The 60948-nt window shown below is 35.4% G+C and overlaps 3 protein-coding genes across 3 annotated transcripts; all 3 read left to right on the top strand.

Moving 5' to 3' along the window:
• Positions 1-2507: 2507 nt before the first annotated feature.
• On the top strand, positions 2508-7342 carry LOC142340236 (heparan sulfate glucosamine 3-O-sulfotransferase 1-like). The gene is made up of 2 exons (XM_075390758.1): positions 2508-2819; positions 6418-7342. The coding sequence occupies exons 1-2, from the start codon at positions 2562-2564 to the stop codon at positions 7291-7293; spliced, it is 1134 nt and encodes a 377-aa protein (XP_075246873.1). The 5' UTR covers positions 2508-2561; the 3' UTR covers positions 7294-7342.
• Positions 7343-11067: 3725 nt separating this feature from the next.
• Positions 11068-12284, top strand: LOC142340235 (heparan sulfate glucosamine 3-O-sulfotransferase 1-like). Its single transcript, XM_075390757.1, has one exon. It carries the CDS (start codon positions 11222-11224, stop codon positions 12233-12235), a length of 1014 nt encoding a protein of 337 aa, XP_075246872.1. The 5' UTR covers positions 11068-11221; the 3' UTR covers positions 12236-12284.
• Positions 12285-49321: 37037 nt separating this feature from the next.
• Positions 49322-51085, top strand: LOC142340234 (heparan sulfate glucosamine 3-O-sulfotransferase 1-like). The gene has a single exon (XM_075390756.1). It carries the CDS (start codon positions 49773-49775, stop codon positions 50886-50888), a length of 1116 nt encoding a protein of 371 aa, XP_075246871.1. The 5' UTR covers positions 49322-49772; the 3' UTR covers positions 50889-51085.
• The last annotated feature ends 9863 nt before the right edge of the window (positions 51086-60948 follow it).

The raw sequence follows: 60948 nt of genomic DNA, 5'->3' as shown, positions 1-60948 counted from the left end.
CCGCGCCACAATAAAATCTTTAAAAAATTTGTTTGTGAGGATGCAGATGAGATCGAGATCCAAGATCAGCCCTGATGTTACTGCGCGTCTAAGAAAACACTTAATTTTTCAAATGATTGCAAAATATAATAATTTTTAATTGAAATCTTCAGTATATCAAAAATGAATTATGCATTTTGTATAATTATGGAGTTTATATGGCAGAATAATAATTTCAGAAGACTCTTAAAGCCAGCGGGAGTAAAGATAGATCTCCTTTTGAGCTTACCAAGAATATGATTGCAATTTAAGGTCTATTTCCAGCAAATTTAAAGAAATTGAGCTAAAAAAAGCATATTTGATCCCATTTTTGACGAAAAAATCTGAATTTTCAAGAAATTATCATAATTTCTAGCCAAAAAACTCTGACTAAACAATTTAATAACCCTCCTGTGTCTTCAAAAACAAAATCAATAACACTGCTGTTAATAATTCTAACATACTTTTAGCAAAACTGACGGAAATGTGGCCAAGAATTTGGAAAATATGAATAAAAACAAAGGAATATCGTCTACTATTCACAAAAGTTTAAACCTCGATATTTCGCTGTAAAAATTGAAACCGAACAAATCTTCTTAATTCAATATTCTACGCTGGACGGACCTTCTAGTGATACCAATCACGACTGTCTACGATTGTATCGATCGGGCAAAATTGACTGAACAAAAAAACCATTTGAGCATATAGTTCCTCCCCCAACTATATTGGGTCGGGACAATAAATTTGAATTTTCTCTCAAATAGTTTGGTCTTCATTCCCCTCTCAGTAATGTAATGTTTTGAACTAAATTGAAGACAATTTAGTAGCAGTTTTGGTAGGAAATAAGTTTAATGGACGTTCAGTTGTTTAGAGATCTTTATAAAGAATGATATTATCCTGAAATAGGAGAACTTGGTTTTTGTTGTTTGGCCTTTTTTTCGAATAAATTTTTCCATATTAGTTGTTTTTTGTTGGCTCAAAAAATTTCTTTAAGAACCTTTAGACTGACCGTAGTCATAGTGGAGTCTGTTCTTTTTCATGTGTTGAGTTTATTTCTATTCATAGTTCCATTCAAATTTTCTTCGTGAATCTGAGCAATTTGTTTTCCACAACCAGATTTAGTTTTGAGCAATTCTTTTTACGAACACAAATTGTTTGAGGCAAATTCTTCTCATAAATAGGAACGGTTGTAGACTACTAATTCTTTTCATCGGGAATCCTGATGAAGTAACTTACAACACCAATTCAAATAATCGACTGACAACAACAGAAATATCGCTCTGCTTGTATTTCAAATTATCTAAACATTTTTGATAATTTGCAACATCTTTTCTTTCAATGGTTTCTTGTAGTAGAAAAATTTAGAATTTCTGGTGAACGCACGAAGGTCTGGACATAGGCACTCTCCGTCTGGGACGGTCTGGACATAGGCACTTTCCGTCTGGGACGGTCTGGACATAGGCACTTTCCGTCTGGGACGGTCTGGACATAGGCACTTTCCGTCTGGCACGGTCTGGACATAGGCACTTTCCGTCTGGGACGGTCTGGACATACTTGCTTCCGTCTGGCGCCTCAGCCTGGGAACTATTTGAATAGACGAGAAACTAGTTCAGACTGTCGTTTCTTGAATAGAGACCGCGCGACCAGAGTGTTCGAGATCTTCTTGTCAATTTTCTTCCTCGTTTCACTTAGTCTTCAAAATTGGAGAACAATTATGTTTCTCCCAGATCTGAATCTCCGTTCTCGTGAAAACGCATTTATCTGCCTTCCTCTAGTGAAACAGCTACTTTGGAATCGAAGAATTTTTGATCTAAGATGTTGATGGTGTTAGGATTGTTTACAAAAAAACTAATGAGAGCATCATAAAGATTTATCAAAAAATACTAGGCTTCGTCTTGACATATATTAGTTCAAAGGCACAGAAATTTATATTAAAACAACCTATTTGTCAATTGTTGATGTCATTTTAAAATGCAAGAAGCAAAACTCGCAAGTAAAAAAACGTCAGCATTTCCGTTTACAATTCTTCCAATTAAATGACAATTGAATTTTCTGTTATTAAGTGAAAAATTTTGCATAATGACGTCGTGTTTCAAAAGACAGAAAAGAAGTGGAAAAAAAAACATTTTGCACTGAAGTGCCTTAATAAAATTTTGAATACATTTGTTGTTAAACTTTTTAATGGTTAATTGTATGTCATATAAACGCATTAGTACGCTGCTAACGCACTGTTGATCTCCTAGAAATTAGTTTATTTTCGCAGGAACAGTTTTTCTCATATTTTTTCATACTTTGATTAATTTTTACATGTGATCATATATGACATCACAGGTTAAGTTTTCATTCAAACTTTTCTCTCGCAGAACTTGAATTAGAAACTTCAAATTAAATTCATTCACACTTACTAGAGACGTTAATAAGACACCATAACCGTAAAATTGGCTTTTACTTCGATATTCAGTTTTCTAAGCTTTTTAATTATATTTTATTGGCTTGAATTTATCGGCGTTTCTTAATTAGAATCTAATAATAAAAAACAAAATATGCGAACCAAACAATCTCGAGTAATAATATTTGCCATTACATTAGCTCTTTTTTATTACATTGTCCGCCTAGCTAACCAAAATGGCGGAAGTGAGGAAAATGACGATAACCCATTTCGGAGTGGCCGGGATTCGAACCGCCGACCTTATATACGGCGAACCAAATCCAGTAAAGAGATAAAAGATGACAGTCCAGGCGGAATAGGGAAAGAATCGAGGCAGAGACGAAAAGATGACGACTTTTATGATCCAGAAAAGGTAGTTTCTGGGAAACTCATGAAACCTTATTTAAAGATTATTCCGTAGGGTTATTTCAAAACTCCCTGAGTGTGAAAGGTATTAAGCGCATTCTCCATAAATGCGCTCAGCAATTCTATACTAGTAGAAAAAAATCTATTCGAACAGAATTTTTCACTTAAATTTGTCAACAAATAGAGAAGAAAACTTCAAGAAATTGGCACCAACCTGGAACCAACAAAATTGATCGAAGTACTTTGTTGTGGATTCTCAAGAATCTTAGCGGAAGCCGATCTTTGTGAGACGCTCGATCGTTTCAAAGATTTTATTTTTATGATTGAAGTTGAGAAAATCCTTCGTTACAGACTATGTCCAATCTCTTACTGAAGTTTGTAATGCTTCAGTCAGTAATAGTTTGTTTGCTAACTTCTTGATTAAGAAATCTCAACTAACTTATAATTTTGCTCATTTGCAGATCTAGAAAAAACGAAATTTAAAGACTAAAATCGTTGAGGAATCACGTTACAAACAATTTGAGAGCCGGCTGCTCTTGGTAAAAAATTTTCTTGGGGTTCCAAATCACTATTCATATACTAAACAAAAAATTATATTGAGTAAACAAATTTCATGGCATCGAGATGCATGCTTTAGCTGGCCGATGCTGTGACGATGCCTGTGTATCTTTAAAGATCTGCAATCAATGTCATTGAATCGACAACACACAACAATGAAATGACCAACACATTATGAAGTGAATTTCTGCAATAAATAGATAGGATATAAAAGACGCTTTTTAAACCATAAAAATGCCAATCGCTACACTTTTGAATATGATGCATTACTGTTTTCTAGGTCTATGGGTACACTATCATCGGCCAAAAGGCCATGTTGGTCCGAAGTGTCCTTCAGAATTTGAGAAATTGGAGGGGGTGTACATTTATGAGCTTGTGAACATTTTTGAGTTTTCAGAATTCCAGTTTTTTCACTCTTGTAGTTTATGCCCCGATGGCTCATGCTGATGTTTAATAGTGGCATTAACAAAAATATAAAATTTTAGTATTAAAACATTAATATTTTTTTTCACCAAGAGTACAAAACCTCAAAACTGTTGTAGAGAAAACCCATCAATTCTGACTTTTCAAACCAGAGATGGAAATTTTTGGTATTAACAAACAAATATACCAAAGATATCTTAAATTTTAAAAAACAACCACTTTTTGCTTTTCCTTAAAGGTATTACTAAACATGTCTTAAGTGAGTCTAACCTCGCCACTATACCTGCAAAACTCCAACAACTATCTTTTGGGATCTGGCTAGATTTTTGCACGGAACAATCAACTTGCAAGAGCATGCAAAAGACTGTTATCTTTCGAGAGTTTGCAAAACAAAAAGTACCATGCCAGATACTTGCAAGTTTTATAGAAGATAATTGTCAAAGACGCAACAATAATCTCGAAAAAAGGGGGCTTTAAAAGGGTTTAAGAAGATAACTGGCTTTTTAAGGAAAACAGGTATATGAGCCCAGCTAAAATGGTTCTCACCATCATATAAGTTACTACTGCTTCGGATTTTCAAAACCAAAGTTTTGCCTATTAGTTCAGTTCCTGAACACACACATAAGAAACCAGCAGAATGTTTGAAAAATAATCAATTGATTTATATATGGCGAACTCGTTTTATCGAAGTCAATCATAGAGGGATAAAAAATGATTTTTACAAATTTTGCTAAATTCAATAGTTTGTAGAAATTAATTGTCCGTAAAAAACTCTGTCCAGCTATCATCTTTAATAAATAATTGAAAATGGCTCATTGAAGTAATTCTTGCTTTAAATTTGTGCAAGAACGTTGGATATATTGCACGAGTCCAGCCAGGAGAAACAATTATCTTGCAACTGGTCTCGCAACTATATACCTTCTTTCTATTCATTATCACAAATTTATACCAAATTTCCTGAAAGTTGTTTGTCTTTAATATATCTTTGGATGTAACGAAAAAGGCAATTTAAGCTGATTAATACAACCTTTAACTAAAAAATCACTTCTAATTGCCGATATTTTTTCAAAACTGATTTAACTGTTTTAAATTTTTTTTGTAGTACTTTTAAAATTTACATTTGAATCTCAATCTTATAGATCCAATGAATAAAGCATAGGCTTTAATGATATAGAAAATGTAAATTTAAATGTGTAAGTGCTTCTTTTCCGTAATCAAAGTTACCATGTGGAATACAGGCAGCAAAAATTTAGACAATAATTGTAAAGTAAGCTTATGAAAAAGTATCCTGTAATCTTTACACATAATTTTGAGGTTAAAGCATTCAGTCTAAGTTCTTAAAGTTAATAATTTCACCGTAATTTTTGTAACAATTTACAGAAGATCTTCTAACTTCTAAAAGTTAGCCACCAGTCATTTTATGTAAACCTATCGTTTGATAAGATTGGTTCTACAAAGATTAAGCGTTACCAGACGGAGGTATTACAAAAAGACAGCGTTTAGATGCGTCGATTTTACGTAATGTTAGCGTTCCAATGCGTAGATGTTATATAAGTGTATCGCGAGGATGCGTGGTTCTTACACAAGTTTCGTGTTCCAAAGCGTCGATCTGATATAGAGTTAGTGTTTCTAAACGCTGATTTTACACAGCGTCAACGCTGGAACCTCAGTTCCTGAGACTCAAATTACTGGTCTTATTATACTTGCTTGTCGCCTCTTCTACTCCTGTGTTACCATTAAGTACTGTTTTAATTAAAATACCCAAAATATTATCAAAGGAATTACCTGTGGCGAATGCATTATAATTAGTTCAAAAAATGGCGTTGATTTTTCTTTAAAATTCTCATTTATTCGGTTTTTTAGCAAACGTTGGACCTCAAATGAGAACTTTCTAATGAAAAATTATGTATTAAGATAAATAAATTGAATGTATATACGATGAATGCTAAAATGCTAAAATGAATGCATTGACAGCCCATATGCGTATTTTTGCGTCTCTTAGGGCTGACACCTCAACCTGGGAAACAAACTAATGACAGTTAATAATGGGGTACACGTCTTAATAAGAGGTGGAGAAATCTCATAGAGCTTTCCAAATGCCACCATGAAGTTGCAAAATTATCGTTTACAGATGGTCGGTTCAGATGGCCCGTGGGCGGGGATAAATTTTTAGGAAATGGGTTGCAGTAGGTACGAAACTATTGCAACAGTCGGTTAGTATAAAAGCATATAAATTCAGGAAAGTTTACTTTGCACACAGAAATAATAACCCGAGTCGAGGCGCTGGTTCATTATCAGACAATTAAAAATGCACTTGGCAGGGGGGGGGGGGTGATTACACGGACGAGGTCGCTCGTCAAAGTCTGGATAATGTTTGATCATGTACGAGCTAAAATGTCTGATAACGACTGAAAATTGTCCGGCTGTGTCTGGCTGAAACGAGGTAAAAACAAGCTATTTTTGAAAACGAGCAATGGGTTTTTTATCGTCTGGATGTGTCTGATAAATAACGATCACCTTCAACTTAAAAAACCCTTGAAGCACTCTATTGTTCGCTGTGAAAGCAGCACTTTTTGGGGGGATAAGGGTCTGCTTAGGGTGAGAGTTGTTACATTAATTTTTAGGAAGCTCAAGACGAACAGTTGAGAGAAAACGAGCAAGAAGACGAAAGTGACTACTATTTGGACAAAAACGAAACCACCAATCACAGGTCCAGGATCAAAAGGTACCCGACAGTCCTCATAATCGGATCTCAGAGAAGTGGAACAACATCTCTCCTGAAATTCCTTTCGTTCCACCCATCTGTCGCGTGTAGCTTAGAAGAACAACACTACTTTGACAAATTTGCAGAAAAGGGTCGCAACTATTTCTGGTATCTTCGCCAAATGCCGAAATCATATGCGCATCAAATCACAATTGAAAAGACTCCAAATTATTTCACGCATCATATGTCGCCAAGTTTGATCAAAAAGTATCAATTTTTCTTGGGCAAAGATTTGAAGTTCATACTGATAGTTCGGGATCCAATCAGACGAACTGTTTCACAAGCTTTTCACTCGTTACGTCATCAACCAACAAAGCTTGATCAGAATTTAACCTCCGAAATTTTAGACCCCAACACACAGTACGCAAACAGCTCATTATACGGCCGACATTTCCAACGATGGCTCGATTTTTTTAGACGTGATCAATTTTTGATTTTAGACGGCGAAAAATTTGCGAAAGAGAATCCTGCAAGTACGCTACTTGAAGTCGAACAATTTTTGGGCTTGGAGAAAATTTATTCAGAATCTGATTTTGGGTTTACCGATGACAACGCATTTTATTGCTACCGACCGACCAAATATTGCTTCCCTAAAAACAGAGGTCGCTTGGGGTATTCACAAACAGTGACCCCACAAGGCAAAAGAGTTTTAATGGAGATATTTCAGCATGATTTGGAAAAATTTTGGAGTTTAACTGGAGTTAATTTTCAATGGAATTTAGGTAAAGATGTGTAAATATTTTTGCTTTATATTGCTCTATGAATATTAATTTTGCGTATTTTTATTAGTCGACAAGAAACAGTCAGAGAAGTTGCTTAATTTTACTTACCCAAAGGCCACCTTGGTCGAAACTTGCTAAAATTTTTTTATGTTGCCGGAGAAAAATTACGAAATGTATTATGGCGCAGTCTGTTTGAAGACAAAATAATTGCCCTACCTATGATGAACTCAACAACACCAAAAATTAAACCAAAATCAAAAATCAAGAAACAATTATTAATCGTCTCGACATGCCAGAAACTTTAAAACAAAAAAGAACCGTCTAAAAAAACTTTAAGGCTTCTAAAATTGCTTTATTTTCCTTGATCACGTACAGGCAACAAACAACAGAAAACTAAAGAGTCGTGCAATAAAAACTCTTATCTAAACCCACCTATTTCAGATATATAGAAAAAAAAAAACAAAAAAGCAACATACAGAGTGAAAAAAATCAGTTTTGGGGTAGAAATTTGGGTAGGTAGGTTGGGGGGGGGGGGGGTGATGGTAGTTGGGGGGGGGGGGGGGTAGCTGTATGTGTGTGTGGGGGGAGTAGTTGGCGGAAACTTTTTTTGAAATGACCATTTAACCTTAAAAATTACCTTCAGTTCTTAACTATTAAACATTACTTTTCAAGTTCAATTTTCGAAAACAGAAGTCAACGCTCTGAATCAGAAGTCAATATTCGAAATTAAAAGTCAAAGTTCAAGTCATGACTTCAGCTAAAAAAACTTGTAGAATCTCAACATTCCTCATCAGGTCGTAAAAACCTAATTGTAGAGTTCAGGAAACGATTCAAAAATGCTTTAGATAGAAACTCTCAATAACGTCATTAAGTTTAGACTTAACAAAGAAAAACAACCTAACAAGGAAATAAAAATTTAACCGCCTAATAAATGCTATAGAAAGTGTATCAGCAAAGGCAGTCAAAATTATCAGGTTGAGGTGCAGGTAGGTGGGATGGGGATTATGTAGTTGGGGCTGGGTCAGGTAAATAGGATTTGGGGCTTGGGGTAGGTAAGTGGGTTTGGGTAGGTAGGTATGGTGGGGGCTAAGGTAAGCGGAGGTAGTCAGGTTGGCGGGGTTGGGGGTAATTAGGCAGTGAATGGAATGGAGTAGTTTGGTATATTAGGATGCGGGTAGGTACGTGGGTTGGAGGCGGAGCTACGTTGGTGGGCGGGGGTAGATAGTTGATGTTGGGATAGGTAATTGCAGGGGGGATAAGTAAGTGACGTGGGCTTGACGATAGGGGGTTAAGACTGGTGGGTCGCTGTAAAACTTGGGTAGATGTGAAATACTTTCAAGTTGAAATAATTTCTAAAATTGATTTTTTCATCATAAGAGTCGCTAGCCGTTCCTAAATACCATAAACTGAAGCCAAGTTGCAGTTAAAGTGTTCTGTTTAAAAACAGAAGTTTAATTTCCCAAACATAATTCATTCTTCATCAAAAAGGAAGTCAACGCTCAATTCATGAACAGTTTTGATAGCTCTTAAATGACTGTTTAACATTGCAATTGACCTTTACACAGGTTAAAATCCTCAACGCACGTACCATTACACAGAGCATGCTATAATGTAAACAGAGCACTTGCTGTTCGGGTACAGAATAGATGTACGAACTAAGCGGGAGAGGGGCACAAACGGAAACGTTTTCAGTTCTTCGTTAATATACCTCAAAAAAAATCTACAATTAATATGAAATTTCGGAAAGCAGAGGGAAAAATCCTTCAGAATTTCAGGTCATAAGTCGGATCTTTTCCTTTTGTGCCCCCCCCCCAGTTTAGTGGGCGCATATTATTTGCACCCCCCCCCCCCCCAGACGCACGAGCCATATTTTTACATAATGATTTACTGTGTAATGGCACGTGCTCTGTAACTGGGGGGCGCATAACGTACTGGGGGCACAAACGGAAAAGATCCCAGAAGTCCGTCATCAAATCTGTTGCTCTGGCTAAAAAAAACAACCGGTAAAATATCGGAATTCACTAAAAACGGAAAATGTATTCTGCTCTTTTCTATGCTATCTATAGATTTTCAATTCTGCTTAGTTTTTGCCCCAATAATTAATTCCTTTTCACGTTTCTAATTTTTATTTCAAAAAATAGACAAAGTATGAACATCTGAACAAATCATTCGCTGTCAATGACAGAAGGTAAACAAATGAAGTTAAAACAATATCTCAACGACAATTAGTAATGAGAATCATTTTCATCATTAATGTACATTTCAACAAAGTTACAATTGATAATAAACTTAAATGAGCAAACAAATTGAAATAAATTAAAGTTTTCCTAATCTGAACTACCTGGATATGAGAAAGTATTTACTATATTTGCAGCAAGGACGTAAGTTAACTAAATGGGAGGATCTTTTCCGTTTGTGCCCCCCCCCCCCCAGCTTAGTGGGCGCAACCGACTACTAAGTGGGCGCAACCGATGATTTACTATGTAATGGCACGTGCTCTGTAACTGAGGGCGCATAACGTACTGGGTGGGGGGGGGGCACAAACGGAAAAGATCCAAATGTGAAACAATCCAGTTGCAAAAAAAACAAAATAACAGCCTTTAAAGTTGAAGAACTCTAATTTGAACTCATTTTTGCTCTCAGAATTGAATAATTGATGAAACTACTAATCTCTTCATCTATGGGATGTCAGAAGTTTCGCAAGCTTTTAAAATTTTCAAACTTTCTCGGTATCCTGTCAATCTCCAATCGCTAAATTTCAATTAGGATATTTGAGAACCAATCTATTTGTTTTACTGGAGATTAGTAATTGCAATCTCTTGCATCAGTTGAATTATTTTATTAACTTTTTGATTAGGGACAAAAGATACTAAATTTTTTATGTTTTTTCACTTACGGAAAGCCACACCAGAACAAGCCGGCTTACGCTTGTATTAGAAATTCTCGTTACTTAGAATAATCTTTTTGTTTTCTTCAATTTCTTAGAATACTTTTGATTTTTACCTAAATTCTCTGATCAGACTGTCACAATTACATTTGAGAACTGAACACATCCTTCCAGCTGCTCGCATTTTATGCACTTATATTCCGATCATACTCTCACAAAATTTAACGACATGACCAGTTTTTATAGTTCTGATAATTTATAGTTTCCATCTCTTCACGAGACAGTGTCTGCTTTAAGTGAGTCTCGACAGAGGATATTTAGGTTGAGACATCAGCCTGGTTTTTCTGTTATTACCTTTAAAAAATACACTTTTCAACAAAATTTTTTTCAGGCTTTTGTGGACTTCAGTGTCAAGAGCCTCAATTAGACAAATATTTTTTCTCGAATTTCTTTATTGATTATTTATGAAACTATTTAGAAAATAAATTTTCTCAGAAACCATTTTGTCGACAAAAGTTTATTTGCAGTTTGTCTTCCTAACCAGCCTCTACTAATGCGAAAACATTTAATTAAATTGTTTACAATTTAGGCTATCTTTTTGCTTTATGTTTAATTTAACATATTCTTAAGAGCAATCGTGGACAACATTGACAAAATCGAGTATATTAATTTGAGTAAATGAACTTCTGGCAACGTAATTGTAAATAATTCCAAATTATTTTTTCTTGCCAGAGTTGTTCTTCATCTGAACAGCAAAACTGAGAAGCAATCTTACGTTAGGTTGACAGCAAAAAGCACTTCTAGAAACTTTAAACATTCAGTAAAAATAACCAAAGCTTTAGTGAACGTGAATATAATGAACACTTTGACGTCACAAAACGCTTGTTATTTTATAATCACTCATCTCAAAAAATAAATACATCACACTGCTAATGAACACCTGTGTTAATCTGTTCATTTAACTTTTAAAGAACACGAAAGAATGGTAAAAACCAACATTTTTTTACTTATAACCAGAAAACTAATATAATAAATCCAGCTAAATTGACAATACCATGTTACCATTTTTGCCAAAAGCATTTAAATTGAAAACAAAAGAGAAACAACTAATTGTTGCTCTTTTGGCGGCATTTTTTACCATTTTTGCTTTGATCCAAATTGCCCGTGCCCACGAATGGAAACTTGAAAACTTGAGCCAGAGAAACAGACTTGGGCAAACCGAGGAACCCTTGCGGCACGACGTGAACAAAACAGAAGGCCAGCGCAAATCCAAATCGAACCAGGGGAAAGAGAAGCGAAGGTACCCAACGGTTCTAGTGATTGGATCTCAAAAAAGTGGAACCACTTCTTTGGTTAAATTCTTGAGCTTTCATCCATCGATAAGGACTCCGTTATTTGAAAGTCACTTTTTCGATAAATATCGCGAAAAGGGCACCCCATACAGTTGGTACCTCGGTCACATGCCACCATCTTACCCAAACCAAATAACAATGGAAAAAACGCCCAACTATTTAACACACAAAACTTCGCCAAAACTTGTTTTGCAGTATCAAAAATTTCTGAAGAAAAAGTTGAAGTTCATATTAATTGTTCGAGACCCGATTAGACGGAGTATATCTCATGCATATCACTCGAAAAGACACGGCAGAATCAAATTAAAAAATTTAACAGACGCAATTTTGACCACGCACATTCTCGTCGACAGTTCTCTTTACGGCAAGCATTTTCAAAAATGGCTGAAATACTTCCCGAGGAGTCAATTCTTAATTCTGGACGGAGAAAAGTTTGCGAAAAACAATCCGGCGCCAATTTTGAGAAAAGTTGAAAGATTTCTGAAAATTCGAAGCATTGCCAAGAATTCAAATTTCGTGTATAATAATGATAAAGGGTTTTATTGTTACAAGCCAAAACACTACTGTTTTCCAAGCAATCGAGGCCATTCGGAGTACTCGCAAAAGTTGACAGAAGCGGGTAAATCAAAGTTAAAGAAGATATTCACTGAAGATTTGACAAAGTTTTGGTCATTAACCGGGCTGAACTTTCATTGGAAATTAGGTGCTGATTTGTAGTTGAATTGGTAACCCGGGGCGAGGTGTTAGAAATATGACTCGACAAAACGTCGTCTGGGGGGGGGGGGGGGGTGTCATTCCGGTTCGTTAAATACACGGTACCGGAAGTAGTTAATGACCTGGTAAGTCGAATCATAAATCTGGTATCTTCAAATCTTCATATCTTCAAATCAGGCATATTATTTCTATCAATTGTTGTAAAAAGTAACTGTTTGCTGTCTTTGCATGAAATTATCAAAAATTTGCCAATTAAAATTTTACCAATTAAGACAGGTCCATTAAGACAGGCCATCTTTGAAAATTAAAGCACAATTTAAGCTTATCTGTATAAAAAATAATAGCATAAATAACAAAAAAAAACAATTTAAAAAAACAATAATAATATTTGTAATAATAATAAAAAAAATGAAAACAACAATAATAATTATAAGGATATTAATACTAATAATAATAAAATTAAAACTAATAATAGTAATAATAATAACATTAATAATAATAAAAATAATATGTCAGTTTTTAGTTTTTCACGGAATTTAGCAGAAATATGACTTTACAAAAAGCCATAGTAAAGATGAAGCCATCATTCTGGGCATTATAAAGGGCATCCGGGTAAACTAAACTATCGCACTAATTGTATAAGAACGTTGGCTCGTAGTAGACAGTCTAAACCAACTAAACCAGCTTATTGTAACAAGCTTCCCAAAAAACACCAGACTGCCGTAAAAAAATCTGAAACGAAGGCTCCTCGTCGTATCGTAATAAGTGTTTTATGAAAAAAAGACCTGTTATTCGTAGAAACCAGCTTCTGAACAACATGAACTCGTAGTACGTATTTTTTTGAAATAAAATCACTCCATAGCAACGAGTACCTGAAACTAAACCAGTTTCTAGTAAAAAGTTCAAGTTCTGCCACACTTCTATTTCTGGTAGAAAAAATAAACCTTTTTTCGTAATAAGCAAAACGAAGAGACAAGTGGTCGGTAGGGTTCAATCATTATTACGTCTCAAAATTCAGTTATTAGGAGATGATTTTGATTCATGGACCTGTTGTTACGGGATAAATACATTTTAATTTATCTTTTTTCACAAGGTTAACAGCGGGACCGCTGCTGATTCAGACCAGTGAATACAACAATCAAACAACCCTGAACCATAACACCACGTGCAGCTTAGGTTCGTAAAAAATAAAGGCGTATAAGCAGGTTGGAGGCGAAGGTTGGGTGAGGTCTGAAATTTCACTCATTAGTGTTATATCACTTAACCGTTTTGTTTCTTGAAAATTTTGGTATCTGTTATAACTGTAGAGCTGAAAGAAGCAAAAATTAAAATTAATTCAACAGTATTTTACCAAAACCAAAGAAAAAAATGTGGAACCCAAAACTGCGAAATTTGTAGTTCCAGGCCTTCGGCTTCTTTTTTATTGGATTTGACAGGAACATTTTTTATTGATATAACAATACTCCTAAAATTTGTTGAATTAGTAAATGTCTTTGTCGCGCTCAAAAAGTACATTGCCCACGCCTCTGAAGTTCTTTTTGATTTTTTCAATTTTTTTATTGTAACTGAAGAGGAAGGTGAAGCAGAAACAGAATAAGTCTGTTTTTAGAAGAAATTATTTTGCTGCAGTACTGAGCCGGCGGCAAACAAATGGAATAAAAAAATTGATTACTGATTTGTTTACGAAACAAGGGTCTTCAAAAATCATATCAGAAAAGCCATAGGAACTGCCCAAGGTATGAGACTTTTAGCGCAGATTTTATTGCTTGCTTGACATTGCTGAAAGATTTTGATGAGCTAATCATTTCAGGTGAAAAAGTTTTTCTTTAGTTGAAACTTGTCTTGACATGGAAAACGTAAATTTAACACAAATCCGAAGCAGCAAGACATTTGTGTCCATTTTTTAGAGAGAGCTGATTTTTATTCTTCATTGGTTGCGCCAGTTTCAAGCAACGTGCTCACTGTTTTTGGTACAAGTAGAACAAACTAGAAAAAACTAGAAAATATTTACTGAGCTAGTAGGAACAACGTGCAGTTAGAATTATTCAAACACTATCAAGTTTGAGAATTCATTTATTAGGAGGTCAAAGTTTTGCAGACATGTTGCTCTGAGTCAAAAACATTTCATCAAAGACCCGTCATTACGAGAATAACATTTTCGTGGAACTGTTTCAACCAGGCCTTTTTTTACCAATAAAATCTGAGCCTTGGGGTCGTGAAAGTAAATTGCCTACTATGCAGGGATGGAGATGAAGGTTGGGAGAGGTCTGCATTCTCTCTCGTTAGTACTGCACCACTGCAAACTTCTTGTCTCTTGCTACTCCATTATCCGCCTTACTTCTAGAGCTGAATTACGCTTAAAATAACATTTATACAACAACGCTTTACAATCCAATACAAAAACTTAAAAAAATTTCACTGTTCTCATCGTCTTTTACTGAATTTGCCCGGAAAATGTTTTATCGATTAAATATTACTGATAATCTTTTAAAATATAAAATGACTTGTCATTCTAAAACTCTGCATTGCCCAAAGCTTTAAGTTTGATTTTGACATTTTCGAAAATCTTCTTGGTTTTAGAATTTTGTCATGATTGGTAAGTTTTCTTAATGATCAGTTTTGTTACATGATGGTGCGGCGGAAGTACAGTTTCTGCTGAAAAAATCAGCAAATCTTTTTTCCAGAAACACATTGTTTATTACAATCAGTCTCTATACCCAACGTGCTACAGAATTGTTTTAATGCCTCTGTTGTTTTTTAGTGCTGTAAGTGGGGGGCTTGGTCCATTTGGATGGGGTGAATTTTTTACCATTCAAGTATTATATTTATTGTACCAGAGTACTGTGAGTAGTTCTAATCCTTTCCAAATTTACTCCTATTCGTTGGGGTTGTTTCCTGTATATGCAATGGGTAAACCAAGTGTTGTGTTGTACTTCCCGGGGTGAGGTGGTGAATTTCGTGTTAATCGCCACAGTTGTCAACCTTTATTTCTAATTTAACTATTCGATTACAAGATTTGTCTCTGCGTTCCCATTAACCGACAGGTTATGGGCCCAGAGCTTTTCTAAGTTAAGTAATCAACACCCGTCGTAAATAGAAAAACGTTGTTGCTGCGCCTCTTTGCTACATAAGAGGATCGCTGAAATCACTGGGGGAGGAAGACAGAGAAGACAAGGAGAGACAGGCCTTGTAGTCAAGAAGTGGCCAAGTGACACCAGAAGAAGCAAGGGTAAGAAGCTTGTGTAACTGGTTGGGGGACTTCAGTTGTGGAGTTGAAAGCTTGTGTGACTGGTTGGGGGACTTCAATTGCGGAGTTGGAAGCTTTTGTAAGTGGTTGGGGGACTTCACTTGTGAAGTGAGCAGTTTGTGAAGCTGGGTGGGGGACTTCATCTGTTGAGTCGAGAGCTTGTGTACCTGGTCGGGGGACTTCAATCGTGGAGTGCTAAGTGTGTGTAGCTAAGCAGTGGATTCTGCTTGTGAAGTCAAGAGTGAGTGGAGCTGTTGTGGGGGATCAAAAAGGAGCGCGGAGGTTCAATTGTATAACAGAGCTGTCGGGGAACCAGGATTGCTTAGTATAGCTGAGAACAGCTCAGCTTAAACAACTGTTTCATTTTCAATTGTGTGTGCTGTGCTTCTGTAAGATACAAGTTTAGTCGAAAGACACAAAAGTTGGTGGTAAAACATTTCTTAATTAGGACTAGGATTAGGGTTCGAGTACATTATCCTCGGAGGGTGTTGGTATCCTCATCGTGCTTAATTGCGGCAGAAAAACCCTGGCTCAATGTCAATGTCCTGCTTTCGATTTTGTCAAGGATACTACAGAACTCGAACAGAACACCAACTTCTAGATTAATTTAGTCGACCAAACTCTTTTTGCTTAGTGTTTTTTTTTCTAACAAGTGCTACCATATTACAACAAGTGGTAACCTGGTGCTAAAAAGCATTTTTTGGATACACAAACATAACGACTCACCGCTTCGTCGCCCTATAACACAGCCACCAACAGGCAACAGATTCAAACACGCGTAGAAAGGAAAGCAGTTTTGATCTAAGTCCGAACAAGATTTTCTTTTCAGAGCCCGACCCTTTTTACAAAAGAATATTTACCTAGAGCAGTACTAGCTTAGAAAAACAAAGGACATAGTTGGGGCAGCATAAGTCTTTGGTTCAGTAGGGAACAATTAAAGCTTAATTGTTAATTTGAGACGAACGGAAAGTAAACGAAAGTACGGCAGGCCTAACAATGAGCTCTAAATTAGAAAGATTGGTATTCAGCGGGCGTGAAGATGATTTCTTGTATTTTGCTGAACAGTTTGAGGCTCGTATGCACTCTTTAAAACTTGGTAAAGTTCTTAGTGGAGATGCCACCTATCTAGATTATGTGCCAGCTGTTAGAAATAATTCTTCGGAGGAGCAAAGTAGGCAAGCTATAGAAAAGGGGAGGGAAGAATTAGAAGAGAAAAAGAAGACATAGTGGTACGAGTTAGTTCAGGCTTTAGACAAAACATCAGTTCTTTTTCTTAGACCATATAAGGGTGATGGTACTAGAGCTTGGGATGTACTGTGCGAACGCTTCAAAAGTTTTGAGAGGCCCCAGCTACACAAATTGATAGCGCAATTAACTAGCCTTAGGAAGACTTCAAGTGAGAGTATAGTAGATTATCTCACCAGAGCAGATGATATGCAATACAACTTAACACTAGTGAATAAAAGAATTAGTGAAAAATGTTCGTCTCAATAATTCTAAAAGGGCTTCCGAAGGAATACGAAAATTTCGCAACACTCGTGAAATACAGCAAAGACGAGAAAACTCTAGAAGAAAAAAAACGAGACCTGATACACTTCGATAATGAAAATGTAAAAACCAAAACAGAGAGCGTATTCTTTAATAAGGAATGGAAATGTTTCAACTGCCAGAAAATGGGACATATCGCAAAAGAATGTAGGTTTAAGAAAACGATTCCTGAACAAACGAAAGCTTCTCAAATGAAATGTTTTAAGTGTGGTGAGCACGGACATATAGCTAAATTTTGTAGAAAACAACAGAAACATGAGAAAAAGTTTGTAAGTCAAAGTAGGAGAACCAACCAGAGGGGCACGCAAAATTTAGTTGAGGAGCAGAATTTAGAAGAAGAAGAAGAAGAAGAAGAAGAAGAGATCTTTTCTTCTTTCAAACGTCGGAAAACAACATTGCAAACGAGCTAGTTTTAGACTCAGGTGCTACCAGTCATACAATTAGAGATGAAAATTTATTCATAGATATAGACAAGGACTATTCGGGTACCATCACTAATGCAAACAGCAGTAAAAATTCAATTAGTGGGAAAGGAACAGTTGAAATTAGGGTTTTGGATTCCAATGGTTTAGCGCGAAAATTAAGATTTAATAAAGTGTTGCATGTTCCTAACAACACAAGGAATCTGATATCAGTGTCAAAACTTAGAGCAACAGGCAATGAGGTCGTCTTTGGTGTGACTTTAGAATACGAACAAAGAACGGAACAGTTTTCCCTTTCGAGGAAAGAGATAGTTTATTTATCTGGCACAACATTGATTAAGGCGAGCAGTGCAACTTAGCAAATGGAGATCCCCTTAGTTTGTGGCATAAGCGTTTGGGTCATAACAATGTTGAGGACATATAAAAAATTAAAAGATCACGCAGTGGGGCTAAAAGTAAACGAGCATGATTTAGCAAACTGTGAATTATGTCAGCTAAATAAACCAAAGAAACTTCCAGTACCAAGAGACTCAGGAACAAGAGCAAGTGAAGTCATAGAAATTGTTCATACCGACATATTAGGGCCCATCCACTTGGAAGCGGTTGATGGTCACAGGTATGCAACAGGGTTCGTGGATAGTTTCAGCAGATACCAGAAACTTTATTTTTTGAGGACAAGGGACGAGGCCTTTGAAAAAGTTGAACAGTTCTCTGCAGACATAGGACAATCAGGAACCTTAGTTTGTGACGGTGCAGGGGAATATGTGTCAAATGACATAAAACAATTATGTAGCCGAAAAGGCGTTAGGCTTGAGTTCTCGGCACCGTATACACCACAAGAAAACGGAAAGGTTGAGAGGAATTGGGGGACAATCACCCCAATGGCTAGATGTCTTTTAGAGCAGTCAGGTTTAGAAAAAGAGTATTGGCCATATGAACTTAACAAGGCAAGTGAGATTAAAAATTTTTGTTTCCATTCAGGTATTCAGAAGACACCTTTTGAGGCAATGTACAAGAAGAAACCTAACTTAGAATCAATCAAACTGTTTGGTTGTTCAGCTTGCGTTCATGTTGAAAAAATTTTTGTGGTAAGTTTGATAGAACTTCTCAAAAGGAATATTCTTAGGGTCTTCAGACAATAGTAAGACTTATCTGGTAGGTATTCCAAATGACAAAGGGGTCTTTAAGGTTAGAAGATCTCGCAATGTAACTTTCAACGAAAACGAAATGTTTATTGAAGTCAAAGAAAAGAAGGAGGAGATAGTCAACAAGCATCATTCAGATGGTGATAGAGATTTAAACCCGGTAGCTTTCCTTGGTGAAATTGTCAACAACGAATTGCTACCTAAGTTTATTGATGAAGCAATTAGGGATAAAAACTGGTACGAGGCAATGAAGTTGGAATACAATTCATTAGTGGAAAAAAAAGTTTGGGAACTGGTAGAGAACAAAGCAAATAAACCCATTGGTAGCCGCTGGCACTTTGCTCTTAAGTTTGGTCCTAGTGGGGAAATAACAAGGTATAAGGCAAGATTCGTAGCAAAAGGATTTAGCCAAGTCCCAGGTCGGGATTACAACGAAACCTACTCACCAACAACACGCCTCTCAACAATTCGAGTACTGATAAGCTACGCAGTATATAAAAACACCGAGTTAAAACAAATGGATATCAAAACAGCATACTTAAACGCTGACATCGAAGAAGAAATCTTTGTGCAACAGCCCGAAGGGTTTGAAAAGTTTGACAAGCAAGGAAATCCATTAATTTGTAAGCTTAGGAAAAGTTTATATGGATTGAAACAGTCCGGTAGAAATTGGTACTTAACAATCAAAACTTTTCTCAACCAATTAGGTTTCACGCCGGCTATTCAAGATGAGTGTTTTTTCATAAAGAAAGGAGAAAATGGTATAGAAGGATTAGTGTGTCTATGGGTAGATGATATGGTGATATTAGGATTCAGGAAGGCTTTTGTGAAAACTTTAAAAATAAAGTTAGTGAGCAATTCCAATTTAGCAGTTATGGAGATCTTAGCTGGTTCTTAAATATAAAAATTGAGCAAACACAAAACAAAATTATGCTAAGCCAAGAAGCATATGTAGAAAAATTACTAGAGAAGTTTAACATGAGCGAATCAAAGACACTGGAAACACCTTTAGAGGTTAGCCTGAAACAATCAAAATTAGATTCACCAGAAATAGGCAGCAATGAGCATAAAGAAATGCAATCATGTGATTATAGGGGTATAGTAGGATGTTTGAACTATTTGGCATTAACAAGTAGACCAGATATTGCGCACGCAGCCAATTTATTGAGTGCGTTTGTTGAAAATCCTGGAAGGCGACATTGGAATGCGGCAAAAGGGTGTTTACGTTACCTAAAAGGTACAAAATCAGAGAAGATGATTTTTAGAAAAAGTGAGAAACTGGAGTCAACAGGATTTTCAGACTTAGATTGGGTGGTTTTTGTTTTAAACTTAGACAAGTGGTTTTTGTTTTAAACTTAATAATAGTTCAGGTGCAATCAGTTGGGCTAGCAAGTTACAAAAGTGTGTATCTACTTCAACAGTTGAGGCTGAGCTTAACGCCGTAGTAGAGGCCAGTAAAGAAGCAGTACATTTAGTTAACCTATTACGAGAATTAGATTTAGAAATCCAGCAGCCAGTAAACGTCTTTGTAGACAACCAAGCTTGTATTGCTCTAAGTAAAAATTCGATGAATCACGGAAAGACAAAGCACTTTTTATTAAAAGTGCACTTCGTTCGGAATTTAGTCCAAAGTCGACTATTAGAGCTAAACTACTTACCTACCGATCGCATGCCGGCAGACACACTTACAAAAGCATTGGGGAGGACCAAAGTATCACTTTTTCGTGATGTCCTTCTCGGAACAAACACTTAACATGATAGGAGGAGTGTTGAAAGTATAATGTTAATTGTTTAAAGTATGGAAAGATATACGTACATCATCCCCGTGCTGATTTACATCTTGGTTATTTATGAAATGAGTGAATGCAACAAGGAGCTAACACGTGCTATTTATACTAGATTTGTCCCCAACTTTTCATATTGTAATAGGTGATATCATGACCCTTGATCTTTTAGAGAAGTAAATTATCAGAGTAAATAGCTAGTTAAGATCGGATGTCAAAAGAAGTCAAGGAAGTTATAAATTAAAGGTGATCACCATGAATGTAAATGTGCGGTAATTTGGGGTAATAAATATGGACTGAATTTCGTGTTAATCGCCACAGTTGTCAACCATTTTTTCTAATTCAACTATTCGATTACAAGATTTGTCTCTGCGTTCCCATTAACCGACAGTGAAAGTATGAACCGGACCATGCCGGACCACGCCAATTTGGCGACTATGATTCGAAGGTGCGACAATTCGACTATGATCAGACAAAAATCAGTCAAAATCAGTACAATCTTATTTAACATTTTACTTTTTAATAGACAAGGCGACTCGGTAATATGCGGTCGCACATAAGGTTCCGACCCCGCTTATCCACAATTTTGGTTTGATTGTCTACCAAATGAGGAACATAGAAAGACCCAAAAATTCAAGTATTTCAAAAAAATGGTGTATGAACGAAAAGAAAGTCTCCAAAGCAAACAACTGTGGTGGAGTAAAAATGGCGCATTAGATTGACGAGATGTTCAAATATTAAGAAAGCGAGTCAAGACGAACAGCAAAATCAAACAACAGCAACAACAAAAATTAATTTCATCAAAAACTTCATGTCCGTTTGAAAAAACAAAATTCAATAACAAAGTCAAAAAAGCGTCAGATAAAACTGATGATAAACAAAATTACTTGTAATTTATCAGAAAGGATAAGGGAGTAGTCAATAAAAAGGCTTGGTAACAATTAGACAATAAAGAATTAAACCATTAATTTCGAAATAATGAAAACCATTAGAAATCAAATAAAATATCCCATAGATGTACGATTACCAATGGGTCCAAGGAAGGAATAAGGAGCTGCCGGTATTCAATTTTTCACGCAGTTACGAAAAGAAAATACCGACAACAAACAAAAATCAAATAAAACTTGGCAGAAAACGCCTTCGAAACCGTAAAGCCATACTATGACCATCAAAATGTGTACAATTGCACTTTCTGCAACCATTGATAATGGATAATGTATTATGTGACCTCTCATTAATAAAGCTAGGTAACAAGTAGCCACAAATGGAAAACAAAATGCAAAAATAAGTGACACTATTGTTTTTTCGAAAAAAAATATTTCCAAAGACATGAACAACATTAATTACAGAATAAAAAAATTAATTAAGTTCGTATATTCTTCCAAAACAAGCCCATGAGAATTGCAATTATCCAGAATATATCTTATGTCTACAAAAACAACGTCAAACATGACAAAGTCAAAAACTAATTTTCTTTTTTTTTTCGTGCCGAAGCCAGTAAAGTCAACGAATTCTTTAAAAACATTAGATTGTGTGACATTATTCCCCTTTTGAAACCTTTCTTTGGCAACAATAATGTCATAATTGGCCAGTAATTAACGAGACTAGACAACAACCAAACAATAAAAGGAAAAAAATTGCAGTTAAAAAGTAATTTTTTTAAATTTGGAAAGCAATTGTTTTCAGATTAATGAAAGTTATCATCTATCAACTAAAATCAGAGTATTGTCTCAGCTATTCTTCCCTGAAAAAGCAATGAAACCGGCTCATTCTTTAGTAAAATTTCATACGACTAAAAAGACAAAGTAAAAACGGCAGTTAAAGACAATTTAAAAAAATCAATTAAATCCCTGACTTCTTGAAACATTGCTCGAATAACTATTGAGCCATGGAATCCCTGTGTTTATGGCATTTCATTATGTGTTAAAACTGCAGTATTTTTTGCGAAGCATTCGGTTTTAAGCACTTAAGAAATCAGTTATGCTAAATGGAGTGCTCCTAATTGGTACTGTGAGTCCGTGAGGCGTGCTGCTATCTTGTCCAATAGACGATCTATAAATTGCTTGCGGTATTCGTTTCTATATATATGTGTGTGTATATATATATATGTATATATATATATATATATATATATATATATATATATATATATATATATATATATATATGTATATATATATATATATATATATATATTCCTTCTCTAAAATCATTATTAATCAAAGTCAAAATTTTCGATTTTGTCATGTTTTACTGTTATTTCTGTTATTAACTGTTACGTAGTCAGTTAAACAATTTTTTTTTAAAGTTTTACAAAATTTTAGACTTCTATTAGTTTGTGTAATTCAATTTCCATTTTGTTTTTTTATGTAGAGATATTCAGCGGCCTTTGTGTTTGGATGGGTGACCCTTTGCTTCAATAGTGAGTTTTAATATGTGGTTTTTTGATCAACCTATACTTGACCCAAAAAAAAGAGATTTCTGTCAAAAACCTTTTTGCTTTTGTATTGTAATCTTCGTTGCTCTTACAAGTTTAAAAAAAAACAAAAATTTTTCTCATCACATGGAATCCATTGTTACGGAGTGGCGAGGTGCAAGTCTAATTTTGCTAAAAACATCTTGACCTAGTGGGTTCACATTATTGCACCTGACCAGTAAAAGGATCCAGTCTTTTGCTTTAGTTAACCCTGAGTTGAGTTACAGATCGATTACTCCCTCCATGTTGCTGCTCGTTTTTTACAAGCAATTGATGTCTCCTAGCGTTGTTGATTTAGCAAATCGTGTATGTTGAGCGCCTTTATTGCTGGGTTTTCTATTAATGAAAAACTAAAAATTTGCGTTGGTCGACAGCCCTTGAATCTTGTTGTTGGTTTGTGTTTGCATGCAAAGTTGTCAATTGTGTGTTTGAAATGCAATTTATTTTCCCATTCGTTCATTTGCTCTGCTATGTAGCATGTGACTTGTGGATTTTTGCGTTTTTCTTTGGATTTCAACTCTTTCAACTCGGTTTAGTGTTCCTTAAATTTGACCTCGGTTTTGTCTCTAGTTAGCGATAATCACTCCATTTGAATTCGTGTTATTATTTTTGTAATTGTTGGTGTTATTGCTGTTTGGATCGTCCTGAATCTGTGTTTTGTGAAGGTTGGTAATTATAAGTGAATATGGTGTGTACGATATAAATCGTTCATATAATTAGGTATTCTGGTGTTTTTTATGTTTGACGGAGCAAAGAACTTAACTCTTATATCGAATGAACAAATTTCTGGTTCGTCACTGGTCAAGGACTTTTTTGGTTGATGGTCTTGTAATGATTCTTTTGATGTATTGGAATCTGAATAATTGGACTTTATCAATCTATGGGTTTCTTAGTAGGCTTTTAGAAATATTTTTTCTTTGTTGTTTTTGAAATCCTGCTGACCGCACTATATGGTGGTTCGGTCTGGTTGTGAGTGTTTTACCCGCCTAAACGTTTCGCAATGTTTGTCTTCAGTTGTTCTCAATTACACGTTTGCTGTTTGCTGCTTATTCTTGATGAAATTTTTGAATAAGTCTTCCGTATTTCTTTTGGTATCTGAAAAACTTAAAACCATAGAACGTTTTTTACTTGGTTGGAGTAAATTTGTCTTTGAGTTGTGCTGCAAGTCCTATAAAGGTGCTCCCTGAAAAACAGCTCACTGAACTATATTAAATTCTTAATGACTGGTGTTCGATATTTGCTTAACTCGTAGCAAAAGGTCCTTGAAACATTTTCACAATCCTAATCAATTAGTTCTCAAACGTTTTTGAGAATTAGGAGTATTGTAATGATTCCTAGTGTTTTGACTCTTGTTGTTTGGATATTACTAACCGCATGTTGTTTCATGTAGCTAGAAATAGATCAAAAAGTACGAAATCATATCTTTCAGCCGAGTCAAGACAGCAAAAAAAATTCTATTTTACAAATCCCATAAATGAAGAAATTTTCATGGCTTTGGTTTTATGATTTTAACGAATCATGGAAAGATCTTCATGGCTGGGTATAACTTTTACGGACCTGATTGTCGTAGCGTATAAGTAAAGAAATGTTTTACTATAATTTAATAGCGCCGGCTTAGAACTATATCAGAGTATACTAGGAGTATTCTGCTATCTAACTATTTCCAATTTGTGTATCAGAACTGAGTTTCTGAGTTTGGTTTCACAAATTGCTCATCAGGTAAAACCGAGAAAAATTTCGAAAATATGAAAAAATTAAACAATCAGGTAATTCAAATTCTGTGACTTGTGTATTTTTGCGTTTCTCTTTGGATTTCAATTGTTTCAACTCAGTTTATTCTTCCTTAAGTTTGACCTCGGTTTTTTTCTGGTTAGTGATCACTCCATTTTAGATCGTGTTATTATTTTTGTAATTGTTCATGTCGTTGTTGTTTGGATCGTCTTGAAACTGTGCTTGGTGAAGGTTGGTAATGATAAGTGAATATAGTGTCTACGATATAAATGTTTCGCCTTATCAGGTATTCTACATGTCTTTTGTGTTTGACGGGGCAAACAACTGAACGTTTATTTCGATTCAACATATTTCTTGTTCGTCACAGGTCACGGAATTTTTTTGGTTGATGGTCTTGTTATTATTTTTTTAAAATATTGGAATCTCAATAATTGGACCTTATCAATCCATGGGATTCACAGTAGGTTTTTAGAAATATTTTTTTTCTGTTGTTTTTGACCTCCTGTTGACCGCACTATATGGTGGTTTGGTCAATTTGTGATCGTTTTACCTGCTTAAGAGTTTCGCAATGTTTGTCTTCAGTTGTTCTCAATTCCACGTTTGCTGTTTGCTGCTTAATCTTGATGAAATTTTTGAATAGGTTTTCCTTATTTCTTTTGGTATCTGAAAAACTTAAAACCAGAGAACGTTTTTTACTTGGTTGGAGTAAATTTGTCTTTGAGTTGTGCTGCAAGTCCTATAAAGGTGCTCCCTGAAAAACAGTTCACTGAACTATATTAAATTCTTAATGACTGGTGTTTGATATTTGCTCAACTCGTAGCAAAAGGTCCTTGAAACATTTTCACAATCTTAATCAATTAGTTCTCAAACGTTTTTGAGAATTATGAATATTGCAATGATTCCAAGTGTTTTGACTCTTTATGTTTGGATATTTCTAACCGCATGTTGTTTCATGTAGCTAAAAATAGTTCAAAAAGTATGAAATCATATCTTTCAGCCGAGTCAAGACAGCAAAAATATTCTGTTCTACAAATCCCATAAATGAAGAAATTTTCATGGCTTCGGTTGTATGATTTTAACGAATCATTGAGAGATCTTCATGGCTGGGTATAACTTTTACGGACCTGATTGTCGTAGCGTATAACTAAAGAAATGTTTCACTATAATTTAATAGCTCCGGCTTAGAACTATATCAGCGTATACTAGGAGTATTCTGCTATCTATCTATTTCCAATTTGTGTATCAGAACTGAGTTTCTGATTTTGGTTTCACAAATTGCTCATCAGGTAAAACCGAGAAAAACTTCGAAAATATGAAAAAAATAAACAATCAGGTAATTCAAATTCTGTGACTTGTGTATTTTTGCGTTTCTCTTTGGATTTCAATTGTTTCAACTCAGTTTATTCTTCCTTAAGTTTGACCTCGGTTTTTTTTCTGGTTAGTGATCACTCCATTTTAGATCGTGTTATTATTTTTGTAATTGTTCATGTCGTTGTTGTTTGGATCGTCTTGAAACTGTGCTTGGTGAAGGTTGGTAATTATAAGTGAATATAGTGTCTACGATATAAATGTTTCGCCTTATCAGGTATTCTACATGTCTTTTGTGTTTGACGGGGCAAACAACTGAACGTTTATTTCGATTCAACATATTTCTTGTTCGTCACAGGTCACGGAATTTTTTTGGTTGATGGTCTTGTTATTATTTTTTTAAAGTATTGGAATCTCAATAATTGGACCTTATCAATCCATGGGATTCACAGTAGGCTTCTGGAAATATTTTTTTTCTGTTGTTTTTGACCTCCTGTTGACCGCACTATATGGTGGTTTGGTCAATTTGTGATCGCTTTACCTGCTTAAGAGTTTCGCAATGTTTGTCTTCAGTTGTTCTCAATTCCACGTTTGCTGTTTGCTGCTTAATCTTGATGAAATTTTTGAATAGGTTTTCCTTATTTCTTTTGGTATCTGAAAAACTTAAAACCAGAGAACGTTTTTTACTTGGTTGGAGTAAATTTGTCTTTGAGTTGTGCTGCAAGTCCTATAAAGGTGCTCCCTGAAAAACAGTTCACTGAACTATATTAAATTCTTAATGACTGGTGTTTGATATTTGCTCAACTCGTAGCAAAAGGTCCTTGAAACATTTTCACAATCCTAATCAATTAGTTCTCAAACGTTTTTGAGAATTATGAATATTGAAATGATTCCAAGTGTTTTGACTCTTTATGTTTGGATATTTATAACCGCATGTTGTTTCATGTAGCTAAAAATAGTTCAAAAAGTATGAAATCATATCTTTCAGCCGAGTCAAGACAGCAAAAATATTCGGTTCTACAAATCCCATAAATGAAGAAATTTTCATGGCTTCGGTTGTATGATTTTAACGAATCATGGAGAGATCTTCATGGCTGGGTATAACTTTTACGGACCTGATTGTCGTAGCGTATAAGTAAAGAAATGTTTTACTATAATTTAATAGCGCCGGCTTAGAACTATATCAGAGTATACTAGGAGTATTCTGCTATCTATCTATTTCCAATTTGTGTATCAGAACTGAGTTTCTGATTTTGGTTTCACAAATTGCTCATCAGGTAAAACCGAGAAAAACTTCGAAAATATGAAAAAAAAACAATCATGTAATTCAAATTCTGTGACTTGTGTATTTTTGCGTTTCTCTTTGGATTTCAATTGTTTCAACTCAGTTTATTCTTCCTTAAGTTTGACCTCGGTTTTTTTTCTGGTTAGTGATCACTCCATTTTAGATCGTGTTATTATTTTTGTAATTGTTCATGTCGTTGTTGTTTGGATCGTCTTGAAACTGTGCTTGGTGAAGGTTGGTAATTATAAGTGAATATAGTGTCTACGATATAAATGTTTCGCCTTATCAGGTATTCTACATGTCTTTTGTGTTTGACGGGGCAAACAACTGAACGTTTATTTCGATTCAAAATATTTCTTGTTCGTCACAGGTCACGGAATTTTTTTGGTTGATGGTCTTGTTATTATTTTTTTAAAGTATTGGAATCTCAATAATTGGACCTTATCAATCCATGGGATTCACAGTAGGCTTTTAGAAATATTTTTTTTCTGTTGTTTTTGACCTCCTGTTGACCGCACTATATGGTGGTTTGGTCAATTTGTGATCGTTTTACCTGCTTAAGAGTTTCGCAATGTTTGTCTTCAGTTGTTCTCAATTCCACGTTTGCTGTTTGCTGCTTAATCTTGATGAAATTTTTGAATAGGTTTTCCTTATTTCTTTTGGTATCTGAAAAACTTAAAACCAGAGAACGTTTTTTACTTGGTTGGAGTAAATTTGTCTTTGAGTTGTGCTGCAAGTCCTATAAAGGTGCTCCCTGAAAAACAGTTCACTGAACTATATTAAATTCTTAATGACTGGTGTTTGATATTTGCTCAACTCGTAGCAAAAGGTCCTTGAAACATTTTCACAATCCTAATCAATTAGTTCTCAAACGTTTTTGAGAATTATGAATATTGCAATGATTCCAAGTGTTTTGACTCTTTATGTTTGGATATTTCTAACCGCATGTTGTTTCATGTAGCTAAAAATAGTTCAAAAAGTATGAAATCATATCTTTCAGCCGAGTCAAGACAGCAAAAATATTCTGTTCTACAAATCCCATAAATGAAGAAATTTTCATGGCTTCGGTTGTATGATTTTAACGAATCATGGAGAGATCTTCATGGCTGTGTATAACTTTTACGGACCTGATTGTCGTAGCGTATAAGTAAAGAAATGTTTTACTATAATTTAATAGCTCCGGCTTAGAACTATATCAGCGTATACTAGGAGTATTCTGCTATCTATCTATTTCCAATTTGTGTATCAGAACTGAGTTTCTGATTTTGGTTTCACAAATTGCTCATCAGGTAAAACCGAGAAAAACTTCGAAAATATGAAAGAAAATAAACAATCAGGTAATTAAAATTCTGTAACTTGTGTATTTTTGCCTTTCTCTTTGGTTTTCAATTGTTAAAAATCAGTTTAACCTTCCTTAAGTTTGACCTCGGGTTTTCTTTCTAGTTAGTGATCACTCCATTTTAGATCGTGTTATCATTTTTGTAATTGCTGATTTCGTTGTTGTTTGGATGGTTTTGAAACTGTGTTTGGTAGGGTTGATAATTATAAGTGCATATGGTGTCTACGATATAAAAGGTTCACCTTATCAAGTATTCTGCATGTTTTTTATGTTTGACGGGGCAAATAACTGAACGTTTATGTCGATTAAACATATTTCTGGTTCGTCACTGGTCACGGACTTTTTTGGTTGATGGTCTTGTATTGATTCTTTTGACGTACTGGAATCTCAATAATTGGACCTCATCAATCCATGGGTTTCACAGTAGGCTTTTAGAAATTTTTTTTGTTTTTTTGACCTCCTGCTGACCATACTATATGGTGGTTTGGTCAGTTTGTGATTGTTTTACCCGCCTCAACGTTTCGCAATGTTTGTCTCCAGTTGTTCTCAACTCAACGTCTGCTGCTTGCAGCTTATTCCTGATGAAATTTTTGAATAAGTCTTCCCTATTTCTTTTGGTATCTGAAAAACTTTAAACCATAGAACGTTTTTTACTTGGTTGGAATAAATTTGTCTTTGAGTTGTGCTGCAAGTCCTATAAAGGTGCTCCCTGAAAAACAGTTCACTGAACTATGTTAATTTCTTAATGACTGGTGTTTGAAAATTGCTCAACTTGTAGCAAAAGGTCCTTGAAACATTTTCAGAATCCTAATAAATTATTTCTCAAACGTTTTTGAGAATAATGAATGTTGTAATGATTCCTAGTGTTTTGACTCTTGTTGTTTGGATCTTACTAACCGCATGTTGTTTCATGTAGCTAAAAAATAGTTCAAATAGTATGAAATCATATCATTCAGCCGAGTCAATTGAGCAAAAAATTCTGTTTTAAAAATCCCACAAATGTAGAATCTTTCATGGCTTGTTTTGTTTGATTTTACCGAATCCTGGTGTCGTAGCATATCAGTAATATCTTTGAGGCAAATCAAGTGAGCAAACAAATCCTTATAAAAATTCTATACTGATGGAGATTTTCATGGCTTGGTATAGCTGTTACAGACCCTATTGTCGTAACGTATAGTAAATAAAAGTTTTAATATAATTTGAAAGCAGCGGCTTAGAATTATATCAGCGTATACTAGGAGTATCTTGCTATCTAATTTTTTGCAGTGTGTGAATTAGAATTGAGTTTCTGATTTTGTTTCACAAATTGCTCATCAAGTAAAATCGACAAAAATCTTCCAAAATATTAAAAACAAAAATAAACAATCAAGTAAATCAAATTTTGAAAACGACAGAAATATTGAATATCATACAATTATCAATTAATTAATATATAAAGTTCCTCTATTAAAAAGACGCCGAAGGCCTGGAACCTGGAAAATAACTAAGTTTTGGGTTTAGTCTGTTTCTTGATTTTTGTATTAGAAAGTTGTATAATAGCATTGCTGTATAAATGGTTGCATTTGCTGTATAACAGTTTTAAGTTATTTCAGCTCATTAGCTAAAGCAGATACTTCAGAAGCTAGAAACTAAAAGTATGCAATGATGCAGTTCTAAAGAGTCCGAATGTAGACCTCCCCCTACCTTCTCATCCACCCCCACTTAGTAGGCCTTCAACTTTTACGACCCCAAAGGGCATGTGCTATTTAGGTTCAATGATTGGTGTACTCACTGTTCTGAGTCAGTAGCAACAATAACGCCGCACAGACAGTTCCCAATGTTAACCTCGTAATTACAGGACTTCGAAATTTGTTCACATCGCAATAACAGGTCTTTGAAACTTTTTCACCTCCTATGAACTGAATTATGAAATGTAAATAGTATTTGAATCCTAACAAGTGCTTGTTGCTTCGTCTTCAATTTGTTTATCATAAAAAGGTGTTGGCATTTTTCCAGAAATAGTGGGGGGGGGGGTAGGACATAGAATTGAAAATTGACCAAATTGGAACTCATGAAACAGGACACCTTTTGGGGTATTTTGTGGATTGGCACTGCTACAACGTGATTGACAATGCTGCCAGGAGACAGAAAATGAGGCTACATAAGCTTATTAGTTAAGCATGTTTAGTTTCAGAAAATTCCTATTACGAGCAGGTTTTTGTTTCACAAATTTGACCAAAAACCTGAACCAGAGCCGAAATTGAAAACCCAGAGCGCCGGAGTCAATGGCAACTATGACATACGCATAGTGTAAAAATTCATCAGACTGACTATATAATTTTTTCTTTCCTTATTGAAAAGCGATTAGAATTTTTTCCGTGTGTCATTTTTGGAGAATTCACAATGCAGATCTCCATCTGCTTCATCCATCAGGGGCTTGGAGTTGTTGTTCGTTGCAGCTGGAAACCTGTTGGCAAGCAATTGAATGTCTTCGGTCGTCAGTAGGGTGATCCAAAGTTGTTCGTTGAGTGGGACCAGTGAGGGTTTCCAGTTACAGGATGTTCGTGCCAGTAAAATCATGTCCATGGCAGTTGTCTCCCGCTGTCTTTTAGTCATAACCTTGGTCGCATCAGGGCAGAACTGTGTCTCATATGGGCTCTTTTGATTGTTCAAAGAGGTTTCATTTTCTGATCATCTCTTTATTTGTATTCTTCTGACCTTATTTACCTTCTTTTCTTCTGGTTCGCATCATATTTAGCATCTGTGAGCTAATCTGTTATTGCAATCCCAAACAAGGAGAAAAAAAAATGCAAATTATAATTACGGAGAGAAGTATTAAGAAGATAGAAAAGAAATATCAGTTATAAAAATTGTGGGTTTTGAGGAAAAATTGGTTGACATCTTTCCCGGTTGCTTCGAAGCCGTGTCTCGGTGTGATTAAATCTGTGACTTTTAATGTTTTTGCACGAAATCAAAATCCGGAGCATGATTCTGAGCGCGATGCCGGTAACTGAAGAAATTCCCGGTAACGAACAAGACAATCTGCAAAAAAAATTTAGTTTAGTGCATTGGAGCGGGGGTCGATTGAGATATACAAAAAAAACGCTCTGCAAAAGGAGAGTTAACAGGTAATTATAGGCATTCGAGGGGATGATTGAGAGCGCAGATTTCTTCAATGAACAAGTTTTCTAGCTGCCCGATTGTACGATTTTCAGGCGTTGGTCTATGTAGTTGTTCTGGTGAGGCAGCTAGATAGTATATCTTTTTTCGAGAACATCGATACAGTGTTTGGTGGTGTTTTCTAGGAGTAGGCGATTAGAGAACTGATAATATTGGAAGTTGGTGCAGGTAGGTCTCAGATATTTTGGTTAAACAGGGCCAAATGGACTGGGGCGAACCAGCCGGGAGAAAATGGGTACTTGTGGTACTTGTGCTGAAGTAAAAGAGGGCCGAATGATTTACGAAGAACTGGGCCACTGGTTAGTGAAGCATTAGGGTCCTGACGAACGGGCTTTCCATGCTGGGGAAAGTCAAAATCTGGGCTGAGGATATCAGATATTTTTGCTAGAGGGTATTGTCGGCTCTGAGGGCTTAATCAACTAATTTAGATTGTATTGATTCTTTTGATGTATTGGAATCTCAATAATTGGACCTTATCAATCCATGGGCTTCACAGTAGGTTTTTAGAAATATTTATTTCTTGTTGTTTTTGACCTCCTGCTGACCGCACTATGTGGCGGTTGGGTCCATTTGTGATTGTTTTACCCGCCTAAACGTTTCGCAATGTTTGTCTTCAGTTGTTCTCTATTCCACGTTTGCTGCTTGCTGCTTATTCCTGATGAAATTTTTAAATAAGTCTTCCCTATTTCTTTTGGTATCTGAAAAACTTTAAACCATAGAACGTTTTTTACTTGGTTGGAATAAATTTGTCTTTGAGTTGTGCTGCAAGTCCTATAAAGGTGCTCCCTGAAAAAAAGTTCACTGAACTATGTTAAATTCTTAATGACTGGTGTTTTGAAAATTGCTCAACTCGTAGCGAAAGGTCCTTGAAACATTTTCACAATCCTAATAAATTATTTCTCCAACGTTTTTGAAAATAATGAATGTTGTAATGATTCCTAGTGTTTTGACTCTTGTTGTTTGGATCTTACTAACCGCAGGTTGTTTCATGTAGCTAAAAATAGTTCAAATAGTATGAAATCATATCATTCAGCCGAGTCAAGTGAGCAAAAAAACTCTGTTTTAAAAATCCCATAAGTGTGGAATCTTTCATGGCTTGTTTTGTTTGATTTTACCGAATCCTGGTGTCGTATCATATCAGTAATATCTTTGAGGCAAGTCAAGTGAGCAAACAAATCCTTATAAAAATTCTATACTAATGGAGATTTTCATGGCTTGGTATAGTTGTTACGGACCCTATTGTCGTAACGTATAGTAAAGAAAAGTTTTAATTTAATTTTAAAGCGCCGGCTTAGAACTATATCAGCGTATACTAGGAGTATCTTGCTATCTAATTTTTTGCAGTGTGTGAATTAGAAATGAGTTTCTGATTTTGTTTCCCAAATTGCTCATCAGGTAAAATCGAGAAAATTTTCCAAAATTTTAAAAACGAAAATAAACAATCAAGTAATTCAAATTTTGAAAACGACAGAAACATTGAATATCATGCAATTATCAATTAATTAATATATAAAGTTCCTCTATTAAAAAGACGCCAAAGGCCTGGAACCTGAAAAATAACAAAGTTTTGGGTTTAGTTTGTTTCTTGATTTTTGTATTAGAAAGTTGTATAATAGCATTGCTGTAAAAATGGTTGCATTTGCTGTATAACAGTTTTAGGGTATTTCAGCCCATTAGCTAAAGCAGATACTTCAGAAACTAGATAATAAAAGTATGCAATGATGCAGTTCTAAAGAGTCCGAATGTAGACCTCCCCCTACCTTCTCATCCATTCCCACTTAGTAGGCCTTCAACTTTTAAGATCCCAAAGGGCATGTGCTATTTAGGTTCAATGATTGGTGTACTCACTGTTCTGAGTCAGTAGCAACAATAACGCCGCACAGACAGTTCCCAATGTTAACCTCGTAATTACAGGACTACGAAATTTGTTCACATCGCAATAACAGGTCTTTGAAACTTTTTCACCTCCTATGAACTGAATTATAAAATGTAAATAGTATTTGAATCCTAACAAGTGCTTGTTGCTTCGTCTTCATTTTGTTTATCATAAAAAGGTGTTGGCATTTTTCCAGAAATAGTGGGGGGGGGTAGGACATATAAGTGAAAATTGACCAAATTGGAACTCATGAAACAGGACACCTTTTGGGGTATTTTGTGGATTGGCACTGCTACAACGTGATTGACAATGCTGCCAGGAGACAGAAAATGAGGCTACATAAGCTTATTAGTTAAGCATGTTTAGTTTCAGAAAATTCCTATTACGAGCAGGTTTTTGTTTCACAAATTTGACCAAAAACCTGAACCAGAGCCGGAATTGAAAACCCAGAGCGCCGGAGTCAATGGCAACTATGACATACGCATAGTGTAAAAATTCATCAGACTGACTATATAATATTTTCTATTGAAAAGCGATTAGAATCTTCGCCGTGTGTCATTTTTGGAGAATTCACAAAGCAGATCTCCATCTGCTTCATTCGTCAAGGGTTTGGAGTTTTTGCTCTTGTTGTTCGTTGCAGCTGGAAACCTGTTGGCAAGTAATTGAATGTCGTCGGTCGTCAGTAGGGTGATCCAAAGTTGCTCGTTGAGTGTGACCAGTGAGGGTTTCCAGTTACAGGATGTTCGTGCCAGTAAAATCATGTCCATGGCAGTTGTCTCCCGCTGTCTTTTAGTCATAACCTTGGTCGCATCAGGGCAGAACTGTGTCTCATATGGGCTTTTTTGATTGTTCAAAGAGGTTTCATTTTCTGATCATCTCTTTATTTGTACTCTTCTGACCTTATTTACCTTCTTTCCTTCTGGTTCGCATCATATTTAGCATCTCTGAGCTAATCTGTTATTGCAATCCCAAACAAGGAGAAAAAAAATGTAAAATGCAAATTATAATTACGGAGAGAAGTATTAAGAAGATAGAAAAGAAATATCAGTTATAAAAACTGTGGGTTTTGAGGAAAAATTGGTCGACATCTTTCCCGGTTGCTTCGAAGCCGTGTCTCGGTGTGATGAAATCTGTGACCTTTAATGTTTTTGCACGAACTCAAAATCCCGAGCATGATTCTGAGCGTGAAGCCGGTAACTGAAGAAATTCCCAGTAACGAACAAGACAATCTGCAAAAAAAATTAGTTTAGTGCATTGGAGCGGGGGTCGATTGAGATATACAAAAAAATTCTCTGCAAAAGGAGAGTTAACAGGTAAATATATGCAATCGAGGGGATGATTGAGAGCGCAGATTTCTTCAATGAACAAGTTTTCTAGCTGCCCGATTGTACGATTTTCAGGCGTTGGTCTATGTAGTTGTTCTGGTGAGGCAGCTAGATAGTATATCTTTTTTCGAGAACATCGATACAGTGTTTGGTGGTGTTTTCTAGGAGTAGGCGATTAGAGAACTGATAATATTGGAAGTTTGTGCAGGTAGATCTGAGATATTATGGTTGAACAGGGCCAAATGGACTGGGGCGAACCAGCCGTGAGAAAATGGGTACTTGTGGTACTTGTGCTGAAGTAAAAGAGGGCCGAATGATTTACGAAGAACTGGGCTACTGGTTAGTGAAGCAATAGGGTCCTGACGAACGAGCCGTCCATGCTGGGGAAAGTCAAAATCTGGGCTGAGGGTATCAGATATTTTTGCTAGAGGGTATTGTCGGCTCTGAGGGCTTAATCAACTAATTTAGATTGTATTGATTCTTTTGATGTATTGGAATCTCAATAATTGGACCTTATCAATCCATGGGCTTCACAGTAGGTTTTTAGAAATATTTATTTTTTGTTGTTTTTGACCTCCTGCTGACCGCACTATGTGGCGGTTGGGTCCATTTGTGATTGTTTTACCCGCCTAAACGTTTCGCAATGTTTGTCTTCAGTTGTTCTCTATTCCACGTTTGCTGCTTGCTGCTTATTCCTGATGAAATTTTTAAATAAGTCTTCCCTATTTCTTTTGGTATCTGAAAAATTTTAAACCATAGAACGTTTTTTACTTGGTTGGAATAAATTTGTCTTTGAGTTGTGCTGCAAGTCCTATAAAGGTGCTCCCTGAAAAAAAGTTCACTGAACTATGTTAAATTCTTAATGACTGGTGTTTTGAAAATTGCTCAACTCGTAGCGAAAGGTCCTTGAAACATTTTCACAATCCTAATAAATTATTTCTCCAACGTTTTTGAAAATAATGAATGTTGTAATGATTCCTAGTGTTTTGACTCTTGTTGTTTGGATCTTACTAACCGCAGGTTGTTTCATGTAGCTAAAAATAGTTCAAATAGTATGAAATCATATCATTCAGCCGAGTCAAGTGAGCAAAAAAATTCTGTTTTAAAAATCCCATAAGTGTGGAATCTTTCATGGCTTGTTTTGTTTGATTTTACCGAATCCTGGTGTCGTATCATATCAGTAATATCTTTGAGGCAAGTCAAGTGAGCAAACAAATCCTTATAAAAATTCTATACTAATGGAGATTTTCATGGCTTGGTATAGTTGTTACGGACCCTATTGTCGTAACGTATAGTAAAGAAAAGTTTTAATTTAATTTTAAAGCGCCGGCTTAGAACTATATCAGCGTATACTAGGAGTATCTTGCTATCTAATTTTTTGCAGTGTGTGAATTAGAAATGAGTTTCTGATTTTGTTTCCCAAATTGCTCATCAGGTAAAATCGAGAAAATTTTCCAAAGTTTTAAAAACGAAAATAAACAATCAAGTAATTCAAATTTTGAAAACGACAGAAACATTGAATATCATGCAATTATCAATTAATTAATATATAAAGTTCCTCTATTAAAAAGACGCCAAAGGCCTGGAACCTGAAAAATAACAAAGTTTTGGGTTTAGTTTGTTTCTTGATTTTTGTATTAGAAAGTTGTATAATAGCATTGCTGTAAAAATGGTTGCATTTGCTGTATAACAGTTTTAGGGTATTTCAGCCCATTAGCTAAAGCAGATACTTCAGAAACTAGATAATAAAAGTATGCAATGATGCAGTTCTAAAGAGTCCGAATGTAGACCTCCCCCTACCTTCTCATCCATTCCCACTTAGTAGGCCTTCAACTTTTAAGATCCCAAAGGGCATGTGCTATTTAGGTTCAATGATTGGTGTACTCACTGTTCTGAGTCAGTAGCAACAATAACGCCGCACAGACAGTTCCCAATGTTAACCTCGTAATTACAGGACTTCGAAATTTGTTCACATCGCAATAACAGGTCTTTGAAACTTTTTCACCTCCTATGAACTGAATTATAAAATGTAAATAGTATTTGAATCCTAACAAGTGCTTGTTGCTTCGTCTTCATTTTGTTTATCATAAAAAGGTGTTGGCATTTTTCCAGAAATAGGGGGGGGGGTAGGACATATAAGTGAAAATTGACCAAATTGGAACTCATGAAACAGGACACCTTTTGGGGTATTTTGTGGATTGGCACTGCTACAACGTGATTGACAATGCTGCCAGGAGACAGAAAATGAGGCTACATAAGCTTATTAGTTAAGAATGTTTAGTTTCAGAAAATTCCTATTACGAGCAGGTTTTTGTTTCACAAATTTGACCAAAAACCTGAACCAGAGGCGGAATTGAAAACCCAGAGCGCCGGAGTCAATGGCAACTATGACATACGCATAGTGTAAAAATTCATCAGACTGACTATATAATATTTTCTATTGAAAAGCGATTAGAATCTTCGCCGTGTGTCATTTTTGGAGAATTCACAAAGCAGATCTCCATCTGCTTCATTCGTCAAGGGTTTGGAGTTTTTGCTCTTGTTGTTCGTTGCAGCTGGAAACCTGTTGGCAAGTAATTGAATGTCGTCGGTCGTCAGTAGGGTGATCCAAAGTTGCTCGTTGAGTGTGACCAGTGAGGGTTTCCAGTTACAGGATGTTCGTGCCAGTAAAATCATGTCCATGGCAGTTGTCTCCCGCTGTCTTTTAGTCATAACCTTGGTCGCATCAGGGCAGAACTGTGTCTCATATGGGCTTTTTTGATTGTTCAAAGAGGTTTCATTTTCTGATCATCTCTTTATTTGTACTCTTCTGACCTTATTTACCTTCTTTCCTTCTGGTTCGCATCATATTTAGCATCTCTGAGCTAATCTGTTATTGCAATCCCAAACAAGGAGAAAAAAAATGTAAAATGCAAATTATAATTACGGAGAGAAGTATTAAGAAGATAGAAAAGAAATATCAGTTATAAAAACTGTGGGTTTTGAGGAAAAATTGGTCGACATCTTTCCCGGTTGCTTCGAAGCCGTGTCTCGGTGTGATGAAATCTGTGACCTTTAATGTTTTTGCACGAACTCAAAATCCCGAGCATGATTCTGAGCGTGAAGCCGGTAACTGAAGAAATTCCCAGTAACGAACAAGACAATCTGCAAAAAAAATTAGTTTAGTGCATTGGAGCGGGGGTCGATTGAGATATACAAAAAAACTCTCTGCAAAAGGAGAGTTAACAGGTAAATATATGCAATCGAGGGGATGATTGAGAGCGCAGATTTCTTCAATGCACAAGTTTTCTAGCTGCCCGATTGTACGATTTTCAGGTGTCGGTCTAAGTAGATGTTCTGGTGAGGCAGCTAGATAGTATATCTTTTTCAAGAACATCGATACAGTGTTTGGTGGTGTTTTGTAGGAGTAGGCGATTAGAGAACTGATAATATTGGAAGTTTGTGCAGGTAGATCTGAGATATTATGGTTGAACAGGGCCAAATGGACTGGGGCGAACCAGCCGTGAGAAAATGGGTACTTGTGGTACTTGTGCTGAAGTAAAAGAGGGCCGAATGATTTACGAAGAACTGGGCTACTGGTTAGTGAAGCAATAGGGTCCTGACGAACGAGCCGTCCATGCTGGGGAAAGTCAAAATCTGGGCTGAGGGTATCAGATATTTTTGCTAGAGGGGTATTGTCTGCTAAGAGGGCTTTATCAGCGAGGTTAGGGTTCAATTTTGTGATATTTTCACGCAGATAAAGGTCGGTTAAAGGGAGGAATTTGAGGGATGGGATTTTTAGACTTGGGTACTAGGATTGTTTTTGGGGCAGCCGTGTAACAGGGGCTCACATACGAGTTCGTCCTGACATTCAAAAGTTTGAATCGGTTTTCTCCAATGATGACCTATCGGAAAGAGTAGTTTGTGGTAAATGTCGAAGAAACAATGAGCTTGATGCGTCTTGCGTTGTTTCGGGTATAATTTGGGTCGGCCAAGGTTCGTTTTTTGGAGCTAATCGCGTGTTAACTAAGTATTTACACACAATTTATGTACAACCATTCGTTGAAGAAAGTTTATATACATTAAGAAAGAGTTTGAGTTCTTGTTAAAATTGAGTTCTGGAAATCTTTGTATTAAAACATTAGTCAGGTGGACTCAGCCATTTCAAGTGCCGTGAAGGAATTCTGCTGGCTGATATCGACATTGTACTTGAATTGGTCGTTTGACCTCTTGGCTAGCCTCGTAGAGTATCAGGGACGAGTTTCAATTGCTCCAGGTAAGTAATCTCTTATAATAACTGATCAATACTAAACAAACAAACGAAAAAACAAAACAAAATAAATTTGCAAGTTAAAGCAAAAAAAAAGAAAGAATCGATGTTCTTTGGTGGATCTCGAACCACCTGCGCATCTGCTGATCGGTTAGCGCACTGGACCAATTCATCGTGCTTCACTTCACTGTTACTTTTCTTAGAGTTCATCCAAATAGAATATTTCTTCTGGTTCAAATCAAGTCGTAAAATCTCGTCACCTTAAAGACGAAGAATTTCGTTGTTGTTATTGAAAAAAAAGAGTTCGTTTAAATTGAATATAATAGGATTGAGATCAAAAACAAATGTGTTTTCAACTTCAATTAAAAGAAGTAATGATGTGATAAAAGGTGCTGCGCTGACCTAAACCGTAAAACAACTGAAACCAAACCGCGCGTAGCATATTGCAACTTGGACTGTTGTTCTTCTTTTCTTTAAATCTGTGGAGCATCAAAAAAACATGTTCTAAAAGCTGTAATGATATCGAAATAAGAGAAAATGGCAAAGCAGGGATTCGAACTTCCGTCGTAAAATTTGTCCATTTCGCGTTCGCGCTTTTAGCCGCTGCACCGTTTCGCTAAAGTTCAAGTTTAAAAGATATGTTGATAAAAGCTGCTGAGAGCGACATGAGTTGTGAAAAAGTAAAAGAAAAAGAAACGAAGCCTTGGCGAGAGTGGGAATCGAACCGTGGTCGTAAAATATATTTTGTTTGATTTTAGTCTTTGACGATCATCGCGACGGGGCCGTTGGCCACTCATTCAAGGGATGAGTTAAAATGAAAAAAAAACTTTGTTTTTCATTTCCATTAATATTAATTGTATATACAAAAAAAAGAACAAGCGATAAGCTAAAAGTGCTACGCTAAACTGAACCTTAAAACCACTGGAACCAAACCTCGCGCAGCACAAAACTATAATATTAGATTTTTTTGTTGCTTAAATAATTCAGTGGAGTGTTGAGTAAAGAGTTAAAAAGAATAAGATGGATGAAAAATATGGGAGGAAGGCTTTGGTAATCTGTTCAACCCCGAATTTGCTAAGCGAGCAGCTTGCTGAACAGAAGGAGACAAAAGGATTGAAATGGAATAAAAGTGAGTTGTATCTGGCCCTGAATTGACTAAGCGAGCGGCTGGCCATATACTCGTGTCTGATAAATTTAAGAGTTGCACGTGTCAGAAATATAAAATGTAGGAAGTCATTCGCAAGTTGATACTTCGCGGCTTCGAATTCCTGTCGATTCGACTTGCCAATTGTGTTTTCTTGTATTTCACCGCTGCACCATTTTGCTCTGCTGTAACACGTAAATTGAATCTTTTTCAGCCAGCTGTAGGTAACTGACGCTTTAATCGAGATAGAGCATAAATCAAATAGCAAGAGTTGAAGAGAGTTGGACTTGAACCGTAGTTGTTGGTGCAGAGTTCTTCCAGTTCACCACCCTCACAACCGCGCTGCTGGCTAATAATTGGCTGTTTTTTCGTTTGCTGGTTATCTATTTCGTATGTTTATTTTTCTTCTCTGCCCAGATTTCAAAATAAAGTTGCACCTCCTTTTTTCCCAGTTTTGTCTTAGTATTCCTGTTGATTTTTTTTCCAAAATTTCCACTGACTTAAGTCCGACTACCGATCTTTGCTGGAAAACGATTATTTGATGATTGTTTGGGATTGGTCCATCCAACAGGCATTAGAGTACAAAAAAGGTGTTCGGATCCAAAATTATTATACCAAAAGGAGACTTTCCTCGTCACTGTTTAGATTGCTAAGTCTCCACAGTTGAAATAACCTGCTGTTTGCTTTCTTTACTAAACTATTGCAGTGATCGTTCCATCTGAGATGAGGAGTGAAAGTGATACCCAGAAACTTTAGCGACTCTGTTTTTTTCAATGGGTACGCTTTTTTTTTTAGGTTGAGTTCAGACTCTTTCCTTGATGTGTTTTTGAATATCATGTACTGGGTTTTATTAGGAATTATTTTATTTTTCAAGAGGTCACACCAGTCTATGAGGCTATTCAATGATGATTGCAGATTGTTTTGAATTAATTTTGTTGAGCGAGATCTGTAGTACAAGGCAAAATCATCAGCGATCTGTGAGATCTGTGCTTTCAGTTCTGGCAATCGGCTAACGTATATAAGAAAGAGAATGGGAGCAATTACGCTGCCTTGAGGCACTCCGGCTGCCTGGCAAAAGCTGGAACTTACGGTGGAATTTATCTTTACGTATACATTCCTTTGTGACAAGAATGAATTTGTCCAATTAATAATTGGGATCTTTAGCTCAATTGAAATTAATTTGTGGATCAACCCTAGTCGCCATACAGCATCAAACGCTTTTTCAACATCCAAGCAAACTAAACCAACCTTTCCGGACCACTGAAAAGCTTCACTAACGTGCTGAGTGAGTTTGATAAGGTTGTCTGTGGTACAGCGATGTTTTCTGTATGCGCTCTGAGTTTCGCCACAAACGTTTAGATTTTCGCAGTGTTCTAAGACAATGTTTTTCACAACAGTTTCACACACTTTGGCGAGGCAATTTCTAAGAGTAATGGGTCGATAATTTTCAGCCTTTGAGCAGTCTTTGTCTTGCTTTGGTATCATTTTTATCTGCGATTCCTTCCAATTTACTGGAATATACGAGTTGTTAATTGAGCTAGAAATTAGGAGGCAGGCTAGGGCTTTAACATTTTTTGGTAACTCTCTGAGTAGTTTGTAGCAGATTTTATCAGGACCTGGGCATGACTTTCTCGATTCTCTCAAAATTTCATCAAATTCCTTTGTTGTGACAACAACACAAAGCTGCTCGGTGTCTACAACTGTGCCTAAAATCGCTTTTGTTTGATTTTCAATCTTCTCGCAGTGTTCAACAATTCCTGATGAAACTGGTGTGTGATGTTTCATGGTATCCTTTAGCAATTGTTTGAACAACTCGCTTTTTTCATGATCTGTTACTACCTGTGACTCTTTAAAGTTTAAATTGGGATAGTCCCCAGTTTTCTGTTCTGACTCGTGATCATTTGTTAGTTCTTTTATTGCTATCCAAATCCTAATCGCGTGTTAAATAAGTAATTGCGTGTTGGTTGCGTGTTAACTATAAATTTTAGTTCAAACCTTTTGTCAGAGAATGAAGAAGAAGTAGCTGGAAGGTAACGAAGGGAGTGATTGATAGCTGATACAGACTGAGAATGTGTTGTAGAGATGCTTCTTCGATCAGTTGTGATCGGTCAACTCATTGTGATTGTAGGTGAAAAAAATATATTAGTGAAAAAAAAAGAATCAAATTTGTAGTGGACATGTGTAAGATAATCGTGAATGAGGATAGACAAACACAAATTAGCCGGCTATCACAAACATCTTTGCATTAATAGCAATCAACAAAATCTCCTGTAGTATATATAGAGCCTTCACCATCAAATGACCTTAAAGACTGATGCTTTTTAGGTCAGCCACCTGAATTAGTTTACATCATAGAATTGTTTCTTCATAATGAGTTTTTTAGAAGCTGTTTGAGTTAAGGCTGCTTGTAGGAACATTGAGGTTGTTTGTAGCTCATTGAGTCTGCTTCGCCAGGTAAATTGTTTGTTGTATGAGATGAAAAGATTAATTTATCGTCTACAACATCAGAAAAAAAATCTGATTAAACGAATTCGATGTGTATACAAAGTTGAGTCTTGGCTCTGTTGTACATGTGCAGACATTCCAAAAGCGCTCTTTAGCGATCTCCAGGTATCCATTAAGAATGGATGGCTTGTAGCGTTATGGTTTTTAATTGTAACTTCGTTTATGTCGGTACGGAGTTTGTGTATTAGTTCTGAATATCTTTGTATAACTTCTCTCATACATAACTATTACTCCGGAAATCTTTCCTGTAACTATTATAACTATTTTGTAACATTTCCAGGAGTTTTGTTATTTTTTGTGGGATTGCTTGTGCTTATTGTTTTGTTGCTCAGTAGATATGGCTCACAAGATTGCACCAAAATAATTGTCTAAACCAGGAAAGAAATTTTAAAGCTTCTGCTGGATCTGGTTCTGTTAAGTCGGTATCTGGGACTGCACTCAGAAAGTTTTGATTAGATAGCTGACGCTTTCCATTTCTTGTTGTGCAGTTTCATGTGCGCTTCGTTCCATGAATTGATTGCATATTCGTTAAGCAAAGGTGCAAACACTTTAAAAATTCAGATTATGACTGTATAAGTTGGTGACCTGGCTCGATTCTGTGATTTTCTCTCTGATTTCTCTGTAAGATTTCAAATAAGCGGTCTGAAAGAGGACGAAATGTGTCGTGTATTGGAGAAGTGTAGCTTCTATCGATAGGATGCAATTGCTGTTTTAGCAATTTGTAAGCTATTGTTATTGGTTAAGGAAACGGTTCTTGCTTCTGATTAGGATAGTGGGATTTTGTTTTTGAGTTTGTGAGTCTACGTGAATTATCTCTTACAACTTGAGGAACTATTTTTCTCTGTTGAAAGAAAAAAATTTTAGAGAGAACTGTTCCTCTTGTCGCTAACTCTTTTTTTGGTACATATGCTGTAGAAAGAATGATTTCTCTGTGTTCATTTCCGTTGAGTTTTTTGTGTTAGATTTTGTCGAGTCAGTGGTCGCACCAAATAAAGCGGACCCTACCCGGGTCGAGGTTTTTGGGTAAATTTTTGTAAGAAATGCGGTGAATTTTTGTAAGAAATGCGGTGATTGCGGAGAAAATAAATATTTCAGCGCATTTCACCGCAATTCTTACAAAAATTCACCGCAAAATTCACCGCATTTCTAACAAAAATTCACCGCATGGACTTTTGTGGCAAAATAATGTAAGAAATGCGGTGAAAAAAAAATAATTCACCACATTTCACCGCATTTCTTACAAAAATTCACCGCATCAACTTTTGTGGCAAAATAATGTAAGAAATGCGGTGAATGCGCTGAAAAAAAATAACTCACCACATTTCACCACATTTATTACAAAAATTCCCCGCCAAACCTCGACCCGGGTTTTGGGGGTTTTTTTGCCGTGACAATTATAGGGATAGAGCTATTTATTTCTGCGCGCGAATTAGCTTACCTAATTCTAACTCACTAACCGACTGTGGACAACACTGATGAACAATTTAAGTCATAACGGCGATAGATATGCATGCGCCGGAGTCAATGGCATAGACATAGTGTACAAATTCACAAGATCTACTGTAAAAGATTGCCATGTTTTATTTTAAAGAGACCAGAGTACTCTCAGTCTGTGATTGGTGGAGAGCTTTTGTTATAGATTTCCATCTCCTGCAGTTATACCTTTAGTCTCCGATCGAGGGCTGCAGACTTAGCAGCAAGTCGTGGGAACTTGAAAAACAGGGTACCACAGGAATGTCGGTGGTGAAGTGCTCAAATTAAGTTCTTCAAAATTGGCGCTCCTAAACAACGAAGAATGTCATAAATACGCAATCAGGTTAACGGCTTTTTCATATTTACCACTGTACCAGTTTTCACGCCCCCCAAATAGACTCAGTTTTTTGAAAATTTGGGAATAGCGGCACCCAAGTTGAGGTCTCAGGCGGAATCAAGTATGTTCATAACGAAAATGATAACAATAAAAGGGGGGGGATGGCGCGTTCAAAATGACATAGTCTGGAAACATCAAACGTGCTTTTTTGATACTGCTTAGTCCAAACGTTTCCTGAAATACATTACTTTGGGGCCCGACAATAGTTTTTAGTTGCCCAGTAAATGCACTTTTGGGCAATTAAAAACTAATGCCCAAAGTTAACGTACTGCACGGGAACCTGTTGGATTTAAGTGTCAACACGAGCAAGCCAAAAATCAAACCGCTCATTCTTGCCTTTGTGCACTCTATGAATCGATCTTGCAGAAGAAACTTCCGCTTGCAGAAGAACCATTGTTTTGGGAAAAATTTGAAACACATTTTTCAACAGTCAAGAGCAGTTGGTACTTTTTTCCACTTTTCACATCTAACTAAATTTTGGGCCACAATCGCTAAAGTGAATCCACTTGTCAACATTTTTGTTAGCTTGGAAATTTTTTTTAATTTTTGGTTCAAACTTCCTTAAAATTTGAAATCAGCGCAGCTTTAAGAAAGTTTTAGATGATGCAATTCGGGAACGCCAATTTTTTTCGATCTTTACTCTTAAGCACCGACAGAGACCGGGAAACTGCTTCTACCCCTCTCAAGAATTTTCGATTGCTAACAAGCCCCCAAACATTTTTCTGTCTTTTTTGTTGAGAGTTAATGCTTAGGAATTTGTTTGACGAAAATTGGCGAAAATGGCGGTTTTTTTGTAGCTTCAACAGAGGCTATTTTTGGGATTAAAAGTATCAAGAGAGCCAAAAAACATCAGCTGATGTAGTGTTTTTTTTCCCAATTTGGGTGCAAAAATTCAACGATACGATATTTACTCTCTATGAACACCATTCGCATCTCATGTCAAAATTAAAATTAAGAATAGTTTCAATCGGAAATTTCAGTTTTTTTTAAATCTAGCTGTCGAGCCATACTTTAATTTTACGTAAAAAGAGGAGAGTTGTGTTAGCTGTTAAATGCAATTCTTGCCCTTCTAATTGATTGGATTAGACTAATACTTCATTTCCATGGGTGAGTCGTGGGCCGGTTCGTACCCAGGTTTAGGCCTCGACTTATGAAAAGACCATGCTCAACCAAAAAGTGGTATGAAAAGACCATGCTCGACTCAAACAACCCGTGAAAAGAATTTATCTGGACCTAATCGTTCAGCCAGACTTTGGCTCGACCGAAATTTTTGGTGCTGGACTTTAGCTCGACCCAAATATGATGCTCGACTTTACCTCGACCTAAAAAATTCATGCTGCACCCAAAAAAGTACATTTGCACTGAATTTGGCCTTTGCTTATAACGTAGTCAACGGGTTTTACCGGTCAAATTTTTCAATGTTTCTCATATTTTTTCGAAAAAACGAACTGTGCTATTATAAATATAATTGAAAAAACGAATTTTAGAACCAAATGAACTAAATCATAACACACTAAACTCATTGTTGATGAAATGGCGATTGTTAGCGCTTTGTTAACTAGTTGAATTCAGCCGAACAAATTCGCTATATTGGTTAATTGCAAAAACTAATTTATCTTAAGAATTCAATATTACTTAAGATTTTTTGGCAAAATTCCACCTGTTTTTCGAAGGTGGACTGCCTGTTGCAACGCTAGTTTGGTGTTACCGATAGGTGTTACACATCTACAAAAAGGATCATAGAAAAATTAACTGTTATTAATCCCACAAAAGGCGATCCTGGACTCATGAAAAGACCATGCTCGACATATTAAAAGACCATGCTCGACCATAATTTGCTATGAAAAGACCTTATCTGGACCATGAAAAGACTTTACCTCGACTATAGTTAGGAGCTGGACTGTGTATTTATAGTCAATATTGGACCGCCCTACTAGAATTATAAGATCTTTTCATAAGTCGAGGTCTAAACCTGAGTAGCGATCGTTTATCAACTCATAAGTTATGCTGAAAACATTGTTAATGGAAAACTCAAGGTCATTACTGCAAATTACCACAAAAACAGAACAAAAGTGACGTTGAACTAGTCCCGAAATAATTTCAAATTTAAATTTTGTTCCAACGACAAGACATCATAGCATAAAATTAAACCGGAAGCGAACTTTTCGAAAATTTCCCTACATAAGGAAGAGCATTGCTCTGCAAACTTGCACGCAACGTTTGTTCAACGTTGTTTCATTTTCTTCAAAACTTTGCGTATAGATACTTTTTGCACTCTGATTTTCAAGCAATTTTCATTTGTTTATAATTAAAAATGTAAATAAAACCAATTTATAAACAAATAAAGAAATTTTAAATTTTATGTATAATAAGAAATTTGACCTTTGATGCGTTTGATAGTGTTGCAATTTTTGTAAATAACTATATAGAGCAATTTCAACTTAAAAAAAGTAATCAACTAGAAAAATTTATTTAAACTATTTTAGTACAATAAGCTTTACCACAGTGGAGCTCAATTGATTTTTTGACCTTTTTTGAAATTTCCTTCATTTCAATTCTATAAGAAAGGCTATATATAATTACGTAACAGAATAAAAATATAATGAGTCCGTAAATGATAGACTACAAAGATCATAGTTCAAGTTCAACACAAGTATTAAAAAAAGATAAAACGGAGATATATCAAAACGCAATGAAATTCAATTGATCTTTTTGACGATCGAATGCGTATTGTTGACTTTTTCATTTGCTCTATTGTTCCAATTTTATCGGACAGACTATATATATAATCTGTCCCATAAAATTGAAATAAGCGAACGTTCGAAAACGTCAAAAAAAGGAAAGAGAGCATCCAATTGGTCATTTGAATGGCAACGTTTTTTCCATTTAAGCTTCTATTCTTCAATTTTTTCTACATGCTTTAAATTTGAACTTTGACCTTTGAACTCGAATGTGGCTTTTGAAACGCTTGCTTAATTCAACTTTATGGGACACGCTATACATGACATCGAAACAATCGAAATAATGGAAGAAAGCCAACACTTCTTCCTTTAAGCTTCATTTTTTTTCTGTTGTCTCTCAGAAAGTTGGAATAATCGAACGTTCGAAAAACAGCAAAAAATGCAATGGAGATAGCATATGAGCAATGGGGTTAGTGTTTTCTTGAAACGTTTGATTTCAATTTTATGGGACACGCTATATATTATCTATCCTATAAATTTGAAATCATAGAACGTTCTAAAATATCAAAAACATGTAAATGAGCTTTAATTTGGTCATTTGAATGTCCATGTTTTTCCATTAGCTTCTATTTATAGAATTTTTAACATATATAGAAGTTTTAAATTTGAACTTTGACCTTTGAACTCTTTCATGTGGCTTTTGAAACGTTCGCTCATTCCATCTATACGGGACACGCTGTATATATAGCGTGTCCCAAAAAGTTAAACTTAAAACAGAAAACACTGTTCACATTGCTCATTTACACACTCAATCGCATATAGTATAGTGTGTCCCATAAAGGTGAAATAAACGAACGTTTCAAAAGCCACAGGTTGGAGTTCAAAGCTCAAAGTTCGAATTTAAAACATGTAGAAAAAATTGATGAATAGAATCTTAATGGAAAAAACGTTGACTCAAATGACCAATTTGATGCTCACTTGCCTGTTTTTGATGTTTTCGCACGTTGCCTTATTTCAATTTTATGGGACAGACTATAATTCCCATAAAGTTGCAAACACTTGACGTGCAATTGAACATCAAAATGCTGATAATTACATGTCCGTCATTTGACCTCTGACCTTTGTAACGACCGATAGCGCTGCAACTTTATGGGACTGACTATATTTTAACGTTTTTCGAAAATCGTTTATATATTTTACGTGACAGGCTTTGGTTAGTCCCATAGAGTTGAACTGCAAGCGAACGTTTGAGAAACTCCCGGCATGCAACAACCAAAAGCTGATCTAAGCATGTTAACAATTCGAATTTTGACCTTTTGAAACGTTCGATGGTGTTGCAATTTTATGGGACTGAACTAAAGCGTGTCCCATACAGCTGAAATATAGTCAGTCCCATAAAATTCTGACGCTATTGAACGTTACAATGGTCAAAGTTCAAATTTAAAAAATGCAGACGTCTTCATTTATGATGTTCGTTTGCATCTCTGACGTTTTTCGCAATTTCACTTACATTGCAGTTTTATGAGACATATAGTCAGCGAACGCGACCCAAGCGAACGTTCGAAAAATTTTCAACAGGCAAAAGAACAACAAAGTATAGCGTGTCCCATAAAGTTGAAAGCGAACCGAACGTTTCAAAGGCCACAAATTTGAGTTCAAAGGCCAAACTTCAAAAATTTGATGACTGAAAACTTAATCCAGAAAACGTTAACATTCAATTGAGCACATTGATGCTCAATTGCACGTTTTTGGCGTTTTTCGAACGTTCGCTTATTTCAACTTTATGGGACAGACTATACTCATCTCTGCATTTATTAAATTTGAGCTTTGACCTTTGAAACGTTCGATAGCGTTGCAACTTTATGGGACTGGCTATATGGGACTTAAATATATAGTCAGTCCCATAAAGTTGCAACGCTATCGAACGTTTCAAAGGTCAAAGTTCAAATTTAAATATGCAGATATCTAGCAAAACACTGCCCATTTGCATGCCCCGAGCTTTTCGAACGTTCGCTTGCGTTGCAACTTTATGGGACTTACTATAACTTTTAACAAAAAACAGCGTTGCAACAGTTATTCAAATGCTTGCTTGTGTATCATCAATTTTATAGATTTTGTTATATTACTGAATCATATCACAACTATCAATCGATCCAAATTAGTTGAACAAAAAATTCATAAGCAACTCAAAACTCATGTAAATTTGCTGGTTACGCAAGTTCTTACATTAAATTAGAGCATGCGCATTTAATTTGTGCTCATTTTCAACAGTACTCTGAAAAGATACAGAATTATACGCACCGCATTTACAAGTCATTGAAGTACGCAAAACAGAGTATTTGGTATTGAAAAAGTTTTAATTACTTTCACGAACATTTTTAATAATATCATTATATTCTTTTTTCTTCATACTTGTTATACTTTTTCTCGCTAACCGGCCTTCACAATGAGAGTGAAAAACTTACTCAGCATAGCTCTGGCTCTTTTCTTCATTTACATTATTCGCCTTGCTTTCTTTGTAAATGATATCGACGATAGTAACGAACTTGAGGCGAGACAAGGCCAAAAATTTCGACACAGTTTTAGAGAACGAGAACTCAAATCGCATAAAAAACACGTCAAGAGTAAAAAGAAGGCGGGCACTCACAAACACGATGACAATGATTATGAGGATTATGATAATGAAGATGACGAAGTTGACTATGACTACGATGATTATGAAACGGGCAACAAAAAAGACGGAAAGGGGTTCCAATATCCTGACGATGGCAATGAGAAACGGAAACGCAGGTTCCCGACAGTCTTGATAATTGGATCCCAGAAGGGTGGAACCACTTCCTTGTCTAAGTTTCTAACATTCCATCCTTTGATTGCGGCTTTGGGAAGAGAACGCCATTATTTTGACCGCTATGCCGAAGAAGGAAGACAATACAAATGGTATCTGAAAAGAATGCCCAAATCTTACGAAAATCAGTATACCATTGAGAAGACGCCAAACTACCTGACCCACGAAAAGTCGCCAGAACTGGTTTTGCAATACCAGAAATTCTTGGGTAAAAAGTTGAAGTTCGTGTTAATTGTCCGCGATCCAATCAGGCGATGTATTTCGCATACTTATCACTCAGAGCGACACGGTAGACTCCAAGTACAAAACTTAACCAAAGCTATTTTCAATTCTACCATGGATCATATCGAAAATTCGCTCTACGGAAAACATTTTTCCAACTGGTTGAAATATTTCCCAAGAGAACAGTTTTTAATTCTTGATGGAGAAAAATTTGCCAAGAAAAACCCGGCACCCATTTTGAGACAGGTTGAAGACTTTTTGCAAATTCCACACGTGTTTCAAGATTCAGATTTTACGTTCAGTGAGGAAAAAGGGTTCTATTGTTACCGCCCGACCACCTACTGTTTTCCTGAGCACAGAGGTCACTCTAGTTATCCCCATAAACTTAGTGATTCTGAAAAGACAAGCCTAAAGAACATTTTCTCGCAGGACTTGGCCAAGTTTTGGTCTCTAGCCGGGGTTAAATTTAATTGGGTTCTGGGCGAGGACGTATAGTTGTCATTCGTTATAACTAGTTATTACCACTTCCCTCTTCTAAATTTGTTACAAACTTTCCGTCAATATGTTGCTATCTATTTTAACACCTCTTCATCATATGAATTCAACAGTATATTGTCGTCGAATGACATTTGTAAAGTTTATAATACAGTTTATTGATTAACAATATTTGTGAATAGATTCTGATACCCGTCTTCAGCCGTCCTTAACTGAAATTCATCACGCAGAAATTTGGGAGCCCAGCCCAACTCACTTTTATTCCCATTTTCACGAGTACGCACACCTTTCATACGAACGGCTTTAAAAGACTCAATTTTCGACAAACATGTGTAGAATTTAAAATTCAGCTAAGGTGGTTCGGGGCCTTAGCCTCTAAATTCCAAAAAGTTTTGAAAATAATTCATAAGTTTAGTTTTTCTCTAAGTTAGTCCTCTAGGCGACTTTAATTCACTTAAAGAACTTCTGCCCAAACTAACTTATAAAGGAAAACGGGCACACTTCTATACTTAGCAAAAGTTAACTTACACCAGTTAACTTCTAGTACTTATGCCTACTAAGAAAACTATAACAAAAACACGCCGAAATCTAGCTAAGAACTCTCTGTCTTACCAACAGAAAGGAGAGACTTCACTTACAAAATTAAATTCAAAAAGAAGCTCTAAGAAAGTACAAAAATCAAGCGGTATATATACTCCGCAAAAGTAAATAAAAGAGATATAATCAAGTCCGATTTCTTTTTATGAATTAATCTCATGCGAAAAGTCCCAAAAAATCCCATGGTTAAAACAAGTTCATCCCCAATTTAGTAAGTAACCTCTAATTTGAGCTGAGAAATCTTAGGTTTCATCAAAGGTTATGAATCCGTTCAGTTCAGACAAAGTCAGAATTGTCAGTACTTATCAAAATCAATATTTGTTGAATAAACCGCCTCTAAAGTCCTAAATTACTTAGCCATTATTCTTTCAATCTAATTTAATTCGAAACTTCTGAGAAATAACCCAAGGTTAGTTCTTTGCCATAATTTCTTAAGTGTCTTAAATTTCTTAAGATAGCTTAAGTTAGAAATTCCATTTCTACACCACCCACTCGGACTTAACTATTCTCCTGAATAGTTATAATTACATAGTTAAACGACTTACATCAGTAAATAGAAATGTAAAACAAATTTATAGAAAAAGAAATTATAAAAGGTTTAGTTAGTCCTTGGTCTGAGTATTCACAAACAGTTGCAAGTTCTTTTGTTTTGATGCTTTCGAGGAGAGACAACACTGCACACGAATCGTTTCTATCTTGCGCATCCCCGACTGTAGTGGCTTTTTTGACCACACCACTGGCATACTACCCGGGACCTCGTTTGAACTTGTTGGCCTCCAACAATTGCCTGTTGTCCCTGCATCAAGTGTTCAAGAGCCCATCTCATTTTCTGTTGCCCAGAGAGGACCAATTGAATTAAACGGAAGTGAAATTCGACTGAATGCTGCTTCGAGAACCTCCATCTCCGTTTGTGTGCTGGCATCTCTGGTATTTTGTTCCCCAATCGTCGCAATAGTGCTCCAAGCATCATCATCATCGTCCCGCATTGTTACCGGCTGAGGCTGTGTTGCACTACTGATTCCCAGGTCAATAGCTAAGCCCACCGTAAGAGCATACCCCACAAATGGTTCTTTACGAAGTTCACTCCTGAGGCTCTCCACTTGTAGCCCGTTGATGAAAATCCAGTGGGCCAGACGATCCAACTCTTGGTCCGTTTTTCCTAGATTTTCTCAATAGCATTTTTGGTAAACCCTGTCCGCCCACTTTGTGATACTCTCGCCAACTTTTTGTTTGAGACCAAGTTCCTCTTGTGATGACATTTCTCAGTGAAGTTGAAGTCACTTTGGTTCTAGTACAACGAAGCAAGGTAATTAAAGATTGCAATTTTTTTAAAGCTTTATTTATATGCTTAGAACTTTCACGTTATCACATATAGACAACTTTCACATTTTCCTTAAATCATGAGCTTTAAATCATACTTCAAATTCTGATAATCCCTCTGTGGTCGCCAATGTAGAATTTAAAATTCAGCTAAGGTGGTTCGGGGCCTTTGCCTCTAAATTCCAACAAGTTTTGAAAATAATTCCTAAGTTTAGTTTTTCTCTAAGTTAGCCCTCTAGGCGACTTTAATTCTTTTAAAGACCTTCTGCCCAAACTAACTTATAAAGGAAAACGGGCATACTTCTATACTTAGCAAAAGTTAACTTACACCACTTAACTTCTAGTACTTATGCCTACTAACAAAACTATAACAAAAACACGCCGAAATCTAGCTGAGAACTCTCTGTCTTACCAACAGAAAGAAGAGACTTCACTTACAAAACTGAATTCAAAAAAAGCTCTAAGAAAGTACAAAAATCAAGCGGTATATATACTCCTCAAAAGTAAATAAAAGAGATATAATCAAGTCCGATTTCTTTTTATAAATTAATCTCATGCGAAAAGTCCCAAAAAATCCCATGGTTAAAACAAGTTCATCCCCAATTTAGTAAGTAACCTCTAATTTGAGCTGAGAAATCTTAAGTTTCATCAAAGGTTATGAATCCGTTCAGTTCAGACAAAGTCAGAATTGTCCGTACTTATCAAAATCAATATTTGTTGAATAAACCGCCTCTAAAGTCCTAACTTACTTAGCCATTATTCTTTCAATCTAATTTAACTCGAAACTTCTGAGAAATAACCCAAGGTTAGTACTTTGCCATAATTTCTTAAGTTTTCTTAAATTTCTTAAGATAGCTTAAGTTAGAAATTCCATTTCTACAACATGCTCTGACAAAAATCTATCTTATGCAGACAGATGATGCAGACAGATGCAGACAGAAGCAGAGAGAGTAGCAAAAAAAATAATTCGCTAACTAAAAAACCAATTTTGGTTACAGGATACAAAACGAAACGATCCAAAAAGAAGAAAGTTGAAATTGTGCCGGTCGAATATCGTGTAAGGAAGATTGCATTTAATCAAATTGATCAAATTGGGTTTAACTCAATTTGAACAGGGTTTTGATAGGATTGTGATTGAATTCCGTTTTGCTGTTCTAACATTAGATGGAAATCTTTCAAATCAGAATTTAATTTGCCTTGTGGTCCCATTTATGCTAAAATAACCTCAAAGGAACAAAAAGGCTCCGTAATCTAAATGTGCACATAATGTTCCAACCCGCTCATCCACATTTTGAACCAATTGAAATGAAGAAGACATAAGAAACATTAAAAATTTGCATAATGATAGAAAAAGCATAATAGATGCATAATAGTATCTGAGTTTAAAAAAACATATACGTCAAACACTAACCACTAAATGAAATATATGAACCAGCATTAGAAGACCGATGAGACCACCATTAGCAGTCGTTAATCAAAACGACAAAAACGATTAATTAAGGGCCAAACTCATCATATAAAAAATAAGTAACGAAGTCAAAATAGTACCAGATAAAACCTAAACCAAACAAACTAACTCGCAGTTAACCACAGAGCACATAGGACCTTTCCTCATGAAAACTAGGTAATAAGTCCACAAAAAAGAAAATAAACTGCAAGCTTCAAAAATCAATTGAACTCTTTTAAACCAAGTAACTTCAAAAGTAATAAAAACTTCAGCCTTCAATTAGAAAAAAACATAAATTTAAATCTAACTCCCTGAAAAGCCAATAGGAACTGTTTTTAGGGGGATTATCGTATGACTTTTTTAAAAGAAAAACCACAAAGGCAAGACTCAACAAATGCACAGAAAAGTTTTACAGCCATTAGCCAATAACTGCAACAAAGAAAATTAAAGAAAAAGATGGTAGATATCCACTTGGACCCCATCTGATCATCAAAGTTTAGTTTTGATTATAATCAAATTTATGACTTTGAAAATCAGTCAACTCAAATAAAACCAAATAAAACCATCAGCTATTGAATAAACTTTTTAAAAAGGTTCAATAATTAATCAATAGGACGACGTTCAGAACAGCCGTTATTCGCAATGTCACATGACTTAACAATCCATACCACTTGGACCCCTTCTGATCATCAAAGTTTAATTTTGTTTAAAATCAAATTCATGATTTTGAAAATCAGTCAACTCAACTTAAACCATCAGCTATTTAATAAAGTTTTTGGAAAGGTTCATTAATAAGTAAATAGGACGACCTTCAAAACAGTCGTTATTGGCAATGTCATACGACTTAAAAATCTATACCACTTGACCCCATCTGATCATCAATGTTTAATTTTGTTTTCAATCAAATTCATGATTTTGAAAAGCAGTCAACTCAAATAAAACAATTGGCTATTGATAAAGTTTTTAAAAAGGTTCATTTTTAAATCAATAGGACGACCTTCAGAACAGTCGTTATTCGCAATTTCATACGACTTAAAAAAGAAGGTCAGAAACTAACAAAAAATTTTTGTAATACTCATTGCGAGTAGCCGAGTATTCGTGCAGCTATTGCGTTCTATTTTAACGCAATTGGAATAGTGCAACAATTCCACTATTACAATTGCAAAGAGTGGAAAGCCGCTGCGTTTCCACTTAGTATTCAATTTGGTGGAAACTTGTTACGTTTCCAGTTACTCCTCTGAAACGGCTCAGTAGAAAGAGATTTGAGAGAGACTTTTAAAATTGAGAATAAGATCAGAAGAATGAAATACGCTTAAAAAGTGGCTGGCATGAACAATTTTTTCCCTAACTCGAGTGGAGTTAAAATTAGATTAAGTGAACAAAACTTTCTAATGACAACGTAACAAGGGAACATAATTTGGTACCGCATCATCTTACGTACCGCAATTCATTTGAAAATCGCCAGAAAACTTGTTGGAGGCATTGAAACTCTAAGCTATTCCACAAAAATGTTACAATCATTTGAAGTAGAGGAATTTGTCTTAGATGTTGTATTGTAAAAGAGGACAAAAAGAACCATAAAAACAAATATCAAACTCGCAACTCAAATGAAATATCGCTGCTTCTAAGTCATGCAACCATTTGTTAAAACAAAACACTTAACAATGAAACAAAAATACCATCCAAAGAAAATGTGAGCTGTTACTAATAAGACAAGGATACAATTTGGACAAAAATCAAATTGAAAAAAAGTTTAGGATCAGAAAGGACTGATTTTTTTCAAGTAAATTTATTCAGTCTTTAGAGCCATCAGTTTAAGAAACACACAAAAAACAGATAGATTGTCTTATTTGCCATTAACAACGAAGTGAGACTAAGCTACAAATTGACAGAAATAATGTTAAAAAGGTGGCAAAGGTCAAAATTGCAATGGTTCATTTTAAAGAATTAAATTCGAATGCAAGAGACGTCAGGTATCAGGTTCAGGTATTAGATAGTTTCACTAATACCTCTTTTAATATCGATTTTAGTTCTTGCTTAATGAGAAGTCATGAAAAACAAAACACAAGCATGCTAAACAAAATTTACAAAAGCACATTGTCGAAGCCCGAAAAATCAAAAATGTTTTCATTTTGCGTTAGTTAAATAAAAATGGGATCAATCTGTAATTGAAAATCTAGATGAAAACAGATATGTCCTTAATTGTGACAAAAATTCAAAAAGCAGTTCGAAAAAAGACAGCTCTCCATCATTTCCAAATTCTGTTTGTGAAAATTCGCAATGAGACCAAAACTGAACTTGCTATGTCTGCAGGTTATTTTAAAAATTTATGATATCAAAACGGGGCGTAATAGATATTTGTACAGAAGATTTGTACAGAAGATTCATCAGAAACAATTGATCCAGTTCGGATAAACAATCGAATAAAAATCGCGAAAAGCAGGCAAAATTTTAGTTGAAAACCTGTTGATAAGAATACTTGCTAGGAACTGGAGCTAAAAAATCTCTCATCTGAGTAAACGAAAGTTTTTTCAACAGTTTCATGGTTGTTTATTTTTCTGTAGTTTTGGACAGACTAGGCTAAAAAGGCATAATGGGTTCTATACAAAATTTTTAAAAATGAATTCAGGCAAACTTTTTTTGCCAAAAGAGGTGGATCAAGCGCTTCAGCTACTCTCATCTATCTTTGGTATGCTTAAAAGTTAGGTCGATTTGACTATCGTAAAAAATTTAATCAGGTTTTCAGTAAAATATGTCAACCTGCGATCAAAATTAACAACGAAATGTAAAACGAAACAAAGGAAATGAGCCGGATATTCGCAAATTTCCGAACTTCGATAACTACTCGGAAAAAACAATATTGAAATAAAATCGGTTTTATTTGTTATTCTAAGCTTGACGGCCTTTCTAATGATACCACTCACATTCGAATATCAAGTTCCAACCTATTATAATGCTATATTCAAGCATAAGTTCAGAACAGTCATTCGAGATATGTAAATATAACTCAAGGTCGTCAAATGATAAATTTCCATTTTATAATGGCTGCCTGCTGGTTAAAAGAAAACCGATTAATTGACATTTTAAATTTTTTTTTGCGGAAAAAGGAAAAAACAATCATGTGGTGATGGACAAAATAAGCAAAATATTTCAAAAAATCGATGAAAAATTTTTACATTGACATGATCCTGTTTTTCTAATTAATATTTAACTCAGTATAAGGAAATATCATTTTGGTCAATTCTCTTCCCAATCTGGCAAATTATTCTCATTTTGTATTAATTGAGCTAAAACTACAACCCTATCTTCGTTTTAGTTTCTGAGCATTTTTTTCATGTTTACTCTGATTAAGTTCAGAACCTGTTTTATACTCGTGTTTGCGCATAACTTCAAATTAACTATTATAAAATAGAAGAAATTTTCCCGAAGATCAGAGAACTAGTGATGATTTACGTTGTTTCTACTTCAAATTCTACCCATTTGTCTTTGAATCATTTTGAAACGCACATGTGAGACGAAATTGACGTTTGGGGGCTGTTTGTGTGCATCAATTTTTTGCTTTTTCTTTTCTAAAAAAATATTGTTGTAATTGACGCTATCACACAGCAAAAGAATCGCTTCACATTCGTACACAATCGTAATGGGACGAAAATTAATGAGTAAAACAGTTTTCAGGTTGACCATAGCCTGAATAATGTTGGCTGCAATGATGTTACCACGTGAAAGTTTCAGACGCAAAAAAGTGGTCATAGTCACCAAAAAAGAGCATTGCTACTCATAAAAAGAATATTCTGAAATGTGGGGAATAATAAGAAAAAGGGCGACTGAGAACAGGCTGTGGCCTAATGCTGTTCCGCTGCGATTACGCAGGAACAAATTATTAAATTATTATTAAAACAATTGTGAGTTTGAGAGAATGTCAAGAAGAATTTTGCAGAATTAATGGTTTAAAACAGAGCCCAGAAATTGACGGTTTTTTCTGGAAATGATTTCAAGGCTGTTTATTTTTCAATTAACTGGTAAACAAGTTGCAAAGCCCCAGCAGAAAGTTTGCTTCTCAATTATTTTGGAATTATTTTCGCAGCATTTTGCGTTCAGCTGTAAACTCTAATTTCAAATTGCTCATTATTTAAAAAAAAAGCAAATTAGGAATTTTTGAAAAAACAAATACGATTCCCGAACTACTAGTTAAAAAAACTAACAGTCTAAAATATTTAATGTATAATGAATTGAAGCGGTTTCACGGCGTAAAAAACCTTAAACCCCTTTTTTCCGGGGGGAAAACAAATTACATAATGCTCTCGAATTTCCTCTGAGAATTCTAATGAATGTCATTTTCGTTTATCTCGACAAAAGATATGAATTGGCCAAATCTAGCTGAACAAAAACAAAAGCATGACCTATACCAAACAGTTACCATCCATTTAAGTTTGGCGGGATAGGACAATTAAACCCTCTGGCATATAATTTAGAGAATTTCACTCAACTAAAAGTCAAATTTGTGTAAATGTTTTCATAAGTGCAGTGCGAAATATATTTCTTCTAAACTGACAGCAACGGCAATAAAAAATGCAATTTTTGTTCCGACCCCACTTGTGGGGGGAGGAACTATACTCAAATGGGTTTTTTTGTTCAGTCAATTTTGGCCGATCGATATATTCGTCGTAGAGAAATTTGAGAGGTATCATTAAAAAGCTGGTCCATCGTAGCATTCAAAATTAAAAAGATTTTTTTTGATTTTCGTTTTTTTGAGGAGTTATCGAGGTTTGAAGTTTTATGTGAACACGGGATATTTGTTCACTTTAGTGTAATTTTTCTCCAAATTAAAATATTTTCGATAAAAAAGTATTTCAAAATTAAATTTCACGGAAACAAATGGACCGAATTTGTGTTCCTAATAGACTAAAGGCGATAAAAAAGACTAATTCTGGTCTCATAGGGAAGTTCACTATCAAAAAAAATCGAATGGTATTTGAGAGCTTTTTTTATAAAACTTTTCTCTTTTTTGCTTTTTTAACTCACCTAGAAACAAGTCACTTTTGATATCGAGGTTCTATTAATGACAAACCTCCTTTACATTCGAATGAAGCCCAATGAACAAAAAACATCGTTTTCAAGGAATTGCTCATGTTTTTTTTTGGCTTCGATTCTGAGTTTTCGTAATTTTAAATGAAATTTTGAATTACTTTTTGAGGTTTTACTAATTTTTTGGAGTCCTATGGCATGGATTCACTGACCAACAGTGCAATATGTACCGCAATGAGCATTAAGTGAACATATCTAGCGCTTTGAGGGGACAGCTAATGGCTGTAAAGACGTAAAAAAATAATTTTTCGACTTTTTTGAACATTAAAGAATCATAAACTTATTATCGTGATCTGTAACTCAACCCAGGGTTGACAGTGTCTTCTTCCTTCTTATTGCAACCAAATTTGATCTGGTTAGCGAATTTATCTTGTAACTATTGGATATCTGACTTCAAAGACACAAGATTTCAAAAAATTAAAAAAAAATTTTAGGTATTTTCGTATTGGTTAGTTTTGAATTCTTATCACATTATCCAAACATTGATAGCTCCCATTTGCTTTAACTTAAACAAGATGTTCAGTGGATCGCAGAAAACAATTTCATAATAAAATTTATGGTTTAAATGGCTTCGACACGTTCTTTTCGCACTTTTCTGTTGAATTTTTGGTTTTTGACTGTTTTGGCTGTTGTTTTAATAGTCATAAGACTTATTGTGATGTCTTATTGATTACTTATGCATAACAAAAATAAAGGTACTCTCATCGGGGCGTCTTTGAGTGTATTTATTGACTTCCGTTGAAAGCTATTGAATTTAATGGCTGTTAAGAATTAAAAAAAAATTTGAAACATTTATTTGAACACTAACAAATCTTCAACTATTTTCGTGAACTGTTAGTCAGTGTCAGTTTTGACAGGGCCCAATTGCTTTCTACAGCCATTCAAATGAATCTGGTTAACCGTTTTTTTTCTAACTGTTGGTTATATGACTTCAATGACACAAGATTTCAATTTTTTTCAAATTTTTTTTTTGGACATTTTTGTATCATTGGTTACTTTTGAGCTCTTATCGGCTTATGCAAAAATCATACAAAATATCAAAATATTAATTTAACCTCAATGAAATATAAGGGACGTCCAGTGGATCACAGATAAAGTTTTCCGAAAAAAGCTAATGGTTTAGTTGGCTTCGACACTTTCTTCTCGCACTTCTCTACTGAATTTTGGTTTTGCCTGTTTTTGTTATTGTTTTCACAGTCATAAGACTTATTGTGATGTCTTATTATTTATCTCTGCATAACAAAAATCCTTTTCCTCCCATCGAGTTATATCTGAGCGTAATTATTGAGCTCCGTTGAAAGATTTTGAGTTTAATAGCTGTTAAAAGTTCTTAAAAAATTTTTCAAAAATTTTTTTTTGAACATTAACCAATCCTTAATTTTTTTGGTGATCTGTTTGTCAATATCAGTGCTAACATAATCTTTTTCCGTTATACTGCAGCCAAAATTAATCTGGTTAGCGATTTTATCTTCTACCTATTAGTTTTATATTTTCAATGCCACGAGATTTCATACTTTTTTTTAATTTTCGGTTACTTTTCATTTTTGGATCCTTTTAAAATCTTTTCTCATCATCATACTGCTAATAGTCCCCATTGATTTAGGGAAGAAG

The sequence above is a fragment of the Convolutriloba macropyga genome, chromosome 5, assembly GCF_964194025.1.
Source record: "Convolutriloba macropyga chromosome 5, txConMacr16.3, whole genome shotgun sequence".
Classification (NCBI taxonomy): domain Eukaryota; kingdom Metazoa; phylum Xenacoelomorpha; order Acoela; family Convolutidae; genus Convolutriloba; species Convolutriloba macropyga.
Note: the sequence above shows the minus strand (reverse complement) of the source record. Positions and strands in the feature narration are given on the sequence as shown.

Coding starts and splice junctions, on each gene's coding strand:
- LOC142340236 (XM_075390758.1), top strand. CDS start 2,562: ATGCGAACCAAACAATCTCGAGTAATAATATTTGCCATTACATTAGCT. Junction 2,820..6,417: donor ACTTTTATGATCCAGAAAAG/GTAGTTTCTGGG, acceptor ATTAATTTTTAG/GAAGCTCAAGACGAACAGTT.
- LOC142340235 (XM_075390757.1), top strand. CDS start 11,222: ATGTTACCATTTTTGCCAAAAGCATTTAAATTGAAAACAAAAGAGAAA.
- LOC142340234 (XM_075390756.1), top strand. CDS start 49,773: ATGAGAGTGAAAAACTTACTCAGCATAGCTCTGGCTCTTTTCTTCATT.